Below are 63,574 nucleotides of genomic sequence, written 5' to 3'. Positions count from 1 at the left end.
ATTCGATTTGCGCTTCAATCAACAGCTGCACACGTTCTCATTCCCCTTACCCATCCCTTTGGCCTGCGCTATGTTGAGTAATTGAAAACGACAGAGCAGATACGACGAAGCAGGTTTGTCAAGGCAAAACAAATTGTGGTAATCGTCTGAATCTGATCATTTTTAATCCAAAATCAAAAAAAGTAATATGACTTCCAAATAACATACTATACTAAATACACGATAAATGTCTATGCATCGAGAGGTAACTACTTTTCAAGACTGGGAACAGGCCATTTGATACATAAACTGAATCACTGTGCGTGTTGGCCGTCCGGTCATGCAATCCCTCAGCAGATACGGCAGCGGATTAACCTTGGTCGTCATGCCGGTGCCCCGAATATCCAGATGCGCCCAATCTAAGCACGGCACCAGCGAATGCAGGACGGCAGCCGCCAAGCAGGACGAAGCGGGTCCACGGCCACAATTGCTCATGTCATACGTTGAGTTGCTGGTGATGATCTCCTTGAAGTAGCGGAAGAGCGGCATGCGCCAGATACGATCGCCAGTGATGCCGCCAGCCTTGCGGAACTGCTTGGCCAGGTACGCCGAATTGCTCCACAATCCCGTCGAGCTGCCGCCAAGGCCATAGCTGACGCCACGCGCCACCGAGCCAATGGTCAAGATCATTTTCGGCTTGAAGTTCGCCTGAGCATAGAGGAGGGGATCTGCCATCATAACAACCGCCGCCTTGTCGACGTTCTTAATGCCCAAGGTGACGCCATTTAGCAGTGTCACCACATCGCCACACTTCACCGCCATGCCCGATGGCATGTGCTCGCAGAGCGGGATTACGGCCGTGATATTCATGGGCAACGAGAGGGCGGCGGCAGCGCGCAGGACGCCAACGCAGACGGCAGCTCCGGACATGGCGCCACGATAGATGTCCATGCCATTCTTGGGCTTGAGGCACAGGCCACCGCTGTGGAAGGTCAGACCCTGGCCCAGCATGAGCACGCCTTTCTCCTCGGGCGCGGTGCCGCAGTAGGTGCACTCCAGCAGCAGCGGGGGCTCGCAGGATCCTTTGGCGATCATGAGGAACGAGTTGAGGCTCATATCTTCGATCCAGTCCATTGAGCGCACCTCGACAGACACGCCACACGGACACAGCGCATCCACAGCAGCTTGAGCAAAGATGGAGGGCGTCATCTGATTCGCCGGCGTATCGGAGAGACGTCTCGCCAGATTCTGTGACTCCGCCTTGAACAGACCACGCACCCAGGCATCGTGATCGCCCTTGCCGTACATGTGCAACTTCGGGGTGGCCAAACGATGTTTCTTGCGCTGGTTGGCATTGTAGCGCCACACCGCCAATGCGGCACCCTCGGCCGCCTGTTCGGGAAAGTCCATGCCATCCACATGCACCTCGGCCATGCGTTGCAGCTGCAGGGCTCGCGCTCCTGTGCCCGCCGCAATGCGGACGTTTTCCATGCCCTCGTCCAGTTCCTCGAGCTCATTGTAGCCAGCTCCTGCCACGCCCATGCCGACCACAGCCACCGTAGAGTATTCACCTTCGAGACCATTGAAGAGCAGTCCTTTGCCTGGCCTTCCGTCCATGCCACGTTCACGTATCAAACTCATTATCTTGCCACCGACAGCGTCATCGAGCAGCACAGCATTCTCCGAGGATCGAATGGGCTTGTCGCCATCTTTCTGGTACACGCCCACAACAACGCCCTTGGGCTTGTCGCACTTCGAGGAAAACGCACGCAACGCACGCACATTCACTCTGCTCTTGTAGGACAAGAGACTGCGAGCCACCTTAACCATACGAACATCGCGATACGAAGACATTATTCAAAAAAAAATTAAAAACAATGTGGAGTTTCGTCTTGGAAATGTACAAATATTGTATAAAATTAAACGAATCTAGAATTTTACGTTTTACACTTGAAATTTTTTACATTCGAAATTTTCAGAAAATTGGAAATGATTTTTAAGGAATTAGTTCTGTGCTCAGTCCGACAAGTTGTACTGAAGTGAACTCAAATGTTGATGAAAACTCACACACAAACTGCTGCACAGGTTGTGACATAGCCGGCCAACGCCTTCCTTGATCTGATGAAAAACTTTATCATACTCTTCTTTCTCTCATTTACTGAAATGCATAATGACACTTAATATGCAGCAAGTACTTCCGTCAAAGAGAAGTAAAAAAAATCAAATTTAATATCATATGAATTTTAATTTTGTGTGCGACGTGCGACGTGGGACAGACGACGGAAGCTGCCGCTGCTGGCCAAATGCACAAGCTCAACAATAATAATAGGTGCACATAATTAATTTTCCAAGCCAGTGAATCAAGCATAATTGGGCTTAATTTTTTGGTGCGAAAAAATGCGCTTTAAGCGCAAATGAGGAGCTCAGATACGGCTACGGCTACGGCTACGGCTACGAATATGGAGACGGAGAAGGAGAAGGACATGGTCGCGAGTTCAAATGGAACTCGGTGACAAAGCAGACTTCATGATTATGCAGGGGAAATGACTGAGGATGGACGATGAAGTTGGGGCTATATAATAGAGTTATCGCGATAGAAACTTGCTGAATATGTAAATCACTTTTGCGTAGTATTAGCTTAATAGTATTCAAGCTAACTTTGGTTGACAATTTTGGGTATTATTTTAAGTGTTGTTATTTAGCAGCTAATTCATTATAAGGCAACAAAATATTGGAATTACAAGTATTCAAAGGTAATCAAAATAAGCTCAAGAAAAGCTTTTGTTGCTTTCTAATGATTTCTTAAAAAATACATGGTAAACGAGTAAGAAACCTACAGTCGGGTATGCTCAACTGTGGGATATCCTTCTTCCAATCTTCAATAAATCAGTATTGTCGAAATAATTTAGAAATATACCGCAAAATTACTAAAAAGAATGTTGTAGGCTTTATTTGGTATATATATATTGTACTGCATTTAAAATATACCATAGAATACCGAATATAGCAGGCTATATTCGCAGAAGGCTATAACATACATGGCTTTACATGTATGTATATAGATACTGCTTTTAAAATATACCACAGAGTACAAAATATACTAGATGTCAGCATCATGAGCAATAATTACTATTTCTAAAAACATTCTGCAAAATGACAAGTTCTTTAAAAAATCAAAGGTACTAGACTTAGGATACAAAAATCTTAAAATCGAAAAATACGAATAATTGAATGACATTTGAATAATAATAGTGATGGGCATAATTCGTATAATACAAAAAAGTATAGTTAATTAATACTTTTTAATTTTATTAAATTTTTTGTGGTTTTAACAGATTTTTCCTCTATAAATAAGAACATCAAATGTTTTTGAAATCAATATGTGTTTTGTAAGATCAAGATTTCCATATATTAGAATAAAATCTTCATTTAATAGCTTTCTTGCCAGTGTATGCATTATACATTTAATTGGATTGAGAGCTGCTTTCGAATTAGTTTGGTTTAAAAAAGTCTTTGCCGTTTGTTCGCAATTTACTTTTGATTTCTTGCTTGCTAAGAATACAACAAAACTATGTTTCAATCAGAGTGCCAATCAAAAATCTTATCGTCAAGTGCCAAATGTTGCAAATGTATTTTCTTGCAAGCCGCATAACGAATAAATTGTTAAAGATTTCCAATTAAAAGTTACAAACATGTATAGAAAGTTATATGAATATTCGTAAATCTGTAGTTTTAATTATACTTATCTTGTCGTCCATGCACAAATACTTAAGATTTGTATTTGTCAAACAGCAGTGAGACTGGAATTCAATTTAAGTTCAACAAAGTGTGGACTTTTGTGTCTGAATATGAATTTCGAGTATGTGTAAGTGTGAGTGTAAAACTGCCAACTGCTACAATTCACAAGCATAAAAGTGTGCAAATGGAAATACGAATTTGTAGCTGCAGTTCGAGGTATTTGTCTTTCATGGGATAGAACACAGAGATAGCAACAGACAGAGCGACATAGAGAAAGGGAAGTGTTGGAGAATTGGGTGTGCACATTAACCCAATAATCTTTGGTGCAGCAGCTGAAATGCCCTGAAACCAAATTTGAAATTTTGTTATTTCTCACCTTTGCGCTTGACCTGGTCGCTTGATAACACAGACATGGCCAAGACAGACACAGCTACAGAACAGAACAGCAAATATCCAGAACAGAATTGCTCAGCAAATGAATGTCCTGCAGCAGCAACCCACAATCACACTCACACACACACACACACACTCAGTACAAAGCAAACAGAAAAGCGGAGCTATAAGGACAGAAGACAGACGGAGAATGGGCAGAAAACTTGTGGTTTAGCTTTTGGCCTGCCTGGTTAGTATGTCTCTGTGTGTGTGTGTGTGTGTGTGTGTGTGTGTGCGACAATCATAAATGTCGCCTTGTTGGATGATAAAATATTTGCACAAGTTGAATAGTTCAAAGTATTTCATTTTAAATTAACATTTGTCTTGGCGCACTCAGTTGGAATTATGCAATGTGGTCGCCGATAAGCTCATTTCAGCTCTCTCTCTCTCTCTGTATTCCGTCGACGCAATCTTTGCTTTTCGACTCAAGCATTCCAATTAATATGCAACTGCTAACTAACTAAGTGCAGCTTTAAGCCAGAGGTAAGAACATGCATATTCCCATAAACCTAAAGCTATGACCATAATTTAGCCGGATCTCTCTCCACTCTCTCTCCTCTCTCCACCTTCTCTCGCAACTTTTAGCCATGCACTTTGTCTGGCTTGAGTTAACACACACATCGCATCACACGTACAGTGAACAGCCCTGAGTCTCCTATACGTGTATGTGTGTGTGAGTATGTGAGATTCTCACGCATGAACACATTTTCGGGTCGCATTTGATGCTGCAGCTGTGTGCAGAAAGGACTTCGCAGTCCTATTAAGCGGCTTACAAGTAAAATGCTGCCAGATTTTAATTGTCTGCACGGAAGCAGTCGAAAAGAGCACGACCAAAAATACAAGAAACAAGAACAGCAACAACAATCATAGCACGTCGCATACGGGCCACGTTGCGTATGCGCAATGTGACATAGACTGTATGCCTGAAGGCTTATTTCGTGAGTATAAATAAGTGTGAGACTTCATGTGAGTGTTTGTGTGTGTGCCTCTTAAGTAAATTTCAGTGTAGTACATGGGGCAGGGCAAACACTTACGGTCTGTTGCGCATCAGTTGCTTGTCATGGTTTAGCAGCCAACCAACTAACCAACCAACAATCCTGCGGCAGTCAAATTAATTGTACCTGAACAGCAGCAAAAACCTGAAGACGCTATAAAAGTCTTTTGCATTTGCTCATGATGTAATCTTGAAACTTCTTTGCAATTTCAATTTCATAATAAGATGCTTGCAATAAAAGTATGAGAGTTTATCGAGCAAGCAAAAAGTCAATGCTTTGCGTATTTGGAAACTGCATGCTAAAGTCAAAAGTATTGCTTGGTAATGTAGCTTAGGTTCCACCCCACATTACTATTCTTTAACTTACCAAATTTACATTTGATTGTCAGTTAAATTTCTAAGCGAAAGTCCAACCCAACACTCTCAAAGCACAGAGTATTTAATAATCTTCGCTTTTGCGTCGTCGTGTGCCACAAAATAGGCAGCGAAAACGGCGTGTGATAAACTTTAAATTGTTTTTTAATGGTATTTGCCGTATAATCGAAATAACAACAAAAAAAAGAAGGAAAAGCGAACACAAGAAGAAAATAACACAAAAAAGATTAACTGCTGTTGGGCTCTTAAAATTTGCAATTTGGATATTCAACGTGCGCAGCAACAGCTCCCCGTCGAAATGCCGAAACACCGAAATGCTGAAACGCTGGACACAATAAAATAATGAGCACCAAATTACACAAAGCGTGGAAAAATGGCCGTGGGCACCATTAACCAGGCCCAGAGAGAGAGAGAGAGAGAGAGAGAGAGTGGATAGCGGAGCGCTCAAATGAATTCTAAAAGCTTTTGCGCCAAAGTGTTGACAACCATTTTGGTAATATGCTCAAGCAGACAGCCAGGCGCAAGCTGGCAGAATGGACGATGGCACCCTGCCGGGGCCAAAAGGATGCTAAAACAATTACAACGACTGCCAGGGACGAGGCAATAACAACAACAACAGCTACGACGAAGACAACGACAATGACAGGCGCAGATTCCAACAAAATTTATTTGCTGTGCGATAATTTTAAAGAACAAAGACGAAAATTTTCGTAGCAATTCAGCTGGCAGGCGGCTGGCAAAAGGCGCAAAATATGGAAATCGGGGTATGGGTAACTGCCTTCGTTTTATTTTGTGCCCTATTTCGACCTTTGTGAAAGCCAAATATTGCTCACAGCTTGGGCTTTAATTAGCTCAGGATATGCAAAAGGGATAAGACGCCCTAGAGGTCTATATTAATACAACTCTCTAACTTATTTCTGCATTAATTCATCTCTTTAATATGCAGTTTTTTATTAAGAATATTTCCTCTTGTCATAAACTAGGCCAAGTCATACCAAAAATCCTGTTTTGTAATTTTTACTGCCTTTTCTTTAGTGTGAAATTAAGTGCAGGAAATTATTTGAGGCATTTTCAACAATGCGTGTAATTTTTGTTGCTGCTGTTTTCATTTAATTTTTATTTCTTTTTTACAGACTGATTTAATTTCTCGCTCTTTTTTTCCCCCTGCGCAACTTTTCTAATTCTTTTGTGATTGTGATTTGCGCCCGAACTTTTTTTATCTCTCTCCGTTTTCACAGTCAGAACTTGGGGTAGTTATTATCCACTTCATGGGGGCGCAGCATTGAAGATAACAAATTGTGGAAATGTAATGGAAAATTATGTTGATAATTTGAATTTGAATCATTGCCCAATGAAAAAGATACCAAGTTTGTTTTTATAGATACGTTTTTTTTTTTTATTAAAATTTAATTTATAACTAAACGCTTAGTAACTAAAATGTTGTCGATTTAGCTTAAGTACACATAGAACAGTATGCTAAAAATTCATATTTTCGGTTTATTTTTGCTTTGTTGTGTCTTGGCAAGTTTAGTTGAAATCAAAATTCGGATTATGATGTGAAGAAACGATTAAGTTGCATGTGAAATTGACAAAATTGCGAATTATGCGAGTTTTTATTATGTTATGTTGTGTATAAACTATGGACCGATTTGATGTAGATTGTATTTATATATTATTTGTATAATTCAGCGTTGGATATTTTACTGCTGCTTTGTAATATTTTATATTTATTATTATGTATGTATATTGCTCATTGACGTTACTTAGTTGAAGTTGCAGTTCATCTAGTTTAGTTTAGTTCAATTAAGCAAATCTGATTTAATTTCCATAATATTTTAGTATGCTTATCAATATGTACGTTTGAATGTGTTGTTGTGCGTATTTAATGCGGCAGTTGCTTTAAATGCATTTCATTTCATATTTAGTTACTCATTCATCTCGTGGTATGATTCAGATGATGATGATTTAATCTGGCAAATTCATAAATGTATCAAAACTTAACATCACATTGCTTCTCCAATTACAATTACGTGTAGGTTTATTCGACTTTTATTTAGATGCAATTCGTGTTTATATGTATGCTAAATGCTAACTGCTATTTCGTATATTAAGGTTAATTTTAGTTTAATTATGATTCGATTGATTTAATTATGAATTACGTGAATGAAATGCTAGCTCATTTTGCTGATTTACTTTTACGTTTATGTGTAATACTTGTTTGCTTGTTCATCCTTTAGTTTTGTATTTGTCGATAGAATTATTAACATGTTGAAACGTTGCGTTTACTTTAAGTATGCATTAAGTATGCTTAAATATGTAATTTTATTTATATTGTATTAAATGTAAAATGTTTATTATATTAACGATATGAAGTGATCTTTTATTGTTTGTTTCTTCGTTTTTGTAGCTATCTATTGATGAATTATTATATTTCTGTTATTGCGCAGACGAATGTCTTATTTTCTTTAGAGGTTTGCAATTGCAATTAAAGTATCGAGTATGCTGAATAAATGCACTGTACTGGAAGTGGTTCGCTATACATATGTACGTTGATATCCGTATAAATGCAGTTAATCGAGTTTACGAGTTCGCGGTTTACATATTGCTTAAATTTATTTAAACTTATTTATTCAGTTTAGCGCCAATCGATTGCTATTTGCATCCACAACTCAACTCAACTCAAGTCGTCTATTGAATTTGATTTAAATTGGAAACTCATCGCTAGGTGGTTCAATGAATTTAGTAGAAACGTTTGATGGACGTGCTTGGTGGCGGCATGTTGTCGTGGTATCAAACATTGTTCTTGCGGAAGATATCATTTGGATGTTGGTTGCTGCTGAAGTTCTGGCGCGTCGAGCATTGCTGTTATTGGGGGGCGATAAAACAAATTGAAGGTAATGTTGATGAGTATTATATGCATATTATATTGAAGCACACAACAACGATACACAAAATGATTGCATTTTAATTGCTCATGTATGTGGCACTGAATACCTGTCACATAGGCAATTAGCATACGTTCGAAACGTACGTATAAAGCATCGCTCAATCAGACCATCAGGACGTCAGGTGCGGGTGGCAGGTGGTGTTTAGATAATGATAGCTTAACTACTTTACACTGTTTGTGATTTGACGTTGTGTGTGCTGTGTGTGGTGTCAGCTTGCCAGCCCGCGGCGGCGTCAGCGGCAAGTTATTAAAATAATTGCCCGCCAAATCATTTATTATGGCATGTGTCTGCCCCCGATTGCACGGACAACGGACACCGGACATTGGACATTGGGCAACGGACACGACAACACGGCGTCGGCTCATTAGTGTGCGGCCTAAGCTCTTATAATTTCAATCAGGCAAATAACTTACCGCTTGCTTCTTTTCCCAGGACTTCATGGCTGTTTTATATTTCTCGAATTCATGACACCAATCCGAATAGATTTTCTGATAGTCATTGCTTTTGTTCGGTGGCGTGCATCTGTGCGCGAGGGTAAAAAGAACGGGGCAATAATTATAAGTCAATTATTGGCCATTTAATGTGCTGGACTCACCTATGCGCATCGACGGTTATGTTGTAGCTGCACAACAGCGAGCCACCAAGGTGGCAATCGTAGCGTCCACCGTCGGCCTCATTCACCGACACCACAACCAGTCCTCGCTCCGTGGTCTCAATGTATTTGGTGGGGCTGTACTTGATCTCATAGCTGCAAGCAAAAGCGTATTCGATTGAAGTAAACTTGAATGTTGCATGCTTGACGCATTTGACTCACCGTCCTCTGTCCTTGGAGTGATGATACCAGGTGACCTGTTCGTTCTTCAGCACTTCGGGTATCTTGACAAAGCAACCCAGATGCACACTCTGGCCATAGGTGACAACGATTTTCTTCTTCAGCACACTGGAGTCACAAATGTCGCTTGTCTCGTTCGCCACATCCTGTTGTCGAACAAAATAAAGAGCGAAAAATTTGCATTTTTGTTTACAATGAAATGATTTGGACTCTCTGAATCTCACCTGCAGCAAATCCAATTCGTATGGACGGCACGTGTTGGCCTCCTTGTCCCAGCCGCAGTATGGATCACGGACGCAACGGAAGCAATTGTCGTAACGGCGATTGCACATTGCCAAATCGATTTGCTTGATGCGATGATCGGTGCCCACATACAGAGATTTACGTGTCTGGCTGATTTCCATCACCTGGATGGCCTCATTGGGTGCCACTTCAAAGATGTCCAACAGTTTCGACAGCGACTCGCCATTGCGATAATACTGCACGATTTTATAGATGCGACCCAGATTGGTGCCCACATAGTATACGGTGTACTCCTGGTTCAATATGTCGATTTTGATTCTGCCACACACACAAAACAAAACAAAAGAGAGAAAATCCCAAACAGTTTAAAGAGCGAGTTGCATACAATGGCTGAGATTAAAATACATGAAACGACGCAATGCGTTGCGAAATTAAATGCTTATTTAATATGATAAACGACCTGAATATTAACGAAATTAAATATAACCCCATCTTTCTCTCTCTCTCTCTGACCCATCTGCATTCTTTTCATTCGCATTTATGTTTTTTTTTTGTTGTTGTCTTTTATTATTGTTTTCCATATTAATAGCGGGCTTGTAACACCTGAGCGTGTCGGCAACTTGCAACTGTTGTGCGATGCGAGTAAATGTCGGTATTAAAATTCGTCACATGATTTCGCCATTTGCTGCCCGCCAGTTGTCAGTTGCCGAGCAATTAATCCATATAGAAAACCCCATGTAAATAATATTATATGGCAGTCACATTTTTTTGTATGCAATTATGCATATTATTTATCTATTTTTAATATTCGACTGCAATTAAATTTGAAATGCCAATAAATTTGCAAGTAATCACAATACAACACAAAAAACCGACTACATTTTTGCCATGTTTTTTAAGGTGAAGCAACAGAAAAATGTGATTATCAAATAACATTTCATCAGAATGTTGCAATTGTATTTTTAATTACAACATTCATTTGCATTAATGCGTTAATGACTGAAAATGAGCCAGTTTTTCAGCTGCAAGTTGTTTTTCAATTTCAAGCACATTAATCTTATCCGAAGATTTCATTTTGTATTTGTTTTGTTTTCTATGTTATGTTTTTTAATCGATTTTTATGAAAATGTTGTTATATTAGCAAGTTAATAGTTTGAAAAATTAGAAACTGCATATGATGAATTGTGGTGGCTTTGGTTAATAATCTGATTTATTTTGTTCATTATGGTATATTTTGAATATCGTAGTATATCAATACATGAAAGTATAGTATTTTGCCAGTATATTTTAAGTAATAATACCGCTTTCGAATTATTTTGAATTTTTCTCTATGATATAGATTTCATTATATTATAGTATTGTTTGGTATATTATTTTTGTTAGTATTGCATTTAATTTAAAGTACATATGCAGATTGCGCTACAGATTGAACATGAGATATTATTGTTTTATATTTCTTGTATTAAAGTGATGTCAAATGAACATCGGCTTTATCTAGAAATAAATTGTCAGTCCAAAATATCATTTAAGTACATTCATTAATAAAATGCGAAACTATCGTGATTTTATCGACATCAATGTGTGCTTGGATAATTTGTTTCTATGTTATTTTTATTTATGATAAATCTGTACTTTTGTTTGGCCACAATGAGGAATGTTTCAAATTGATGTTGATATCGCTTTTATTTTGGGAGCACAAAACACGCTTGACTTGGCTTAATTAAAGCACTCAAATGATGAAATGAGTTTGCTCGAACATGAAATTGCACTTTGAGAGACAAACCACAAACAGAAACACAGAAACAAATCGTAGAATACGCAAATAAATTAAAAATTGAATAAAAACCATCCTTCGTGTATAGGTAAAGAACATATACATACATACAAAATGTACGTATGTATGTTGAATAGGAGCATAGCCAAGGAATGCGATGAGAAAAGGAGGGAGAGAGAGAGATAACAAGTGGAAATAAAACTTACTTGTCAACAACGAGCTTTGTGAACACCAAATCCCTTTTATAATAGACCGGATTGTTGTGCTCGTGATTTACGGCTTTGTCCATAAGTGGATGCGAGCGTATGAAATTCAGGACGGTATCTGGCAGATTTGAGGTATCGTTGACACATGTGCCGGGTCGCGGATCTGGCACACGAGAGTTCAGCACCGGCAGCCAGGCGGAGTTTGACGAGGATTGCTCCTTAAATTTACCTGCGGAAAAAGAGAGAATGAAAACAATATATATGGCATTATATTTTCGACTTTGAACTGAGCAACCAACAAGCCAGGTGGTAAGTGTTGCAATTGAAGTTTTAAATCTGCGACCCCAAAGTGTCAGCTGTGTTGTGCTTGGGCGTAAACGTTAAGAGTCTCTAAGTGGGCGTGGCTCAGTGGCAGTGTGTGTGTGGCAATAATCCATTCAAATGGATTTTCTAATACGATTTATGTTGCTCCGCACACGCTGCAAAAAGAAAGAGAGAGCGGGCACTGAAATTACAAAACACTCAACGTCGTGAGTGCTCAGCTCCCACTCTACCTTCACAGTGTGTGTGTTTGCTGCTGCTGCCGCTGCTGCTACTACTATTGGATCTGTACGCTACACCTATATTGGATTTATCGCAACTGTAACTGTAGCTAGAGTTGTCCCCGTCCACTGAGCTCTGGGCTCGCCGTGTGGCACGAAAATCACATGAGGGCCAGCTGAAACCAATGTGCTGCAGTTTTGCAAATAAAATTTACCGATAAGTTGCATTTGCCATTTGCCAATCCTATTGCTATTGCTATTGCTATAGCTATTCGTATTTCGATTTCTATTTCTATTTCTATTCTTGTTTCTATTACTATTTCCACTCAAAGCACTTGAGGGATTGAGCGCAATTTAGTTGCTCGCTCGCAAAACAAAAGAGAAAATTGCACGTCAGTTGAGTTGACAGTTGGCAACATTGTGGCTCCGATAACGTTCATCACATGTGTGCGGGCATCCATTTTGCATACAACACTTAACATCTACATAAGCACATGCCTGCATACATAAGTAATACACGAGGGTTGCCTCGAAGGTTGCGAGACTCCCTTTACGACTCAAGCAGATGAGAACTTGTGGTCTAGGCGTCTAAGACTATTTAGCTTTCATTTAAAAATAGGACTATTATTAATATTCTATTACTATTAAACAATTCTGTAAGTAATGAATTGCTCATCCAGATATATATTAAATAAAGCGTTTATATAAAGGATAAAGGGACTAATCAGCTGTCATTTAAATATAGTCATGATCAATAATAAATCAATTTATTAAGTTGCATTTAAATATAGAAATTATTAAGATACTCCACGAACCTATTACTAATCAGTGGACGTTTAAATAAAGAATTTATATTCATAACAAGTCGTCACTTAGATAAAGATGAAATCTTTTCCAATAATTTCTATGCTCTAAACTCTTATGCTTAGCTTTGAATTTTCAAACTTCAAATTCAATCTATAAATTTTTAAATGAATCAAACATCTTTAACACACTTTGTCACAAGAAGCCACATCTCTACGTGATGCACACAACATACTCTTTGTGCCACCCACGCTTATGCAATCGAATGACTAGAATGGAACTGCTGCACTCACCATTGAAAGCGGCTTGGACCTCGTTAATGTGGAAGCTGCACACGGCTGATCCAATCAGGCCATTGGTGCTGGTCGTGAATGTTGCATAGAAGCGTGTCTTGTCCGTGGGCAGTTGATAAACCGATTGTATCTCATTGAAGTAGAACGGAAATTCGCCCGAAATGCTGCAGTTGAGCCGTGCCTTTAGATATGTGGCCCAATTGTGGGCCAACAGATTCTTGCCTCCAACATCCTTTTTGCAAACACGTGCAATCCGCGAATAGACCGCCTTGCCGCAGTTAATGTACTCCACGGCTGTTTCTCGGAAAAAGAAGTACACATACTCGCCAATATCAAAGGAGCCAACAAAATTCGGTTCTGTAAAGAAAATACAGATGAGAAGAGAGGAGTAGAGATTCTTTCTGACGCAGATTGATGACCTGCTGCTGTGAGTAACGATCTACATAATTGAATAGCCTAAGCCGATTAGCTGTCGGCTACTCATGAATCGCATCATCACACAATGCCACACACACACACACACAACAGTGCGTATACGTAATGCAAACAAAAAGAATACATAACAAAAAAATAGAAGAGGATTCAAGCGCGAAATCATTTGTAACGCGCCATAGCATCCAGAATCCTTTTTCAATTTTTATCTAGTGCCACAGCCATGAGCTTCGGTTGGCTTTGGTTGGGTTGCTTCTGTTCTCTTTTTTTTTTTTTTTTGTTTGTTTGTTACTTACTGTCCAACCACTTGGAATCATATTTGAGCGTGCGTTTGAATTTGTATTCCAAGCGCTTTGCTGACGTATTATACAAATCCGTGCGAAAGATCACAGTATCCGCCTTCGTGAACTCAGCATTGGTGCCCGAGTACTGTGTGGAAAGATACAAAATACAAATAGAGTGAATCAGAGTGAGATGCGTCAGCTGCTTGTATAAAACTGTAGCTGTCGAATTGCAGAATGTACACTACTTTATATTTGGTATATTTGAGTTAAGTTTTGCATTCTATAATTAAATTTATTACTATAAAAGATACAATTACAAGATATAGTAATAAATTTAATTCCTTTGTTCTCATTTGCCTTGGCAGAAATGATTTTAGATTGTGAAGTTAAATTTATTAAGTTTATCAATGCAATAAGTCAAAGTTGTGTAATCCTTTCTTTCATTTATAATATTAAAAAATGTATTTTCTTTTTCTATTACTTTTGTATTGCAGAGTATGTTAAAAAAAAATAGTTCAATTTATTTACTATACCAAATAAGTATGCATGTATACATTGTGGATTTTGTACTTTTGGAATCATCAATTATTTCTTTTACTACTATGTTCCTCGGATTAATTTGATTTAATAACAAAATAAGTCTAAGCTTTGTCAACTTTCTAGTATTTCGATTTGATTTAAATTTGTGTATTAAAAGAGAGTTCAATTTATTTGCTATAATTTTCTATTCATTATAATCATAATAAATATATATAATTTTATATTATATTATTTCTCGTTTTACTTTTTTTACTTATTGTTGTATAGAAGAAATATTTTAATTGTTAACTTATTTAGTTCTCTTTTTTTTTTAAATTTAATTAATTTACTTACCAGACCAGGCAATCCGCCAGGATTTCCCTCCTCCACGTAGATGGCCGTTGAGTTGTCCAATGGATCGTAGGGACACTTGGCAATGCCAAGACCAACTCCAATCACGTATTCCGAGCGTGGCAGATGCGTCAGATTGGACTAAACCAAAGAAATAAAAAGGAGTTTAAATTACTTACTAATTTGCTGCTTCAGATCGAATGAAACTCTCCAATTAATTTTAATTTTGTGCATTTTCAAAGAAAAGTCATTTGAAAGCCGTTGCTAATTGTCGCTATAGAACAATGAACCAAAAATATCTCTGCAATCTCTTTTTGCGCAAATATTGTTTTTGGTTTATAGTTTGGCTTGTTTTTGAGTATTTTGTGTACTTTTGAGCAGTCGCCTCAGAATGCATTTTTGATTGGTGCTCACCTCTGTGAAAGTACATTCTCATTGTATTTTGTATTTCTAAAGAAATCAAAATGAATGAAGAGGTGTGAAGAGGGGATTGCTGCAAAAGGTTCAATAGTGTGTGATTTGAATGCAGCTGAGCAGTAATGACTATTTTCACAATGCATGGCAAAAAACTTATATGTGTGCCAAGAAATCTTTAACAAAAAAGCTGTAGCCGAGTTTGCTCTACTGTGGGATACCAGACCATTATGTATATTTATATACCGCAAAAATACCGAAATATGCCGAAAGCTTTATTTGGCATATTGATATAATACTATATTCAAAATAACCTATAGAGTACAAATTATAAACTGTATCTTTATTCCTATAGTCTCTGAGATATTGGTGTTCATACGGACATGGCTAGATCGTCTCGGCTGTTGACGCTCCTTCTGTTATAAAAAAAGTTATAATACCCTTCTACTTTATGAGTAGCGGGTATAAAAAGATGACAACATCTATTCATCTCATATACGAGTATGAAAAGAACACATGCGTGGCTTTGCTTTGTGTGCGTGTAACGAGGCTGTTTCCGGATTGCGATCTTAAGTCAATACACACACAAAGTTGGCCTCAAAAATCTCTTTTGAATAGTTGCATAGTTACAAAATGTGTCCTTGGCTGCAGCTGAAAGTTGTGTATACTCACATAGATGACATAATCCTTGGGATTATGAGCATTGGTGCCACACACGTAGAGCCTATCGCCTTGCTGCATCGATTGTATGACACGCACATGGTTCTTGCAATCGAACACCTGTAACGAGAGAGAATTTGAGAGAAAATCATTATATTAGGTTCAATTAAAGCAGCTACAAAGTATGCTACACAAAATGGCAACATTAAGTATACGCATAGTCACACAAACACACTCGTATGCAATAATAAATCAAAATTGGTCGAGTGTGCTCGAGAAATGCAACAATTTGTAATAGCACGCGTCGTTGCAGCCACTGTCGCTAAATCAATTGGCAACAATGCAACACAATGCTAGAAAATCCCTGCCACAGACGCAGCATTATGATGACTTAAGCAACACACACACCCGACACACATCGAAGCATATATACAGACAGTTCAATTGACATCTAGTTGGAAGGCAGAATCAGCTGCAGACATGACAGAGCGCAATGTGTGTGTAGCATGCCACACACGAAAGTGGAGCGCACGACAGAAAGGAAAAAACGCGCTTGCTACAAATTGAAAAGCCACAAATAAATTGAAAAAGATTTCAAATGAAAGGATTTGCTGTCACATTATAAACGAGTTACAATAACAGCGCCAAGCTAACAGAAGCGCCAACGTTGCACTTGCGACTTGCCACACATACACAGCTACAGCTATAGCTAGAGCAATTCGGTTACGTTCGAATTTCAAATTGCAGCAACTCGCGTGCGCCGCACTCGAAAAAAGAGAAGAAAAATGGATTTGCGCGCGCTGTGTAATCAGTTAGCTCAGCATATGATATAGAAATCAATCAAATCGTCGTGCATGCCACAATTGTGCTTGCTGCTAAGTGCCATCATCAACATCATCATCATCATCATCATCGTCGGCTCATTGATTGTTTACATTACGTATACGACAAGGTTAACAAGCTTGTTGTTTTCTCTTTATGCACTCACCTGACTTTTGCCCTTCGACACACAGCTGACCACATCGTCACGCGTTGGCTCCAAATTGATCACATCGCGCTGCAAGTAAATAAATAAAAGCAGGTTAATAAAGCAATCGATTTAATAGAAAATTGCTAGTAAATTATAAACTGAAATTCACATTTATTAATGACAATCCCGCATTTGAAATATTAATATTAATACATTTGCTTGTAGCATTTTCTTTCCATTTTTTTTCGGCTGCTCGCATAAACTACAACTAGAAGCTAAGAGGGAAAAAGTGGAGGAGGAGCAGAAGTTGGCATAGACTTCGTGGCATGCTTTCAAGCAAATTGATTTATAAATCACGTAATGTAACGAGCACATACGAAATATTTTCAAGCAAAATACGCGCACGCATCGCACAGACGGTTAAAACCACCCAACACAGAGCACAGCACAGAGTACAGAGCAGCTCAGAGAGCCAACATAAAACCAAAATCATGTATTATTTAGTAAAATTTGCATTTGCCGCATAAAGCAGTCACTGCGGCACTGACTGTGGCAGCAACAGCAACAGCTACAGCAACACAGTGCGCACCTTGCCTGGTCGAGTATTTTCGTCCTGGCTGTAGGCAACGGAGCCAAATGATGCCCACGGCGAACGCAGTTACTCGCACTCTCTGCGAGTGTGTGTGTATGTGTGTGAAATAACACATAAAATATATTGACGTATGCCGCAAGAGCAGCTAGCTGACTGCCCCTTGTGCCCCCGCCCGCTGCAGGATGATGTTGATGGGTAGTTTGCCTGTTCGCCAGTTGGGCAGGTGGCGGCTCTGGCAATGTGGATGTCTCGAAACGACGGCAAAACGTGGCGTCTTTTCAGTTTTATGATACGTTTGCGGCCAGGTTTCAGCTGTTGCAGGTGCAGACACACACACACAGCACACACCATATACACCACACAACGTTTCACTCATAAAACACGCTTTTGTATGACATAAATTCATAAACAGCCTCCGCACACACTCTCACACACTCGCACACTACAGATGTTATAGCACTTGCTTGGCAAGTGTATATATGGCTATATATACCGAATGTTTCGTGTTATCGACTCTCACAAGTTTCGATAACTCGCAAGTTCGACGTTTATGTTGAATTACTCACAAAAGACACACAATCGCACACACCAAATATGTATTCACACCTTCGTAGACCGAAGCATATTTTTCACACTGCGCAAAATATGAATATCTTATTAAGATAAAGACTATATTATGCACAAATCGAAGAACAAAGGCAAAGGGAAAAGGATGCTTAGAGATATTTTTTTGTAAATCACTTTTATTTATTCATTTATTATATTAAATATAGTATTAAATACTACATTTAATTTTAAGGAAAAGTGAGTACTGGCTGCGGGGGACTTCGATTCGACAATCAATTGTAATTATCTTCTTTAAGAAGTAATAATAATTTGCATATGTATATTATATTAATATAGATGTATTATTCAGAGAACAATATTTGTTTTAACTCTCTAACTAATTCAATGAAGCAAACAGCAAATAATGTTTATACATAATATAAGTACTCTTTTACCTGTATTTTTAATGTACATATATCTTTGCTAAACAATTTTAATTGTCTTGTTTAAAGCTGAAATCATTTGTACATATTCCTTAAAAACAAAAATTCACAACATTTTTAGTACATATGTACATGGGCATTTCTCAAAGTCGCGAACGTACGTTCGTACGAGATTAATTCAAAAAATAACATCGAAAACAAACGTTTCCTGAAACTTTTTTTTTACTCTTCGATAGCATTTGTTTAGCTCTTTGCTTAATGTAAATTATGGGGCTTATCGATTTTTAATTTTCATAATATTGTCAAAAAACATGCGGTCGCGAACGTACGCAAAATGGAAGTCGAATTTGGCTTAATGCAGTAAAATGCAAAACTCTGCGAATTGAGACGGAATACTTTAAAGAAATGACTTTACTTTTAAAGTAGAATCATGTAGCTTTCTATTAAGTCTACTCCCAAGAAAATATCTCCATTTATTTATTTTTAATTTAATTAAGTTCCGGTCGCGAACGTACGGTCGCGAACGTACGATTTTTCCATGAGGTTTTTTTTATTAAATTTTTATTTTTACCACAACTTTTTTTTATTAATAACTTCATATTTCATAAAAACAAACGGATTTAACTCAATTAAATGCGTCTAATAACATTTAAAAGCAAAAAAATACATTTTTATTAAATATGAAATATGTACTGAAATTTATTAATAGCAAGAAAAAATGTAATAAATAATAAGTAATAACTAACAAGTAATAAGTAACTGCAAACGACATAGTTTTCAAAAACAAAAACAAAAAAAAAATTTTTTTTAAATCCATGCGACGCTAGTAAAAATCGACATATGCTTATAGGTAAGGTCGCGAACGTACGCTACTTTGACAATCAATAAAAAAAGATTGGTTTGAGTAACCCCAACGATTTTTTATATTTAAAATATATATACCAAAATAACTTAACACGCGAAGTTTCATTCACCTGCTTGCACTTAGTGCGAAGCAATTACAATAAAATGATGTTTTCGGTCGCGAACGTACGATTTGAACATAGATAGGAAGCAAAATAAAAATTAACAGTTAATTGAACATTTTTTCGCTCACTTTGCATTTTTTATCTTATTATTGGATTGCTATTAAGAGATTTGGTAGAAAAAATGCAAACATATCTTATGTTTTTCTTGTGAAATAATTAATCAAAAAAATGCATATAAAAGTAGCTAAATGTGAAAAAATTACATTTTTTCAGTTTGCAGGCAAATTTTTTTATAAAAACAACGGAGATATGCTACGGATCCATTGTATTATGAAAATTTGGATATTTCTTTATGACATTATACAAAAAAATACGATGAATGTGAAGATTTTTTTTTTCGGTCGTGGTTTACCTTTCTTTGAGAATTGCCCACATGTAATTTTAAGATCTTTATATGTGATTTAACCTTCTAACTACTTCAATGAAGGCAAACACGAAACGAAATTAATTAATTTACAATTTTAACTAGTAATTTTTTCTTGTATTTGCCAAAATGAACTAAATTGCTGTGCAAATTAAATAAATAAAGTAAACTACACAACAAAAACATTCCAGAATCATTTAGAGCTCTGCTAATTAAACAAAAATATAATTTTCCATGATATTGATGATATAGAAAATTTAACAACTGTTGACTACAAAGCGGCTTAACTTATTGATGTTCTTACTACAAAGGACATTCAGAGATGTAAGTTACATATTTTTTTTAGAACTTAAACAACTTCAATCAATTTACTACATGAGCTGCGCTAATTGAACAAAAATAAGTTTGCCCATGAGATTTTTCTAAATAATTATTAACTTATTTAAATATTTTCTCTATGAAATATAATCTGTAATAAGAAATAGAACAACTACTGCAAAAAAAGCTTTTACTAATTGATTTTCCTGCTGTTTGCTTTCACTTTTAGCTGTCAAAATTTGACCTAAAAACTTCATTTTCTAATCATGAGTCTAAATTTACGATTTAAAATAGTCAAAGATTCGTACGAAACTTAAAAGTAAAGCAGCTGCTGCTAAACTGAACTACAGCTTATATTTTATTAATACGCATAATAAATGGGACAGGATAAGAGAGAGTAATCCTTGTAAATGGTCGGTTTGAAAAGCATTGAAACATTCAGTTGTGTGTCCCACTACAGCTTTGAATAGTTGATTGTTTTTCTCTCAGTGTACATAAATTATGCGGTACTCAGCCATTACCACGTGGAGGAGCATGGCAGTGGAGAGTGGAATCTGGGCTCGTGTGCATGGCCATGGCCAAAACTCGAAAGCGGAATGCCCATAATGCAGCCCCCAGAGCGCATATTAAATATGTTTTTTTCCATGCCTTGCCTTGCCTTGCCCTTTTTTTGTTACTTATGCTTTGTTGTTCGTTGTATGTAGGTGGACAGGGACGAGTTTTAGCTCTGGTTGAATTGGGTTTGGGTTGCGTAACTAAAACAGATATTTTTCACTCGTTTACTTCGGGGAATTGAAGATTTGTGGCATCGCATTTGATGCACGCCTAAAAGGTGGCTAAGCTTCTGTTCTGGTTGCGGTTGTTGGTGTTGTTGTTGTGTGTTGACAACGTCCGACAACAACAACAACAACAACAACATCAACAGCAATGGCTAAAAGGACAGGCTTAAGCCAGTGGCGGCTATTTGGCAACTACACACACACTAACACACACACCCACACGCTCCCGGAGATATGGACAATTTTCGTGTGGAAGGCGCGTAATGAATTTTTAAAAATATGCCGCAGCGTGGCAAAGCTTGTTTGCCTAAAAGCGTGCTACACGTTTTATGTGCTGCTGCTGCTGCTGCTGCTCGTTGTTAGATTTGTGGCCTGGGGAATTGTGCACAACAACAAGAGAGAGCAACAAAAAACAGCAGCAGCAACAACAAGAACAATAGCAACCACTCAACAAGCTGCGTTTGAAACGAAACTCGTGGGAGCTTAGCCTAAAAGCAAATGCTAGGATTATACTTGTATCCTTATTGTTATTGCCGCAGTACACACAGCAGTAGTTGGCTTGCTGTTTTCTGTATTGTTGTCAGTTTGTTACAGTTTAATGCATGCATACTTACATCACAATACGACGACGAAATATTCTGCAAATTCAAACGGAATACACGATCCCCTGCAAATGGATAGACATTGATTTTATAGTTGAGTTGGATTTATTTTAATCGCTCTACTTACATGGCGCCCACATAAAGCGAGTCGCGCTCCTCGTTCATATGGAAGGTGCGGTAATAGAGCTTGCCGCATGTGAATTCGCGCACATGATCTGTAAGTAAGAGAGAACGAGAAGTCACCATTTAATACACAGCAAATAAGCGTTAGTTAGCTTAATTCCATATTCAATATTTGGACAACAAATTTTCTTAAGTGAGAGCTAGCTGACTGGCCACACATACACACACTCACATAAACACACATATCACCCAAAAATTCAAGTTCTACTTCATTCCCATTCCCATTCGCAGTCCCAGTCCAATGTCCGACACAAATGAGCGCCTGTCAACAAAGTTTATGCACAGACGTTGACAAAACGCAAACACAGTGCACAGCAAGAAGGAGAGACAACAGCAGGAGGAGGCAGGCCACACACAAAGACAAACATCACAGAGAATGAGACAGAGAGAGAATGGGAGATAGAGACGAAGCATGCGAGTGAGATATCCCATTTCAATCAAATGACATTTTGACATTTCTCTTTGCCGGACACTATCGCCGGCGACGTCGGCAAATGTAGCCAAAGTGCAAGCTTTAAATGTTGTTTATTTACTTTTAACTTTGACCAACACAAATACACACACGCATACATAGACACATTTAGAGACAGCGAGGAGGGGGGCAAAAAGTGCACTGACTAATGTAAAGAACTGCGCTGCAAACTGGACAAAGAAACTTTAGATCGTATTTCAATTTGGGAACTTTTGGGAGTATGCGTTGCTAGAGAGACTGATTTAATTTTTTGCTTGTTTAGATTTATTAAGCAATTGAAGGAGTAGAGGCAATATAAGAGTTAACAAATAAGAAAATTTAAAAATAAACTAAAAACGCACAAAAGTATGCTACAAAAATAGTTGGATTTTAATTTGAATAGGCGAAAAGTAATGAGTATCAACTTTTCTATAAAATCAGAGACTGATTTCAATTTTTCAATATATTTATTAAGCCATTAAATCAGTACAAGCAATATATTAGAAACAATATTTGAGACTGTTGAAAATCAACTCGGAAACGCCCAAAAGTATGTTACGAAAAAATCATAGTTTGGCTTTTCATAGAAAACTGTGACACAACCATTTAACTGCTTAAGCTTTACTCTCCTTAAAGTCAGAGACTGATTTCATTTCTGCTTCTATATTATTCTTAAGCAATCAAAGCAGTACAATCAATAGAGCAGCATGACATATTTGAGACTGATAAAACTTTACTGAAAAACGCACAAAAGTATGCTACAAAGAGTTGTGAGTTGGATTTTGATTTGAATAGGCGACAACTGCTGACATATCCAATCAATTTGCTGCTGTAATATGGGAATAAATAATAAAGCCTTGTTAATTATATTTAAGCATGTGATGTGCGTGTGTGTGCTTTGCGTGTGGATGTGTGTGTGTGTGTGTGTGTGTTGCGTATACTTATTATGTTAATTTCATTGACGTCGCGCTGTCTGCGCGTTGTTTGCGCTGAGCCTGAGAGAACGCTGAACATGCATTTACTTAATTAAACTAATTAATATTTGCTTAGAGTGCCTGACCACACACATACACTCGCACACACACACTACTGAAGCATTGTCATTTAATGTGATTGTCAGACAGTAAACTCTACATGTCGATATCGATATGTCAAGCAATTAATTTTCTGACATCTCTTGGCATTTATGCGATTATTGAAGAGTCTGCAAAGTGCCAAGAATTCAAGCTCTATTCTCAAATGAAAGCACATTTAATTGAAGTCATAATGCTGTCAGGCTTAACAATGGCAAAAATGCTTTATAATCTTGTCTCGCATGCTAAGTAATGAAATGTATTCAGCATTCAGTTGACCCCAAAACACAAGATATGTCGCATCAAAATAAAAACAAACTCAAATCCGCATTCTTAACAAAAAACATTTCCACATATCGAAGAATATATCTGTCGGTGTGTGTGTGTGTGTATGACTAACTCTCGCATACAACAATGGAAAATGCAAATGCCCCTTTCATCGCTGTTATCCCCCCACTCCGACGGCTTCACTCTTCGGCCACAAGTGCAGCTATTTTTGATTTCCGATTTAAAGAACATTTTGGACAAAAGCAAACACCGAAGCCAAGGCCCGGCCAAAAGTAGCAGCGTCAATAAAGGAAAAGCACAAAAAACTCCGAAAAAAAAGGAATCTGCGTCTTTTGTTTGCCAACGGGAAACAACTACAACAATGTAGCATCTACATATGCATATATGCATGTGAGTGTGTGTGTGTTTTTGCATATATTGCGCACAATTCGGGTAAATGTCCTTGCCAAACCGGAAGTCGACTTGTATACGCTTGAATTGTTATTGTACCCGCTGCCTTGTACTCTCCTTCCTATACACACACACACACACACATATACGTATATATATGTATAGTATATGTACTCGTATTTGTTTGCCGCTTGCTGTCGAACTTTTTCCGCATTTTGTAGTTTTGCTTTTTTACATTTTTTTTCATGCCCGCTTCATTTTCTTTATTTTTTTTTTCTTGCTTCTTGTTTTTCTTTTCAGTTAGTTGTTGGCCGCTTTTCCGTTTTGTGTTGAGTTTTGTGACTTTAAGCTTTAAAACATATTCCCGATTTGTCTAAAGGCTAATGAATAAGCTTCAAATTGCACTTAAGACGAGCTAGCTTAAGGTGTCAAATGCCAGCTGGGAAGGCAAGTTGCGCTTTTAGAGCCTAATGAAGCACATAAGTTGAGCAAAGTTTGTGCAGCTAGCAAATTGAGTTTTTAACTTAACGAAGGGAAGTAGGTTAAAGCAACTGCTGTTAAACCTAGTTAGCTAGTCAAATTTAGTTAGTTCAACTAATTTGTAGTGTTTCTTGTACATTTCAGGCGCCAGTAGGGATAAGTAGTTTACCAAAAAAATAAGCAAAACATGACTATAAAAGCAGTCTGCATAAATATGCCAAAATACGTACACTGAGAGATATATAAAGTACTGTTTAGGAGTCAAGAATTTGCGGTGTTAAACAAGAATTTTGGTTTAAGTACGAAATGTTACTTTTAAAATTCTTGATAAATTATGTTGTTTTATATTGGTTAAAAATATTATGTTCTTTTATTATCATATTTACTTTTATAAATATACAATATTCTTATAAAAATGCTCAAATAGTTTTATTCTTTCAGTTTTCAGTATTTCAAAGTTTGCAGAATAGTGAACATCATCTCTAATTATTATACTGTCTTTAGGACCAACGATTATAGAAAAGGAATTGCAAAATTCGTTGTGGTTAGCTTGACAATTCACAAGAATTTGTTAAATAAAATACTTTCATTCTTTTTTTGTAGGTTGTTAATAAATAGTTAATTTAATATAATATATACTGTTCTATATTTAAGAATGTTGTTCTTTCAATAAAAATTCAACCTAAAAGTGAGAAAATTTATTTATCATTTGTTCAAGAAACGGGATTGATTTAAAAATAGTATTTATAGCTCAGATTGTTCTGTTTTTTTTCCGAGTGTACAGACATTTACGCATTAATTGGGTCTGTATCAATATGCCAACATTTGCTCGCATTGCTTGTAGTCAAATTTATGTGCACGAAAACTGTAAATGTTTATTGGGCTTATTAAGGGGGGAACAAACGAACGAGAGAACATCTTTGCAATGCCAAACGATCTGTGGCATATTTACGATGCCAATTTGCTAGTTCCATTGTCAGTCTACAATTGTCTCTCACACACAGCATAAATACGCGTACAGCAGTCTATAAAAATATTATATATGTATCGCAGAGACAGAGAGAGATATGGCCATAAATGTTGTAGGGATATTGGAAGGATGATGATGGTAGGCAAGTCTGCAATGTTTATTTACATGCAGAACGGGGCGACAGCATAAATTGTTACGAGTGCTGCGGAAACCAGAGACTAACTGTCTCTGTCTCTGTCTATACCTCCATCTCTTCTTCGTTCTCGATGCTATCCTGGGAGCGATAATAAATTACAAATTGAACGGAAGCTAATCGTAGGCATATGTATTCTGGTTTGCGCCGGAAGGGCGACAACAATTTCAACAGCGTATTGATAGCTGTCAGCAGTGAGTATTTAGTTGCATTTGATTGCTGCAAGTTGGAAAGCTGTTGCATGCGACATTTCGAACTCGCAGCGAATATGGGAAATGCCATCAAATTTTAAGCCAAAAAGCAGTCGTAAATGTGCTTTAGCAACCTTCAAAAACTTGCCATCGACGTCGACATCGACATCAACGTCTGGTTTATTTGCTTTTAATCCAAGTCCAATCAAAATCAAATTGCATTTACGAGCTGCCTTTGAAAGCGCGCAATTTTATGGCATCCAAACATTTTTACTCGCTTTTTTCTTTTTTTTTGTTGTTGTTCGGCAATTCCTACTTTAGATTTTCGGGGGACTTTTCTTTCATTTCGTTTTTTTATATTTTTATTATGGATATACAAAGAGAGAGAGAAGCTCTGTATGCGTAAGTAAGAGAAGTACTCGTATTTATGACTCCATATATGTCAATAATTTTTATGCGCTTCATAAATATGCGTGCGTCTTTACGACCGACCGACATTCTCAAGTCTGAAGTCTGATGTCGGTTGTCCTCTTGCCTCTCGCTGTCAAATCAATTTCGTTAGCTCCCCTCGGAAATGACGGAAAAATGTCATTTTGAAAAGCGTTATTATCGAATCAAATACAAAAGAAATAACGAGACTCAAATGCAGTAAACATATTGCAAGCCCACCTCAGACGCATGCCTTCGGGCTTTCGATTCAGAGCTCTGGTGGCAGCAGGACATTTGAAATCCTTTGAAATGTCACAATTACCCGTCCGCCCCTTTCCTAGAGCTTTAAGCATCCCATATAGCTGCCACAAACAGCCAAAGCAAATGAAAGGTAAGCTGCCACATGTGATGAAGGTTAACTGCAGCAAGAGCTATGTAAAACAGTTCAAAAGATTAACTTTTTATACCCGCTACCCATAGGGTAGAAGGATATTTAAGGAAATTCTTCTGTGTTGGATTTTAGCTGCTTTGCCTGACAATCTGGTATATTTTGTGATCTATGGTATATATCGAATGTAGTATTTCAGCGATATACTAATTATGACATTCGGTATATTTTAGTATTTTTGTGGTATTATGTTTGGCTCACAATCTGGTATATATTGTACTCTATGATATAAATCGAATGAATTTTTGTGGTATTATGTTTGGCTGGCAATCTGGTATATTTTGTGCTCTATGGTATATATCGAATGAAGTATTGCAACGATATACCAAATATAGTCTTGGGTATATTTTAGTATTTTTGTGGTATGTTATTTGCTATATTTTAAAAATAATACTATTATTCCTACGGGTCTTAGTTGATTTGGCTATCAATCAATATACTATATATTGAATTTTGCTTCGGTATATTTTAGTATATTTTAAGAATAGTTCCGTAGTGTTTGGAATTTATTGAAAGTGGGTAGCGAGTATCTCACAGTCGAGCACACTTAACTTTCCTACTTGTTCTCTTTTGTGTGAGAAATTTGTCAGAAGAGAAGTTAGAAGTGGAGTTTTAGTTTGAATTGCAAAGAATTTATTGTTGCCAGGCATAAATTAGACAAGTTTCTAAACTTGGTTATAATATTTACCAAGAAGTATTTGTGCATAATTCATGCGTGTTTGCCAAAGACATTCGCCAAATATATATTTTCAGTCTCAGTCTTAGTCTTAGGTTCATTCGGTAATCCCAGTTGACGATGACGTCGCATCTATGCAAATTTCCCATTATTTTCCTGGCTAATTATGAGCAATGGTTTCCTCTTCCTGCCGCAATTCTCTCTCGCTGTGTGTGTGTGTGTTTGTGTGTGTGTGCAACTACGTCAGCATAAAGCACTCGAAAACTGTCTAGACGTCTGATGTCTAGGCGTGTTGTTATCCACACTTGTGCGCTGATTCGTGGCCTGCGGCCCCAGTGGAGCAGAGCAGAGCAGAGCAAGTTGCAACTTGGCTGTTGCAAGTTGGCAGTAGTCTACAGACTGTCCCGACCGCTTTCAAGTGGTTGCCATTTCATTTGCTGAGAAATTGCATGTAAAAATAATTAAAACGCAGCAGCACTTGCCACACACATATACATACACACACACAGCTGTGTCGCAAGCTGATCTTTAAGCCGCGCTTCATGCATTTTTGTGTTGGCATCAATATTGCAACTGCAGCGCGCATTAAAGTTGCTGCAGTCATTTTCGCCTGCAGAGTGCGAAACATTTTCAACTCTATTTAGTTCGTTTTATAGCTGTCGACAACGCTCGGATCGTGGGGCAAACAGCGGGGGACACAGCAGCAGTTGAGTTCATTTTGTTGCCAAATAGCAAATGCAAAAACAGTCGTCATAAAAAGCAGCAGCAGCAGCAGCAGCATTGCCAACAACAAAAAGCAGCTGAAAAGCATTTATGCGCTAGCTTGCAACGACGGCGGGAGGAGTCGAAGGAGCATGCAAAGGACATTGAGTGGAGCTTGCGCCCAAAAGCAGGCAACAAAAACGCAACAAATGCGGCAACCGTTTCATTTTTGGTGTTTTACTTGCATGCAACGAGCGGCAGCAACTTCATTTGATGAGCCCGCAGCAGAGAAGAGAATGAAAGCGAGCTTGGGGGCAGCATCACGTGGCAGCGTGGCACATGTGTGTGCAGGTTTTTGTGGCGTGGCAGACACACACACACACACACACAGAGAGTGTGTCCATTTCGAGCGCCATAAACGAGCACTAACAATTTGAAGTTTTGTTTTTTTTGTTGCATGCAACAACAACTCTTGGGTTACCTAGAGCAGTTAGTTAGTTGAGCGAATGCAGAAAACACACAGAGCTTGCTACATTTTGCGGTGGCAAAATGAGCACTTAAGTATGCGGATGATATGCTAACTGCAACTTTTGCATAATTAAAAGCATTAAGAGTTTACTCCCGAGACTCTCACTCTCTCTCTCTTTCTCTGTCTCTCAAACCTTGCCACATCTTGCCTGCATTTGATTAACAATTCAAACGTTGCAATTTGCTAGCAACAAATTTCTGCACATTTCCTAAAATTAATTTGTTCATAATGTAATGCAATTCAAGTGACCAAAAACTAATACTCTTGACTCTCTCTCTCTCTCTCTTTTCGAATCCATATGCAAATGCGAAATGCATTCGCAGGAGCTACTGTCAAAATTACAAATGCAAATTAATATTAAGTGACTTGTTTGTCTCTGTCGCTCTCTCAGTCTCTTGACTGTTTGTTGGGTATGTGTTGTGCAATTACTTGCACACACACACACACACACATTTCATCTGGCATTTTCGTTTAAATAATTGAATTTCACTAACGACCAACAAAACATGACAAACTCTCTTGGCAAAAGCATTAAGTTGGCTTTTCCCCTAACTTCTAATGTGCAATTAATGTCATTCAGTTTGCATTTTGCATTTAACATTACATAATTAATTGCACTAGTTAGTTGTAACTGTTACTGCTGTAATTGAATCAGCTGCATTATGAGTATTTAATAGATTCTCGTTTGACTTTCTGCTCTACTGATAAATTATCCCATATTCATTCTCTGCTCTCTGCTCTCTTTTTCCTCCCCGTCTTTTTATCAGCCGCAACCGGAATTGCTTTTTGTTCTGAGTCGCTGCTGGTTGAGAGTTTATCAATCAAATGTTGCGAAACTTTGGCAAGCGTTTTATTCAGAAAAGTTTTCAGCTTAATGATTTGTAAATATGAAAAGCGAATGCGCGATAAAGAAAAGCACAGCGAATGCAACGAAAAGACACAGAGAAATGCTGTATGATGTATTAAGTTTATATATGCAGTGAAGATTTCAAGAAAACTATGAGTTTGGAAATTTGATTGCGGTCAGATAAAAATCAAAGAAATTATTCAAGAATAAACTGCTGCTGCAAACGGCTCATGGTTGTTTTAATTGACAATTTGGTATATTTTAAATGGACTAGTATATTGATATATCAAATTTACCGCAAAGAAGTATTGATTGCTTTAGTTGATGATCTGGTATATTTTAAATGCAGTAGTATATCGATATACTAAATATATCAGCTGCAAACGAGTCTTGATTGCTTTAGTTGAAAAAATGGTATATTTTAAATGGACTAGTATATTGATATACCAAATATAGATACTGCAAAGAAGTATTGATTGCTTTAGTTGATGATCCGGTATATTTTAAATGCAGTAGTATATCGATATACCAAATATATCAGCTACAAACGGTTCTTGATTGCTTTAGTTGAAAATATGGTATTATTTAAATGTTATATTATATCAATATACTAAACATAGTCTGTGGTATATTTCATTTTTTTTTCAGTACATTGATTTCGTATATTTTAATCATAAAAACACACTGTTTAACCGTTATTCAAAATACATAGCGGTTATCTCATAGTCGAGCACACTCGTTTGTAGGTTTCTTGTTCCTTATTTCATATTAATATTTATAACAATATAATTCTAATTATTTGACTATACTTAAGAATATAGTTTAAAGCACATCTTTTGTGCCTTCGTGACACAGTTTTAATGACCATTTTCACGATGACAATGGAACTCGGTTCAAAACAGCTGCATTGTGGGGGGAAGCGCCAAGACACACACAAAGCAGTGGCAAGTAGCAAGTGGCAAGTGTACTTGGTAAGTACTATAGTTGCAACTACTTATTTCGCTCATAAATTGTAGCGTCAAAGTTGTTGGAAAGAAACGTGATTTTGCTGTCGCTTATTAGTTCGAGTTGAGTTGAGTTGAGTTGAGCAAAAAGGACTTTAAAACATACTTTTTAATGATGGCTTTTGTCCTTTGCTGTGTCCTGTGTCCACACCCACAACTTGGCTGTTGCTGCTGCTAACATTATTAATTTTTGCGTCAGGTGTTCGGATTGAAACTCAATTTTGTAAGCGCTCTGCTCTGCTCTGCTCCTGTTGCAAAGTTTTCGTTAACACACTTTGGGCCGGACTGAATACAGCAAAGAGGCTGATCAAAGCGCAACTGGGACAGAGTAACCAACAAGGACACACTCACACACGCACACATACAGTGACATTTAGTGTTACCCCCTAGAGAGAGGGGAAAGAGGGAGAAAGCAGCTTTTCTGCCGTGCGTTCTCAGCTTTTGAGCTAACAGCTTTTGACATTGCATTAACGCCAGTTGGCGACGCGTTCGCTGCTGCTTTAGCACAGCTTGTCAACCTCGGTGGCAAGCAGGAACATGGTGCGGGGCAACGCCTGTACACTTCGTTACTCAATTTGTGGCAAGGAACTTTCATTATGTGTGTGCGCTGCGTAACATGTGACTCTCATAAAAGTCGACCCCGCGCCACACACAGCGACAAACACAAAAGCTTGAGTAGTACTTTACTGAAAACGTGTCACTGAGTTTTAATTGCGCGAACTCCAACACACACACACACACTCACACATACACACACTCACAGTAAGTACAACATTAGTGTTTTGTGCGTGGTCAGTGTTTGGATAACGCCTACACAGTTCAGCTTATCGCTTGCGTTTTATTGGGTCAAGCATTTGTGCAACAGTTTGAAATGCACCCCGTTACTTGCAGTGCATGCGCAACTGTGCAAGCAGTGCAATTGCAGATCACAAATAAATGTCTAGCTAAGCAGTGCAATTTCTTTGGTGCCTTTGCTAAACGGCTTCTTTGATCTGTTTTATTTATTGTTTCTTGAACTATAGATAGTCATCATATCATATTATAATTGTCAGACAGTTCCCCTTCACATTGTACAACACAAAAAACTAACAAGTTTCTCGACTTCGATAGAACTCTATAGAGACTGTGGCTGCTACCTGACTCGTCACCTTTTGTCCGTTTCCGTCTACCTAATGAAGTCATTCTATCAATAATGAGCAACTCTACACTCTTCACACAGCAGGGGCGTGGCCGAGCCGAAAAAAAAACAAAGGGCAACTGACAGGCAGACAGAGTTCTGTTCTCTTTCAGAGACAATTTAAAAATAGAACTACGAGAGCATCTGCTCGCAACGCTGAGTCAACAAATGAACTGACAAAAATCGGAGGAAACGGGGCGAAGTTCGTTGATGCAGCGGCGTGGAACGGAGGAGTGGGAAACGTGCTGCACTTTGGGGCATTTGGGACTTCACAGCTGGACGAGTGTGAGCGCATAAATTGTGATCAAATTCGAATGCAATTAATTTCACTAAATCAATAAAAATAACAATTTTTCATTGCATGTGGCCAAACACAAACTAAGCAACTTTATTCGGCCATGAAAATTTATAGTTGACATTTTATTTTGTATAGTTTTAAGCTCTCTCTTTATATTTTTTTTGTTTTCGGTGTTCTGTGTTGTGTTTGTGGCTTTTCGCTTAATTTATGGCTTAAACCACACACACACACACACACACGACTACATTTAAGCACATACATAGAAATATAAACGAGTCTCTAAAGCAGCTGCTGCATTTTTTAAGGAAGCGACAGCAACGTGCATATGGCTTAGTCAATAGACTGTACAGGAGCAAGAAGAGCCAGGAGCAAGGACACTCTACTCTGGACACCTCTATGCAGCATTCTGTGTTAAAAGTATGCGCAAACAACTTGAGCGTTTCCTTAATCGCCTCACGTTTCTGCTACAAGTGCTTAGCCGGCGAGTTTACTACAATATGCGTCAACAACAACAACAACGGCAACGAGGAAAAAAAAAAAATACAGTTTGTTGTTGCTGGAACGTGAACTTTGTGCTGCGGTTATAGCCGAGTCTGTCAGCCGTGTGTTGCATGCCACACTCACACACACACATACTCCGCCCCCTTTTGGACAGCATCTCTGAACGTGAACTATTAGAAAATGTTTACTGGACATGTACATGCAACATGAAGCTGCCTCTGTGCCACTGCGGCTGCTACGTATAAAAAGAACTTCAATAGACTATGAAAATAGTGCCAATCAAACTGCCTTTAGAAAATAGTTGCCAACCATTTGAATATGTGCTTTTTGTGCGATGTCTATTAACATTAACAGTCGCTTTAACAGCGCAATAACATAAGCGTAACATTAAGAAAACATTAATCGTTAATAACATTATTTGTTCAGGAATTAGGTTTATTTTTTATAATATTCTCTTGAATACAGTCTAGAAAATAGTTGTCAATCATTTAAATATGTTGTGGTTTTATGCTCTGTCCATTATTATGAACAGACACCTTAACAGCTCAATAACATTAGCATCGGCGCTTAATAATCTTGTGTCAACGATTGTTTTTAAGAAAACTGTCTTGGAAACAGTCTGGCAAATAGTTGGATAACATTTAAATATGTATATTAGTTAAATTGGTGTTTCATGCTCTCTCTATTAACATTTGCACTCGTCTTAACAGCGCAATAACATTCGTGTAACAAAAAAGGACAAATGGCTCATTTCATGTGCTTTTAATAAACACATATTTATTAAAGAAAATTTGTTTGTTTTTCAGATGTAAAATAGTTATCAAGTACCTAAATGTGTTGGTTTATTTGTGGTTATATGCTTTGTCTATTAACACTAACAGTAGCTTTAACAGCACAATAACATTGGCGTAACATTAATAGTTAATAACATTAGCTCATTACGTATGCGTTTAATAATCAGTTTCATTTCAATTTTGCAATTTGCTTCGTTTTCGATTCGTAGGAAATGTTGTTAAATTTATTGCATGCGTATATTTTCAAATTAAATTTTGCCGACAAAATGATTAATGAATCGTTTTTGGAGGCGACTTTAAAGGAAACAGAAACAGAAACCAAATAACATACAGTGAACAGCTTCCCAAGCTCATTTGGATTCGGTTAATGTAAATGACTCAATAAAGCGAATCATAATTTAACCGGTTTTTCAATCAGATGGTCGTAAAATTGCTTTTTCTTGTTTGAAAGAAATTGTGGTCTAAAAATGTACACAAAAAAGAAGAAGTATAAAACCTATTTGAGCTACTCGCGGCAACTTATTCGGGGGGCTTTGAACTTTCCAATGCGTTCTTATATATGCAGAGTATATAGCATAATCCCGCATTTTTAGTTAATATGTGTGTGATTACTTTGGTATTTATGCAATGCTGAAAAATGAATATGAATATGAATATGAATAACAATGCTTTCGCTCTGATATTAATATGCAAATTACACGATGCTGGAAAAATAATATAAATTACAACAATACAGAAGGACAACCAATGCATTAAAAAGTAGTCAGTGCTTAAAAAATATCATTTTTTTTTTTGCTTAAATGCCTGTGGCAATAATGACAAAAACGTGTTGGATTAATATCGCGGCCAATAAAATAAATAACAAAAACAATATTGCGGCAAATAAATTACAATTATATTTTTTTGTTTATTATTTTGATTGCATGTAAATTGAAAAATAATAGCGCTTCCCAAAGTACAGATTAAATTTTATTGATGATTTTTTCAAAATGCATTCGCGCTGAGTTTGCAATAAATAAACAATTGAGAATTAGCTAGATTGCTGACTAAGGAATGCAAAGTAAACAATGATTATTTAAACTTGATTGTGGAAACCCAGTTAATTGCGGGTCTGCATTTTCTTATTAAATATGTTACTCATTAACACTTAACAAAGAGGGCAAATTAGTTTATTAAGAAGTTTTTCTCAGAAAACCGTCTTGGAACATATTTAACATGTTATCAATGCAGTCAAAACACTAATTACACTGCTTTGCGTAAATCCGACTGCAAGCAGTGTAAATGCATTCCTGTTGGCATTGCAGAGTGGGGCTTAGACTATAAATATCGCGGATTTATATCATTAGTTTACCTCGCTTGTGTTTGCCATAACTGGACTGATCGTTGCCGGCACAGCAGGGTTGTTCATAGTAGAAATTCCATGTGTTTTCATAGTCGGCTGCAATTTGTTGTATTCCGCATGCCAGCAGAAGCAGCAGCAGTGGCAGCGAAAGAATCAATTGCACTTGCATGCTGAACCTGCTTGCACTGCTTGTTTTTCCTTACTTTTTTCTTTTTGGGTGTGGGCACACTGTGCTGCCCAAACCTCAATTGGATTACTGCGTTTTTTTCGCTTTAATTTGCAGTCGGCTCACTTCCACTCACACACGTTCACCCAACAAGAGAGAGAGGGCGAGTTGGGAAATGTTTTCGATGCTGTTTGTTGATCCAAATGGCAACCGCTGGCAATTTACTTGCCAAGCCGCATGAAAAAAGTCCTTTTAAATAACTGTTAACACATTTAAGTTGTATTATTTTTAATGGTCGCGCAATATTTTTACACTTGTTCCGCAATTGCGATGAAATTGATTTTCCAGCAGCAGCGGAAAATGGATTTTAAATGCGCAATGCGTGGTAACAATTTCGATTTGATTAATTATAAATGCAGACTCACACACACACATAAACAATTGAGCATACACACATAACGAGTGTAGTTTGAATTTTTACAGTTTCGCGCGTTTGTGCATTCAATTTTCGAGGCATTTAGCACTCGACAATTGATAAAAAAGAATAAGGTACACACAGCATAAACACATAAAAAACCAGGCGACAAACTGGTTTCAGTAGTTGGAACCCACGCAGCAACAACCACAACAACGACAACAAAGAGCAGGCCGAAAAATTCTTCAACATTTCCGCCAAGCGATCGGACAAGTGCGAGCGAGAGGCTATGTGCGAGCGGCGCAACATGTAAACAAGCTGCTTTGCGAGGTTGCCAGAGCGTCGGCGCACACTCTTTTTGTTCATTTTATTGCTTAATTTAAATTTGCAGATAACCAAGATTCACTTAACCAAGAAGGTGAAATACTAGACTCTTTGCTTTAGCTATCAGTTTCATTTAAAACATCTGTTGCGCGTATGCCTCTCTTTCTTTTTTAATCTGGCACCTCAAGTACTGCTTGCATTGCAATGCAAGAAATGTATACATTGACATATGTACGTATGTGTATGAGCGTATGTGCATACACACATAGGTCAAGATGCATACACACTAAATAAATACAAAAAAAATAGCAATCGTTATATGAGAAAATTGCTCAATAAATTGTGTTGTGGGCATCTGCAGCACTCTTTGTTTGGAACTAATATGTACATTCACGAATATCCGAAAGGCTATTTCCAATACAAAAACGACAATTCACATCATATAAAAACCGAACGCAGCCACAGACGCGCAAACTGTGTTAAAAGACAACAAGATCACTGACGGGTGTGACCGCAGGTGGAATTTAAAAATAATCCACTAAGTGTTTACCATTTGCACCGTAAGCACAAGTTATTAGTGCGTGTACACTGTTTCAGGTATATTAGTATTTTTAAAAAGTCATTTGGTTTTTATTCTCATTTATTCGATATATAAGTTTTAGAATTGTCAACATAACAAATTTTTCAATTTATTCGTTAAAAAAGTAATAAATAAAAATCGAGCAAAAGGCGAGTAAAGTGCACATCTGGTATTTTTAGTATTTTTCTGGTCATACTGATCAGAGGTTCCATGAATTAGTGAGGCAGTCTTCAGCAATCGGTGTTCATATATCGATAATATGTTGGCGCGTGGGAAATACTTAATTTAAATTGAAGCCAAACAATACTGACAGGCCATAATTCAATTAACGCCTTGTTAATTTGAAATCGCATCAACAACAGATGGCACAAAGAGTATATTTAACTTGTGCACTGAACTCTCAAATGATTTAATAACAATGGAAATCAATAGAAAGTAATTTTCAATATTTCATTTGGTCATCGTGGACATATTTCATTTGTGATTTATCATGAATTTCATAAACGGCATTTTCTCGAATGTGTTGTCGGTTTGCCTTTGCTCGATTTGCGGCATTTTCGCCACAAATAAAAGCCTAAAAGCAACAAAATGCGGCCGCACGACGCATAATTCCCAGACTGGGTGGCCAACTGGAATTTAAAATGGACACCTTGCTTTGAATACCAACTGTGAGGCTAAGATGAGGTTAGGGGCAAGGGGTGGAGAACAGAAAAGCCGTGGGCTGCATGTGGCATCATGGTCATGGCTATTCTGGAAGTTTTTGCTGGGAAAGCGGCAACACGTTCTAACACGTTTGCTAGACAAAATTGTTTCAAAACGGAAAAGTATGCTAAAATTGCAGCACGCGCCGTCGTCTGGTTGATTCTTCTCATTTTGCATTGCAGTTTCAATTTTGGAATGCAAAGTCGTGCACGACGCTTCCTCTTTGTGTTTGTATGTTGTCTGTGTGTTTGTATGTGTGTGTGGCTATTCTAAAGTGCCTCTTGCTCTGTCTCTCCATTCGCATTGTCTTTACTTCTTTCTGTCTCTGTCTAGCTAGCTGTCTAGCTGTCTGTGCTTAATGCTCGGTGCTCAAAATGTGATTATTTTAAATGCTGCCGCCTGCTGCCGACGACGCCGGCGACATAACAATTTTGAATGGAGCTCGAAATAAAAGTCATTTTGTTAAGCAGACAAACGCACTCAAAGCGAAACGTCGTTTCACCTGCACTACGCACACACACACACACATGTATAGATATGCATGCCATTGACGTTGTCTGGTCTGGTCTGGTCTCTCTGTTTTTACCTTTGGGCGGCAATTAAAAACAGTTTGGCAGTCACAGTCGCTGCTGCAATTGAATCTCTTGCGGCGCCACAAAGTATGCAATGGCTTCTCTCTTAAATACGTCTTCACTACACATACATACGAAAGTGTGAGTAGTTATACACATACATACATATATATTTAATTAAAAGGCAAGCCGTTTATGTTTTCATTTTTGGCAAGTGCGTCCTTTATGCTGCGCCGCATTTAATATCTGCAATTGTCAATGGAACTAGCTCACTTGTCTCATTCTCTCGCTGACTATCTCTTTCTGTCTGTCTATCTGTTTGTCTGTTTGCCTGCTAATGAGTTTTCGCAGCGTCGCCTTGCCTCATTATGCCGCATGCATCATGTTTGTCTCTCTCGCCATGATACTCTTGAAAATTTTGACACATGCTACACACACACAGACACAACACGCATACACACATAGTCACTCATTTTGGTGGCTGCTTTGATGTCGTATACACTTTTTCCTTTCGTTACATTTTGTTTTTCATTTTTTTTTCTCCCTTTTTTGGCAGCTTTTCAAGTGCAGCAGCTCTTAACATTGTTGTTGTTTGTATCCAAGTTGTTGTTGTTGTTGTTGTCGTTGTCATTGTCATTTGTTTTCGCATACAGCAGCAAAACGTTTCTTTACACAATGTCAACTTTCAACAAAGGACTTTAATTAAGTCCTTAATGACAGCTTAATTTAGCGCACTTTGGGCACACTTCGTGTGCTTTGACACATGCCAAAGACCGCTTCCCACCCCACTCCTCATTATCTACGCTCTCACTCTTCTTCTCTCTCCCCCATTTCTCATTGCTTCTTTCCTGTTTTTCGCTATTTGTCTGTGTTGTTAGTTTCGCCTTTCCTCTTGCATAATTTACATGACCATTTAATACCTTAAGCTCCTGAAATAGCATTTTGATGATCAACAAATAAAAACATGGCAAACTTGCTGCTTGACCAACAATGTTATTGTTGTTGTCACAGTTGTTGTATTGCTGTTGTGTTGTTATTGTCTGGTGTCTGTGGTCACTCAAGCTGTCAGCAGCGAGCGGCAACTTTTATGCATTATATAAAAAGTTGCACAAATAACCAAAGAACAGCGGCAACAACAAGAAAAACAGGCAAAAAAGTGATAAAAACTATTTGTAGTGTTGTCGTTGTCGTGGTTATTGTTGTTGTTGTTGTTGTCGTTTTCGTTGTCGTTGTTATTGTGCCCAAGTTGGCTTACTCAAGTTACTTACAAAGATTTCAATGCACTTTACTCAGCAACTTGTTCGCGCAGAAAAAAAGAGTGACCAGGCAACAACGACAACAATTTGACTTCTGCAAACTGTCAGAGCAAGCAAATGGCACTAAATATTAAGTTTGCCTTTGCAACTTGACCAGCAAGAAGGAGAAGAAGAAGAAGACGTAGACCTTAACGTAAACTGTTGGGCAGGCTCAACACAGGACGACAAACAGCGCAAAACTTGGACGGGGCCAAAACTAATGAAAGCTTTTGTGAGCTGCGTGTGTGCGAGTGAGTGTGAGTGTGTGTGTGTGGTGTGGTGTGTTGCTGCTGTTACTTTGCAAAGTTTTTGCCTTTTGGCTCGACCACAGAATTTCTCATGAGCTACACAACTACGAGTGTATAAAAACAACAACAGAGCGGCACTTATTTCAAGTTCAATTAATTTTAAGTGCGGCGGCCATTGTATTGCACATGCTTCTTCTTCTTGTTCTCGTTCTTCTTCTTCTTCTTCTACATCTCTCTTTGGTTTCTGTTCTTGTTGCTGCGGCTTTTTGTTTGCTCTGCATGGCTTGTTTGTTTGTTTACTTGTGTTTTCTACCTCAACTTCAGTCAGACATGCAATGTCAACGCCTGTATTTATGCTATAAATAATGCAACATATTTTGCATAATGACAACTTTGGGCCCCAAATACCGCATCGCATCGAAGCAAAATGTTGTTGGCGTTGCGTTTATGCAACCGCAACGAAGCCTAATTGTATGTTGCACAAATTATATGCGTGTGGCAGCCACAGCAAACAAGCGTCGTTGCATAGTTTTGTGGCACAACAAATCGAATTCGCCAATGAACCATGCGATATTCGAAATAACAATAATATGAATGGAAAACACTTGAAATGAAGACAGCAATGAAGACATGTGCCAGAAAGTTAGACTATATTTAAATTAATTCAATCAATTTGGCAAATAAATCAAATTAAATAAGCTAAGAAAATGACAATTGCAGAAAATAATTCAAAAGAGTTAAATCAATTTAACAAATAAAATTGCAACAACTAGCGGCATTAAATTTATTCATTGTGCTAATAGAACAATCCTTTAGAAAACAGCTCAGTTCAAAGACAACACAATGAATTTCAAAAGATATATATTATATTTATGGGTTATTGACATGTTTGTAATGCAAAACCAAATAAATGTCATTGTAACAATACAGTTACATTTCAAGTGACTAAAAAATATCCAATGCAGTTATTTGTATAAAAAATTAATGAATTCTCAAACAAAAAAAAAAAACAAGAAAAAAAGCTTAAAGCATAAAAACTGTTATCCAATATGCAAAAGCATACTTTAAAACTGCTTTAGGCGTTGTTCAGCAAAAAAAGCTTGTGGAGCTTTGTGGAATAGTATTTTTTAAAATATCAATTAAATGCCGCATTTGAGTAGTTGGCAATCAAACAGTATTTTTTTTTTTTTTGCTTTTGTATAGTATTTGGTTACAGTTAAAAATTCATTAAACTACTGTTTATTTCCATAAGCTTTTGTTGATTTTTCTGCATTTCATTGGCATATTTTTTTAATGCACAAAAAAAAAAACTGCGCTACATGCACGTTAATTTAGTTGCGATGCTTTTTATGGCCAAAAGCGGATTTGCTGCAACTTAAAGTTGCATTTAATGTGAAAAATGCCAAGCCTTGATTTGAAGTATGTGTGTGTGTGTGTGTGTGAGAGAGAGAGAGAGAAGAGTGTGAGTGACACGCGACAGGGATTAATGTCAGCTAACATGACATTTAGCGCTGAAGAACTGAGAGACTCAGAGGCGGCCTAGGACAAAGTCAAGTTCTAGTCACAGTACAGCGACGTCTGTGTCACGGCCACCGCAACAGCAACAGCAGCAGGAGAAATAACAACAAAAACAACTGCAGACAGCGATAACAACAAAAGCCAAAAGGCAAATCTTGTCTAGCTGCCGTCTGGGTCGAGAGAAAGAATAAAGAAGAGTGTAAGGTGCACAGAGATGAGTGCAGTGAACAAACAAGCGATAGAGACAGCAACAGTTGAATGGAAAGAGATAGCAATCAGCTAGCCAGGAAGTGGCAAAGTCTAACTCTCTCTCTCTCTGTGTGTGGTGCATAATTAAAAAACCATTTGGGCGACGTGGTTCAACTACTTTCGGATTTATATTGTGTCACTCAATGCAAATGCAGCAGACGGTGTAAAATTCGTTGCATTTCAAATGCGTCGGCAGCAGCACAAAAGCAACAACAACAACACCGACGACAACGACAACAACTAAAACAACGTGATGAACAGAAAAGGAAAAAAGCGTCGCATTCACAAACATTCACAAAAGGAATCAACAGACTAGAAGAAGTGCTTGCAAAACTTTTGCCGTCTTCTGATAAATGTTAGAACTTTGCCAGAAATCACTTTAAAACTGTTAGTTCAGAATGTATTTGGTTCATCTGAAAGATACTTTCCATCTGACGCGAACATATCAGCAAGTGTGTGCTATCTACTTATTTATATCTTTGGGGTAGTTCATTTTATGAAGTGAGGACAGTTTTGCAATGTTTTAGAGTAATAATTAGTTGAGAAATTCTTTACAGCAATAATTTTAGTCTTGACTGAAAGCATTTTATGACTGCAGAACTAAGAGACTTTTTCTTTTTCTTTTCCTTCATCAGTCGCTCTAATTATGTTATTTTTCTAGTTGTGGCCATTTGATTTCCTTTTTTTCGGTTTTAATATGGTTTTTCCTTATTAGTTTTCTGTCTACTTCTTCTAGTTTTTACTAATTATGTCTTTTTTACTTAGTTAACTTTATTTCAAATTTATTTTTAATTACTTGTTAATCAACGTATTCTTTGCTTCAATCAAAAGATTGTGTAATTTCTTTGAGATCTACAAAATTTATGTTTATTCAAATATCATATTCTCTGGAACTACAAAAAAAAAAATACAATCTGTAGAAAGGTAATATTTCATTTATTTCAATTCGTTATTTTCTTTTTAATCAATTTTTATCGACCACGTACAAATAGCGATTTACTATCGATTTCCTAATTTCTTCCTTACGATATTTTCTTATTTCGAGTGTTGTGTAGTACTTAATTACAGTGTTGAGAGTGCGTTAACTTATTAACTTCGTTGGTGTTGTATAATGCATACAGATTTATGGAAAATAAAAGAAGCAACTCCACAAATCTAAGAATGTTGTGAAATATTAAAAGATTTGAGTTGGCACAAGTTAATTTAATTGTTTTAAATTATTATTAATGAAGTGAAGTTTCACAATCAATTATGTGCAGTGTGGTGAAGAAAAAACACTTCCATATAAAATGTTCTTATTTGTTTGAGCTTTACTATTAAATTCAAATTCTTTTAGTAAAATATAGCCCGAAGTCCGTTTTAGCTAAATTACTATTGACCATGTTTCAATAAAGCCAATTCTCTGTAATAACTCATTTGCCTTTGGGCTGTCCAGGTGCTGTCATCGTCAGTTGCCAAAGCAAAAGCAAAAGCAAAGGTTTGTGGCCTAAACTCTTTTAATTAAATTTAGAATAATGAAAAATTAGCAATATAAAAGCTCAGCAACAAAAGTGGAAATCTGCAGCTGATGAAGGCAGTGTCGAGTGGCGGCAACAGCAAAGATGACAGCAGTTGCCACAGCAGCAGCGGCACCAACAGCGGCAACATGAAGACTTTGTTGCCACTGAGTGTTGCCTGTTGTGGCCCCGTTCGTCACTTAAGCACAGAAGCCGCAGCCGCAGTAGCAGCAGCCAGCGTTGTTGCATTTGCAGCAGCAATTGCTCCACAAAGGCTGAAAGGATGAGGCTGAAGCTGAGGATGAGGATGAAGCGCCTTCGCCTCAGCTTCAGGCTCAACCGAAAAGCCAAACCGCACGCTAACAAGCTGGCAGCATGGGCCAAAAGTGCGCTTGACGGGGGTTGGCTTTGGCTTGAAAATTAGTTGGCAGCAAGTTGCGGGTGAGAGGTAATTGCAGCATCAGCAAAATGCTGCTCAGCACAACAATATGGCAGCAAGTACATTGAGGCGGCTGGCTCTGTGTAACTTTGTGTGTGACCCATACGCACAATGCAACAGCAAAACAATTAACAGCAAAGACGAGGGAGGCGAAAGGGGAAGGCTTGCTTTGGTCTCTGCACCGACATCTCATGCATAAATCATCTGGCAGAATTTTAATTCCGAATGTCAAACTGACATAACAAAGCTGGGCGCATAGGCAAAACGGCAAACGCTTGCGCTCGTTTTGCATCTAGGGATTTTTGCCTTCGATTTTCGCTTCTGACATGTTGGTATTCAAATTGCCGTTTGTTAGGCCCGTTTGCAGCAAGCAGCCAGAACTCTGCCTCTGACTCTGCTACTGACTCTGCCTCATACTGCAATCCAATTCGGTTTGGTCTCAGTTCCAGGTGCAGTTTGCAATTGTTGCCTCGTCCATGTCTTTGGACAGGATAATAATTGAATTTCAAAGGCAACGATGACAATGACAGCAAAAAGTCAGCACACACATACTCGTACGTTGCACATAGTTCGTCTTGTTTGTAGTTTGTGCATAGTTCTAGTTGCCACAGCAAAGTTGCCACAAAATGCCAGATTATGAATTTATCAATGTCGCAGGTTTATTGAAATTGATTTCCGCTCTTCAGAGGCAGTTGCATTTGCGTTTCCGTTGTCGTTCTCGTTGCGCAACAAGAGTTCCTGTTGTCTCATGTCTCATGTCGACTTGCATTTATGCAAATAACACAAACGAATAGAGAGAAGGAGAAGGATGAATGACAGAGTCATGTATAAGTTTATTACATTTGCTCATAATTGATTGAGCAGCTTCGGCGATGTTTGCATCATGGGAAAGGGAACAGTTCATTACTTCATATTCATTTGCATTAGATCAAGCTAAATATTCTATTCTATATTAAGATGAATTTTCAATTTTTCATTTTTGTTTTTCACTTGGAATTTTTGAGCTGCGTTTGAAAGTAGACACAATTTTCAATTTCAATTTTATTTTTGCATAATCGTAAGGTGTTCTCATTGAATTCATGCTGCACTCGGAGAGGAGAAATACCCATCAGAACTTTACTAAATTCCTTTTGATGGGGAGACTTTTCCTTTGTTTGCTGCCGACTCGACTCGACTCGACTCGACTCGAGTCTGTCTGGGCTTGAAAGCCAATGCATCATTAGCAAAAAAAGAGAGACTGAAATTATGAAATGACTTAGTAGTATTTTCAGAATTCAGAATTCTTCAGAGTGTCTTTTCGGTATTGTAAACGACGACAGCACATTATTAATTGCACAGTCTCCCATGGAATACTTGCCTTTATTATTGTCTGTCTATCTGAATGCCTCTCACTCTCCTTCGCTCTGCGTCTGTCTGATTGCGCAGCACAAACAATGGATTGTGCCTTTGTTGCCATTAAGTAAGTAGGCTTACTAAGTTGCAGCTGCAGCAACAATTCATTGTTCAATTTTAAGCGTATTACAAATGCGAACCAAGTAGCGTCTTTATACCCTTTCGCTGAGTCTAATGGCAAAACGTCTAATGAGTGCCATAAGTTTTGTTATTAAATTTCGATTATGTAGCTAATTAAATGAGATAATAAATGAATATACGTCAAGTTATTATAATAAAAAGTAAGTGCTTATTTTTTAGATGATGTTCAATCTCCAAACTATTTCATTTATCAATTTAGTGCGCCACATTTTATGAGTTTTTTTTAGTCAACTCGGAAACTTCGGCTAATATTTAAGAAATTTATTTCTTAATTTTCAATTTCATTTTATAAATTATTTGAATGGTCGTATAACGTTTCATTCAATTGAGAAAGTAGAGTTGTTAAAAAATGTTAAATTAAGCAATTACGTTTAAAGTAATATTGGACATATTATTTAAGATTGTATATAATAATCGTAAATTCAAATAATGGAGGATTTCTAAATGTATTTATTTGCTTTTATAGAGTATTCTTTTATCGTTTACGCCTTAAGCAATGTGAAAGTTTGTCAGCTGCGTTTTGTAAATTTTTTGTAGCATACCTTTGAGCGCAACCCGCTTGTTTCTGACATTTGTGTTTTGTCACGACAAAGCCACAGAAACAGAGCGGAATAGAAAGCCAGAAATAGATCAAGAGAGAAGGAGAGAAGTGTAGAAAGAGATAGAAAGTCGTTTACACACACATGGACACTAAACTCGTTGCGACTCAAGTGCAAATAAGCAATAAGGCGTCGAGTGTGTAAATCATTTGGCATTTTCAATTTTACTTCAACATCAACTTGAGCTTCAACCACAGGCAACAACTACTTGGAGCTAGGTGAAGTTGACCAGAAAAGCGCCCAGCTCTCAAAGTGGCACAGCACAGAGAAATGGAAACTTTTTGGTGGCACATGGAAAACATCTCTTGCTCCATCCACATGGCCAATGGCTACTTGTGTTTTCAGTGCACTTGTTTTAGTTGTCTATGGATGCGCTTGTATGCACATTCCCGCATTCACATTCACATTCACATTCACATTCACATTCACATTCACATTCACATACTCGTAATTGTGCTTAACATGAAGTTTTACTACTTAAAAGATCCCCTACTACACATACTATAGTACATATATATATTCTATTTCGAAAATAAGCCTTTTTGTTAGTGGCATTGAGTGCTGTTTGGTTTCGTTTGGGATTGCTTTGTATTCCTGGCTTAGGGTTGAGTTGGGGTTGAGACTCGTTTCCTCGTCATGCAGCTGCCACTTGGGAGCGCATATCCACATGCCTCTGCAATTGACGTGCTAACCAACAACACTGTGAGTACTTCAGTTAGTTTGTGTGTGTGCCTGATCTCTTTCTCTTTTGAGTATGCAACGTGCTGCCCCACCGATTGCTACTCTAATTTTCCCTTTTTGCCACTCTTGTGCCTTCTCTCTGCTCGAACTGCCTTCGAACAGACGTATTGCAGTTTTGCATATGTCCATTCTTTGTTCAATTGTTGTTGTTGCCTGTGTGTTTGTTTGGTGTTGATTCCCCAGCGTGTTTGTCTATTGTTATTGCTCTTGCCCAGCATTTTACATCAAACTCTGTAGTGCCAAGCTGTCCGTCCGTCTGTCCGTCTGTCTGTCTCTTACTCTCTAGGAAGTCTGTCCAACTGTCTAGCTGTTGCTTTGTTTAGTTGGCGTATTTGTTACCAGGACACGGATGCAACTTTTGGGCCACTCTTATGCAAAATGCATGTACTACACTCCGAGTTGTTGTCTAAAACTTTGTGCCCTGAGATTTTGGTGCTGCGTAAAACCCACAATACAAATTGGCAGCTTTAAAATAACATTGAAGTTGCTTTTTAGCTTGTTTCTGTAATTACGTCACACAGCTTGCGCAAATATGACAGCTAAAAAATTAATTATTTGGGCCATAATTTGACCCCCAGCATTGCGCGCACACCATCATACACACACACACACACCCATACAAAAAAGTTGAAATCGAAAAACCGTGCGCGTCCCTTTGAAGTGCTCGCAACACGGGCCGCACAGCTGGAGGCTGCAACTGAAAGTTGCTTTATTTCCTACCTGAAATGTTGCTGCCTCCGGGCAACAGCAACTCGCTGTTAGTAGTTGCCTTCCAAATATTTTCGCATTTAAAAATTGCGCCTATTTTTAGTAATGATTACAACAAAATCCAACCAAATAACTCCGCCATCGTTGCTGACCTTATGCCATCCACAGGAAATTAGCCTTGTTAGTGCCAAGTTTTTAATAGCAATTTCCCAAAAATTTCAATTTATGCCGAACCTCATTTAAATTAGCAGCATTATTTTGCATCAATTTACGTACTTTCAAAGGGCTTTTCAGGGAAGATTTATTTTCTATTTCAACAAATTTATTTATAGTCTAAGATTATGTACAAAATAAAACACTATATAAAAATTAAAAATAAAAATCCAGGATATCAATTCAATTTTAATTTATGTTGAATTAGTGATATTTTGCATGACTTTTCTTACTTTGAAGGCAAGTTAATATTTCTATTTAAAAAATTGTGTTCATAGTTATTATTTAAATTGTTTAGGTTGCTGTTTAAAATATAAATCTTCTTATAATTGGCTTATCATGTAAAATGTACTTTCTGAATTGCAAAATTGATTTATAGTTTATGTCTAAAGTGTTGATTAAGATAACAATTTTGCACATGATTTCAATTTGAATTTATGTTGAATCTCATATAAATTAGCATATATTTTCAAACTCTCTCTCTCTCTCATTTAAATTTGCATAAATTTTCTAGCTTCAAAAAGCTTTTTGAAGACAATATTAATTTCCTATTTTTAAAAAATAATTGATGCTTTGACAAGAAAGATCTATTGTGAAATAAATTTCAGTTTAACATCAAAATTTTTGCACATCAATTCAACTTTAATTCATTTTGTGTTTTGTATAAATTAGCATAAATTTGCATACTTTCAAAAAATGGATTTCTTATTTTAACAAAATAAATTTATAAATATAAATTTGAAATATAAATTTTGAATATTAATTAATTCAATTTCAATTTGTGTTTATTCTGTTTAAATTTTCATACTTTCAAAGCAAGACGATTTTTTTTTTGTTCTTTAAATAGATTCAAGATATTTGTTTTGCTATTTATGTTAAAATCAAAATCATATAGGGCATCTTATAATTAATAGTTTAAAATGCTGTTTAAAATAAAAATCTTGCTTATCAATTCATTTTCAATTTATGTTGAAGTTTATATAAATTAGCATACATTTTTGTACTTTTATAATGCTTCACAAGCTAGATGTGTTTTATATTCTTGATATTTAAAATGCAGTTTAAAAAAAAAGCTTGTATGTCAAAGGCTTGAGAATATTTTGGATCAACAGAGAAGTTGAATGCAATTATCGTAGAATTTCATTACTCGAAATGAGTTTCGTCTTTTGCTTTAGTAAACAAATTAATAAACTTTATTCTAATCGGCTGTCATAAGCTTCAAAATTAAACGTATGAATTAATTCACATGCTTAATAATGCTGAATTACAGGACTGCTCGAATAGGAAATACCCTGTAAATCACATAGTTAACTACAAAACAAAATCAACTAAATTTTAATATATCAGCTTATTTATAGGCACACTTTTACTACTTATATCACAGCGATCAAAAATGTTGTCTAATATCTGTCAGTGTTTAGACACCAGTTGTCAATTTACAGGGTATAGAAATGCGCACTAACGCAATTAAGTGACGCGCTGTGAAAAAGGAATGATAAGTAAACATGACAAGGCTTTTAAGTTTATTGCGCCAGCCAACTCTCATTTGGCTCATGCCAGAGCAAGGACATTTAACTACGCCATAACCTTCTCCATTCCCCTCCTCCTCCTCTTATGTGCCGTTCCCATGCATTAAGGGTGCACCGGCATATGCGAGCTGTGTGTGGTGGCTTCTACTTTCCTTTTTTTTTTTTCCTTTTTGTGTTTCTGTATTTTCCTATGGTTTTTCATCCCATGACGGAGGGGGGATGGGAAATTGTGCACTTACTGTCACTTTTCATATGCAAAGCACTTTGTGTCTGTCGCTAATTTAATAATATTCAGCATTTTACAAGCGGAGCAGACATTCAAAATGTTTGCGGCAATGCTGTCGACCAGAGTTACAAAGTGTCCAATTAAATGATTTTTACCCTGTCGTTAGACCTAGCCATTGAATGGGAATAGCGAATGTTCTCTCATGGATCCACCTGGTTGCCCTCAGTCTTCTTCTCCCTTCCTCTCTCTCCATCTCTCTCTCCGCATCCACTCGCGATTTTTTCACAGTCAGTGCATTTTGCAATAAATATCCGAAATTGCAATTGGCAAACACACACGCAAACTATTTGGCAAGCATTTTGGCTACGGAAGTTGTGAAAAATCGTTGACAAGCGACAAAACACTTGACAGCGTCAGCAGCCCAAGGAAACAGCAGCAACAAAAAATCCAGCCAAAAAATGTCACAGTCACACAAAAAATATATGTATATAGAGAAAGAAAGCAAAACAAAAACCAAAACCAAATCACAGCGAGCTGCAACGACAACATGGAACAATGTGTTTGCCTCTAGTGAAGCACAGCAAGATATCCTATAGTTAACATTCTTTTTATTAGAGGAATTTATAGGTAGAAAATAGGGAGATTACAATTACGCTTCCATTTTATCATTTTCTATATTTTAATATTTTTATATTTCGACATTTGGTAGAATCTTTTATAGAACATATTTTCTAGCAACATCGATTTGCTTATAAAATGTATATTTAAGTGTTAGAAAGGACAAGTTAATTATATAATATACTATTATTTTTTTATATTATATATTATTATTATATATTTATATTATTAATAATAAGTTAGTATGTGGCTTAAGAAATGTTATCTAATTACCTATATACTAATTAATAGGGTTGTCGAAAATTTTAAAAAATATCGTATCGATGATATTGTTTTTATCAAATAATATGATAATAATATTTCCAAATATCACCGAAAAATATCGATATATTTGATATTTTTGATTTTAAAAAAAAAATGTTTTTTCCTGGATAATAAAAAGAAAATAAGTTTTATAAACTTAAATTTTTTAATTATATGTTTAATCAATATATATATATATATATATATATATATATATATACATGTCTTATGTCTTATATGTATCTAAATGTAACATCAAGCCCAATTGGCAGAATTTAAAGATTTTAAAAACACTCTTTACTTTACGTGTATGTCCGTCAAAAATTGCAAAAATTTCGCTATGCTTATTGCGCAAGTGCGACGACAGATTCGATGAATTACCGCTGGTTTTAATTGTTTTCTCACAATGAATGTACTTCGCGGTGCCGCCTGTTATGTTTGTGTAATTTGATTTAACATTCATTTTTCCCTTTATTCTTCTGTCAAATTTCAAATTTAATTTAAGTTTAAATTGAAAGTTTCAATCGACGCTTTGAATTTAGAGTAACCAAGGAAAAAAATATCAAAAAAAAATATCGTGATTTCGATATTTGGGCAAAAAAAATATCACGATATAAATATATCATTTTTAGAAAAAAATATCGATATATTGATATTTTGATATATTATCAACAACCCTACTAATTAAGTAATATTTTTGAAACACTTTCTTTCGTCGCTACGTATACGTAATATTTCATGTACCCATCTCAAGCACCTCACCGCTCTAGGGTGTCACAAGAGAAAATGGCAAAAGAAGCACAGGGAAAAAAATGGCAGAACGTGTAAAAATTTGTGGTGCAAGCAAAGCCGAAAAAGGTGCAAAAAATGTGTAAATGTGCAATCAAATGAAAGAAAACCAATAATCGAAAAAAAATGCCAATGCAGCGCACACAACTTAGGAATTATTGGCTCGCCTCGCTGCAGGGGTGTGTGTGTGTGTGTGTGTGTGTGTGTGTGCAAAGGATTCGCGTAATGGAGAAGAGGCTGGCGAACAAAGGGAAGGGAGGGAAGTTTGAACAGCAATTGCAGTCAGGCAAGAAAATGCACTAAATAAAACATGAAATAGCTGAAAATCGAGCATGTGAGCAGCCGAGGCACGTGGCAGGTGTGTGCACAACAGTCTGTATGTGTGTGTGTGTGTGTGACAAGAATTTCAGCTATAAATTGTTGTCACAATGTATATTGTAAGTGCGGCAAAAGAGAGGCGAATGAGGAAATAAATGCAGAGCGAATGAGAGAAACAATAAATCAAGTTGAGTTGCGTTTGCGTTGCGATGCGTAAATTGCAAAACAAAAACGAGGGGCGCATCTTCAAATTGCGCACTCGAAAGAAGACAGAAACAGAAACAGAAGCGAAAGCTGAACTTGAGGGTTAAACTCACACTATAAGAACAACCTATTGTTTAGATGCGTTCTTAAGGTACTTCCGCCAAAAGAGAGCGAGAAAGTTCAAATGTCAAAATGCAAAATATTAATCATCATTATTTCAATCAACATTTATTAACATGGACTTTGCATTAGCACATAATGTATTTTGTGCCTTTGACCTCTGCCCCCTTCCGCACTTCGGAACTAGAAAAAGGGACCAAACATCGTTGTCGCATCCTTTTCCATCCGCCACACGCACATTATATCTATCTATATAGTAGAGAGAAGTGAGGCTAAACCACATTTTCAATTCGCCACAGGACAGTGAAGTCAAAAGGACCTTGCAGCTAACCAACTTCCCTTGCTCTCGCTTTCTGTCTACCATAAACACTCTCACAACCCTGTCACAGGCCACGGCCCGGCCGTTTGTCTTTGTAGCGCTGCCTGTCTGTGGTTACTCTCCTCCCTCCCCTCCCCCCTCTTAGCTGTTCTCTTACTCTCGGAATGTTGTGTGCTTGGAGTATCCTTTGGCTTGCCGTTGCCCAGCATCAGTCATTTGTCTTTTGTCATATTAATAATTCCCTTTTATTATTTTCACCATTACCGCACCAAAAATGTATATATATATATAATGTGTTGCTGATGTTCATGCTCTCCCCTCCCTTCCTCTCGCTCCCTTTGATCCCCAGCGTCCCTCATTATTCGACATTTATAATTTCTGGTTGTAAAGGTGCCGCGCACGCACCTTTTTGGCGCTGCGTTTTTTTCCCCTTTGCTGTGGCTGCTGTTCTGCGCTTTTTGCTGTGCTCTCATTAATAATAATAAGTTTAGGAGGGGGTCTCTCTCTGGGTTATCGGTGGCATTGTTAGACAAAAAGATCCGCTTAATGCCATTTATACCCATCCTTAAAAGTTAATCATCTCAAGCAGCGTCCTGCTCATCTCATTTTTTAATACGCACTCATAGATCATTAATATAAATTCCAGAATGACGGCAAAGTAATATTAATGCCTCGCATAAAAAATGCTGTCAAGTGACTTGAGTTCAGTTTGAGTTTGAGTTTGAGTTTGAATTGAGTTAAGTGCTGCCATTTTCCAACCACTTTTCTAGCATTTGCCGATTGTTAATTGTTAGACGAATATAAATATGGCCGCAAGACTCAACTAAAGAACTTTAAAGTTCTATCATAACTTTGGCATTTCTCTACTTTGTGTGTGTGTGCGTTGGGAAAACTTAAACGAATTGTTCATTGCTCAATTAGAAAAGTTCGGGATGGAGTAGGGAGGCAATCTGAAGCACTTTCACATGTTGTTGGCAGCTTTTTAAGTGCTTTCCAGATGCAAAAACAATTGGAAAACATTACGAAATCTTTGGCATAAAAGGATAACATGTGTGAGAGCCAAGAAAGTTGTAAATCTACTTGAAAATACTTTGGAATACGTTTATTTGATTAGCATTATTTTTCGAGGCAAACACCCCAAAAGACAATTTTGCTAATTCAAATCAAAGACACACACACACACACTCTGAAATACATGACATACACACGCAATCAAGTGGCATCAGCCGCAGCACACAAGTCAAGTAAAATGATTTGCAATTATTATTGTTTAATAAGTGCATAAGCCGACACTTATCCGACCCAAAAGACACAGACTTCATAACAAATGCCCTTGATGCCCGTTGTTGATGTCGCACAAGTTTGTGGCAAGAAGCCGTCGCTCAAAAGCAACAGAAGCCGAAGCCGCACAACAAAAGAATTTATATGCTGGGGTAGCACAAATTATCATAAGATGGCAGCATTTTTGAAACCCACCCGAGAAACCCCGAAAAAACGAGAGTAAAGCCAATTGTTGCTTCGAGTGGCATAAATCCGGGCACCGCATTGAAGCACTCAGCTCTCGCAGTTCGTTGCTCGAATCTGGCAAAACTCGTCTTTAGGCAAATGATAAATTGACAAATTTATTTGGGTCAAAGCGTGCCGCATTCATCATAATTTGCTCTTGGCCCCGTTGTGTGTGCCAGCTGGCCAAGAAAATTGAAAATTTTGTGAAATGGGCTCAGACTGTGTGCGCGTTGTGTGGCACTTGGGTTGTATTTTTAATGGAGTTTACTTCTTCGGGGGCCTAACACTAACAACTAAGCAAGACTGACACTTTTGGCTAATGCACATATAATGAGCTTAAGCCAGCCGAATGCCAAGGTTTTCACTTCTCCAACTCTGCAACTCGAAACAAGAACGTAAAATTGAAACTGGACCTTGTAGTGAGTTTCTCTGTTTCTGAATCTGGGTCCAAATGCGAGCCTCGAGCGTTCATTTGCATAATTAATATTGATGTACTTATGTTGTGCTGCTTCGAGTTCGTTGTTTTGTCATTGTTTATTTATTGTGCCACTGCCAAATGAGCAACATCCACCTGATTGAAGTTTCCAGGCAACGGAGCTCTAACATTGAAAGCCGTACACAACAGAGCTTCGAGCAGAGACAGATATAAAGACAGATATATATGCAATAGATAGAGATGGAGCTTCAGCCTTGCAGCTTATCATTGAGGCAACAACAATGGACTGGAATTGCAAGTCGATTTCAGTGTCTACAAATGCAATTGTTGCAGCTATTTATGAATAATGCAAAACATTTTCAATTTACAAGTGGACTCCCAATTCGAACAAGATAGACGGATACAAGCACATATACTATATATTTCTATACAGTCGAACTTTGCTCGATTTGAACTTGCAGAAAGGTTCATTGCACACTAAAGCTGTCTACTTAAAATAAATGTATAATAAGAGTAATTTAATTGGATATCCAAGTTCGTTCACTGCTACAAAGTTGTGCTTAAAGATAGCTGCAGGTTAATTGCTCCATTTGTATAATAGCCAATTGCTTATTTGGAATTGAACTCATCAATTATCAAGCACATTTCCTAATATCAAGTTACTTTAGATATACGATTAATTTCCTTGTGATTGGTAGAGAAATTGACGCACAGAGATAGACAATGAGAATGGCAAACTTATTGATAGAAATAAATAATTAATCAAGCGCAATGTTTGATTTCAAATTATGGGTTATTTATGAAATTAGAAAGTACATAAATATAAAACAATGAAGAAAGCTACATGTGCTCGACATTTTCAATACAAAAATGTAAAGATATTAAAGCAACACAATGCGGTATTATTCTTGAAATATACCGACTGAAACAATACTAAAATATATCAGAGGAATATTTCTATACTATTTCATTTGAAATATAAAAAATTAATGCACTGAAACAAATACAAGAATATACTGAAGGCTATGGTTGGTATATTGATATAATATTACATTTAAAATATACCAAATTAATGTAGTGATAACATATGTAAATATACTAATGACTACATTTGGTGTATGAATATACTATTACATTTAAATATACCTAATTAATGCGCTTAAATATACCAAATGTTATATTTGGTATATGTATTTAGTAGTTCATTCAAAATATACTATATATTACAAATATTTAATGGGTTCTCTATAGTGCAGAAGTTCGTCTTATATCTTCAACAACAACATTTCTTGTTGCTCGCTTAGAAACCTCTAAACATATTGTTAAGAAAATTATTCCTTACTGACCCACTTTAAAATTGCATTGTACACAGCTAAATGTATATTTGTTGTGCGATGTTTATCATGTTGCTTTTGCTTTTCTAAAAGGCTTCGGCCAATCAGGTGTGAAACACTTCTTTGTGGGGTGTGATTATAATGCAACAATGTATGGCAACCCGGGACAGAGCACGAACCCATTGTTGTGCAAAGGCAAGAGAACTCGATGCATTTGTTTTTGTAATCACACTTGGACACACTTACCTGGTGACAGCTCCTCGGTAATCCCTTGAATGGTGCGCGTGAACAGTGTCAACATAAGGACACTGGCCAACAGCAGCCATTGGCGTTGCTGCCACACATGCTGGGCATGTTGTTGCTGTGGCTGCTGCTGTTGCTGCCGGTGTTGCACTTGTCGAGTTGTTTGCATTGCTGCTGCTGCTGCCACTGTTTGCTCTCTCGCACACACTCTTTAATGTAGTAGGCAAGTAGTTGTACTTGTGTAACTACTCCTCATACATATGCTTGTGTATTCTGGATTGTTTCGATAGTGTTGTCAGCTAAGTTGCAGCTGCAAAAGAAAATAACATATCGTTAAGAAAACAATCACGATTCTGCCATTAGCTAAATAACACTATTATTAGAAGTTCTCCAGTCGTTTACTTGCATGGTAAAATGACTGGAAAGTTAGTTGTTAGAAACAAACTATTTATTAATAAAAAAATATTCTTCAAAAATGAATTTGATTACTGTTGAATTTGTCTGTAAACGTATCAGATAATATTATATTAATATAAGAATTGATCAAACTTAGATTGTAAGCTATATAGAATTCAAATGAATTAATTCGATTTTACTTTGCTTGTTGATTCCTTATAAAGTTTTGTTATTCTTGCTGAATTTTATTTAAAAAATGCTGGAGTATTTTTGAAAAAATTTATACAAACAAAATGAAAATAAAGGAAAAATTATATAAAAGTTGTAGAATATTCATTTAATTAAAATATAATTGGAATAGGTTATAAAATTAGGAAAAACAAAATTACCAAATATCTGTTAAGTTTTATTTCTTCGATGGAATAATTTAAAATGAAATAGAAAATATGTTTTTGATACTACCAAGACACATTACTATTCATACGTTTAATTTATTGTTTCTAATATTTTTTTCTATACATTTGATAACATTATTAAATATGAAAAGAAAACGTTGAAAATTATTTGGATGTTGCAGAAAATCGAATCCATCAATTTCTAATGAAAATAAGTTATAACGTTAGTAAAAAAACACATTGCCAACATCTTTATAATTATGTTTTGTATTAATTTAACACATTTTATTTATTGTTTCTTAGTCTTTTCATAATGATCTTTTATATTTTATGATAATTTACAATTATTTGCCGAAAATTCAATCCATCAATTTATAATGAGAATAAATTATAAAATTAGTAAACAAAAAATGGCCAACATCTTCATAATTATGTTTCGTATTAATTCTTCAGAAAGTTCCCCTAAGAAATTGTATCAGAGGGTGAGACTCGGTCTTGTTGACGCGTCTCGCATTTGTTGGACAATTTGCCAGGCGAAGATGAAGTCAAATCATTAATATTTTCAACGTTGACTATATTGACAGGCAGCGTCGTCTCGTTTTGTCTGACGTGCACAAAATCAGACCGTGTTCGCCGTGACCGTGGCCGTAGCCAACGCAATCGCATCCGCGTCCGCGTTTGCGTTTTGCAGTTGCTCTTGGTGGCAAGCCGGGCACATCACTCACAGAGAGGACCGCGCGCCGCAAAGTATGCAACGTCATGCGGCGCTGCGGTGCGTTTCATCATCGTGGCGATGGCTATGCGAACTGAACTGGAACTGGTTGGTAATGGTAACAGTCAGCGGGAAAGAGAGGACGGTGGACGGTGGACAACGGGCAACGGGCAACATCACCGTTAGCGATGCTCGTGGGCGCGCTGGGGCTACACGTCAAACACATTCATCACAAGTGCCAGAGTGACAGATGGCAAATGCGCCTACAGCTGCTTTTTCTTCTGTCCCACTCTGACTCTCTCTCTCTCTGTCTCTCACTCGCTTTTTCTCTCTGTCTCGCCGAGTGGCCTGCTTGGCCTTATGTCATTCGCAAGGGCAAAAGGACAAATGAAAATTTTCCAATTATTGCAGACACTCACTTGGCTACGCGGCCGCAACGTAAATTTAACGCTTTAAACTGACGCCCATTTGTCCATTTTTCATGCAGCCGAAGCGAAATCTAAAAATTTAGATGAACGCAAATCATTTGTCAACGCTCTAAAATACCCTATGCAGTACATATATAATATGAAATATACTCTGACTGCATTTTTAAAGTCAATCTCTTTGGCTTTGTGCCCAAAATGTCAGAAATGTCACCAAGCGTGGGCGGCAAAAAATAAACAGAGTATTTGTGGAGAAAAGAACAGCAAAAAAAGAAGCTTGCCAAAGCAAGCAACAGTTTGGAAACAGTTTACATACTTTTTAACAACATCAATCAGTGACAGAAATATCATTTATTACAGCATCTAGATGGTGAACTCTTACAGGGTATCTGTCAGTCGTATAACTAGCACATTTCCCATTCGTGTTACAGTTTCCAGTGACGCGGCAGTTGATCAAAAACGCATTTTGACTCTGTCAGCGTCAGCGGGCACGATTTTAATAAACGTAATGTGGCCACATGTGCGACTGACATGATTTGGCATTATCGCAGGATAACCGAGCACCGAAAATACAGCACATATACTCTCTACTCTCGTATGTAGTATATTTAGAAGTATGTTGTTTAGTGAAAGTGAGAGAAATTTTTTGGGCCAGCAGTGGAAGATTGGCTTTCCATTTTGCTGATGTCGTTGCGAGGGTCAGGCTTTGGGATTTTGATAAATATATTTTAGATTTTTTCGAACATCTTTTGCTGGTATATGCTGAGTAATTACACATACACACATACACGTGCACTACACATACTTTGCTGTAGAATATTGATTGAATTTGAGCTTTATTTTGCAGGGCTGGCTTGGCTTGCCATATGCCAATGCAAAGCATAACACAAAGCCGCCCCATAAAAGCCACTTTCATTTTCACATTTTCACAAAGTGTTCAGCTAGAAACTTTCGCTAATATCGAATGTAAAACGCTCCAAAACCACGTGTGTGTGTGAGTGTAAGATGGTGTGTATGTGTGTGTGTTGGTGTGTGGCAAGTTTTACGAGCGCCTGTTAACCGCGGGTATTTACACTAAGTCTAATGAAATGTTTAACAAGCACTTTGCTGTGCGCAAATCCCAATGACCCATAATATTAGCATAAAATCACTTGGCAGCCAAGCAAGGGGCGGACTAAGGAAAAACGCCAGCCACCCAGCACTGTCCTCTTGCCCCTGACTCTTCTGTGTGTGTGTGTGTGTGTGTATCATAAATAGTGTGGCAGCAACCAGAGTGAGTGAGTGTGACTACTTGGTTAGTCTGCCAACGTTGCATGCCACGCCTGAGGGCCTCAAGCAAAATGCTCATTTAAATTGCGCACTTTAAAGTTTTTGGACGAGCGTGAAAGGCTTAACGAAGCGATCCACAAACTCGACTAGTCCTACTCCATATATCTTTCTCTCTCTTTCTGGACGAGTACATCAACAGCATCAGCATCAACATCAGCATTAGGAGCGGGGAATCTCGAGTGTTGGCGTATTTTCAATTTGAACGCATAAATTTTTATGTTGGCCATACTTTATTTACTGTACTGGCCCCATTCTCTCTCTCTCTCTCGCAGTCTCTTGCTCTCGCTCTACGCTGTTTGTTTCCACAAAATAAATTACATTAAAATTCTAAGCCATCAGCCGCTGTGGAAATTTATTTTTGCACATTATCCGCTTGCCGCAAATTGTATTTATTCCGCAGTCTGCGCTCTGCGTTTGCTTCCGGCCAGCAAAATAACAAAATAACAAAACAACAGCCAAAAAAGCAACAACAGCTGCTGACGTTTTAGTGGCACTTACTCTCAACTCATACCTAAAACTCGCCACTGTTCTCCGCTCTGTTGCTGTTGCTGCTGTTGCTGCCACTGACCAAAGTTGTAAAGTATCCTTCAAGGCAATTAGTTTATTTGTACAATTTCATTTCATTTAGGCGGTCGGAATTTTAATGCATTTCATTAAGTTTCTGTGTAAATTTTACACTTTCATTTGTTCCACAAAAAAGGACTAAAACAGCACAGACAATCAGAGTTGTAAGGAACGAGAGCCGGCCTTAAAATAACTGACACATCGCATACCTAATAAACCTAAAATTCCTGTTATCTTATAAGTTTATTTATTTTACTATATATATTTTATAAAGAAAATTTATTTGACTACATAAATTATGCAGTAAATAGCATAAAGATAAACAAGTACCTACATTAGTAAATAAAGAAGCTAAAACATAAAGTGTCAAGAATTCATTTTTAGGTCAGTATTTTAAACCATACTAACATAAGTACATTTGTATTATCTTCCAAAGGGGAATAAGGCATTATTTTGCATTATTTAAATTTACCATTATAACAATATACCACAAACACATTAATAGACCGTTTACACTGATGTTTTTGCAAGACAAATTTAAGTTTATTTCCTTCCATTGTTTTTTGTTTATCGGTATGTTAATCTGCTTAAGTACAAATGACCAAAGAGTAAATATCTCTCTTTTGTTCTCTTTAAATATGGACACTTGTATATATCCCTTATATATGTTATTTTATAAAAGTTTTAATTTAGAAACATCTTTTTGATGTTAAAACGATTTTCTGACTATTGTTTAAGTTAGTATTAGAATCTAAATATAAGTATAATATAGAGAATTCAAGAAAATTCAATTTAAGAATTAAAAAATAGATTTGGCATTACGAATATTTGAAAATAATACCAATAGGCGCAAATTAAAATTTTGCAAACAGCCTGAGGAACTCAGATTCTTCAGATGAACTTTGTATTCTAGAACTTAGTTCAACGTTAAAAATAATGATAAATAAATACATGAATATAATTTTGTGGAAGAAATTGTTATTATTAATGTATTAGTTAAGAAAAAAATATTTATATCACAGACCTTTTTAATATTTCTGAATATTTGCAAGGCAAGGAATAATAGAACATATTGCAAAGTCAGATGTTTGACATAGAAGGTAATTGCAAATACCCAGACATGTACAAATATAGTAAGCACGGAAAAATGTTGGAAAATGTGCAGAGACTATATTGAAGTCTCTTATTTTCCAAATATATGAAAAGCTAATATTCTTGGCAACCTTTGATAGAAATACCTTCATACAAGCCAATCTTGCATACTCCATCTATTTTTGCTTGGCAATAGCAGCACACTAGTGTACCCACACATACACAAACATTCACAGTTACACATACACTCTCACGCTCAAGTGTGTGTACACACATACAAAAGGAATATTTATGCAGCATTTGCTCACATCCAAATGTATAAATTATCTGTATTACGACACTGATACTTACTCAAATAAGGAGCACAACTAAAATCCCTTTAGTTTATTAACAAATGCAGCTGTGTAGTTAAAGTGTAGCATATTTCATTGAATGTTTTGGCAGCGCAGAAAAAATGTAAACACAATTTGGTATAATACACAAATAGAAGGGCCACAAAGAGACGCGTTGAGCGCGCCGAGCGTCTCTCTGCTTTTGTTTCTGAGTTCTGGACTTTGATTTAAGGCACTAGCAGCACTTTTCTTAAGTTAATTTCATAGTCTACACAAAGTGCACTAATTCATTGATTAACTGCATTGATTTACTTAATGTTTAACTGGGTTTTTAGCATAAAAACAATATACACGAAAAATCCACAACCGTACGAATTTCGATGACAGACGGAGAAGTCGATGCGCTCTCATTGCGTGTGCTGTTCCATTCCGCAACGTTTCGTCCTATTGGGCAGCTGCTCTCCTGAGAGAGAGAGCACAGTGAGAACACAGCGCAGCTGTTTCAATGTGATTCACGTCCCTTTGGTCGGGGGTGGGAAGCGGCCTTTGGCAACTGGCAACTGTCAAACTGACAGCCGAGTCCAATTCAAGGGTTTTATGCGAATCTGAAACTGCGCAGACGCTGCGCTCGCTCGCCAGCTGTTTCGTTACCACAACGTTCCATATTCGCTGGCAGGCTGGCAAAAGGACGTTTGGATGTTTGGGCTGTCAAGGGTTGTTGAGCATCTCACACAACTCTCGCATCTCCTGCATCTCGCACCCCTGCTAACTGCTCCGATACCGACAATTACCTGGAGAATTGGCATTAGCCCATTTTCGTTGCGTTATAAATTGCGATTGTCACTTTGGAGCATTTTGTGTGTGGAGAGTTGAGGAGGTGGTGCTCCTATGGTCGCCTGTCTGTCATACTGAGCTAGCAAGCTGGCAGTGCACATTGTGCCCAGAGGGTGTCTGGGTGTCTGCTACTTCGATGCTATGACTTTCATTTCGTTCGATTACATGTCCAACCTCCTTCCACTTTCCTCTGCTCAACAACACCCCTTTGGCTCCTCACACTGCTTATGCAATTACATTTAACTTTGGCTGAATCTGAAGATGAAACACGAGCCAAAGCATCGGAGGATGGGGGATGGACCAAGGAGTTGCGTTGCCTGTGACATGGAATTAATTTTCGATTTTATTGTCAGTTTGTCAACTGTTTAGTTGTTGCTGCTGCTGTTGCTGCTGTTGGTGCTGCGCCTGACTTTGATTTAATTGAAAATGCATGAATATGCAATTTTTAGATCGTATAAACTCGTAACTGCCAGTTTTTATTGCCTGACTCATTGAGTTGGAAGTGCTCAAAATTTTAGGTTTAATGGCCCATTTGGCTACCGTCAACATACCCTAGACTTAACTGACTTGAATTACAAAACACACGCACATAAAAATATTCATGAATTTTAGTTAATTCAACAGAAATTTACATTAAAACACACACGTAATAATACAAATAGATATTTATATATAGTTTATTTTTTATCAACATGAGTATGTGGGAGGATTTTATTAAGTGTTTCAGGAAGGGCACCAAGATCAAGGGATGCTCAGCGGACAAGATTGCAGAGCTTTTCCAGCGAGTTCCTCCGGGTCAGCGCAAAAATTTAATAGAGTTTTCCAACAAACACAATGAATACGTAGAGTAAGTTAGTTCTTTCTATACTCAATGCAGATTTAATGTATTCCAACTTCTTTGCAAAGTCGTGTGCGCAAATATCCAGATAAAATGCCAACTATCGATTGGAAATATTACAAGACGAATGTGCGGAAAGAAATGGTTGATTGGGTGACGGATTTCGAGAAGAAATACGATAATGTGGACAGCATGTTTTCGAATCGTCATTCCATGATTGATTTTTCCAAATACTTTGGCGAATTGGAAAAGCAAACGGAGGAAGTGAAATTGGAAGTTAAGAAATTTAAAGAGGCATCCAATGAACGCATCAAACTTCTACAGCTGAAAATGGATGAGCTAAAATGCATGAAACCCTATTCCGAAATGACCATGGAGGAGTTTTGTTTTGCCCATCCCAATGAGGCGCCCGATTTTATAAATAAACCCACTTTCTGGCCGCACACTGTCGAGGAGAATTTGCCCAACGTGGAGCATGTTCATGAAGAGGAGGCGAAAAAGGAACCACAGAAAGATAAATCTGATCCTAAGAAGCCACCTCCTACAGATGCTCCTGCTGGCAGTGAGAAGCCGGATAAGGGAAAGGAAGTGGATAGTAAGAAGCCAGCTGATTCTCCTAAAGAACCCGAGAAAGAAAAAGTACAAGCTGTGCAGGTTGAACCGAAAGAATCAACCGAAAGTCAGATTACAGAAAAGGTCACAGAATTAGCTTCTAAAGGAATTGAATTAGTCAAGGAATTAGGATCTAAAGCAATCGTTGTGCTGCAGAATTTGTGGGAGAAATGGGAAGCTAAGCGAAGACAGGTGGCGAAGGATGCTGAAGCAGAAAGAAAGAAGAAAGAATCGGCGAATGCAGTTAAGACTCTTGATGGAAAAGCGGTTAGAGACGTTGCTTCACCTGAGATTTGCAATAAGACCATAATTCGAGGTGAGGAAATGGCCAAGGCTGATGTTAAAGAACAACACGTTGACTTGACCATAGAAGGAGAAACGGATCCGGAGGAACAGATTTCTAAGCAAAAGACGAGAGAGGCAAAGGGCAAGGGTACAGTATGTAAGGAGGAAGGTGAAACAGTCTGCTCCCAGAAATGTCAGGATAAAAAATGAAGAAATTGAAACAATTTGCCAGAAATATGAGGAAAAGAAAAGCAAGGAAGATGCCGATAATATTTGCCAGAAATATGAGGAGAAAAAGAAAACCGAAGATGTCGATTCAGTTTGTTACCAGAAATATCAGGAGAAAAAAGAAAGCTAGCAGACTGAGTGCAGATGAAGAAAAGTCGTGTAAAGAAGCCGTAACACAAGACGATGCCAAGTTGTTAGCAAAGCAGAGCGAAGATGAATGCAAGAAGCCTAAAAAAGAGGAGTACAAGTGTAAACCAGATGAGAAAGCTTCGCTTGATACAATAGTAAAGCCAGCAGCAAATGCTGAGCAACCAACAAGTATTGTAAATACTTCAACTCCAGCTTCAGGTGATGACAATACCATAATTGGAATGCATCAGGAGTGTCTCACAGCTGAGAATGAGATATTTTTGGGATCAAACCGAGCTCCAAAGTTTGACACTGAGAAGAATAAAGTTGAGGCATTCGATAAGAATAAGGTTCAAGCGTCTGATGGCAAAAAGATTGAGATTTCTGATCACAAAACTGAACCAGCTGTGCAACCGAAGCAAGTCTCACAAAATGAAATAATTGCAGCTGCATTGGAGAAGCAATTGTTTAAGACTAAAAGTTCCACAGTTCCCAAATCGGAGCTTTCTGATGAAGGCAGCAACGAGTTCAAATCTTCGTCAGATGTTAAACAGCTGGGTAAGCAACAGAAAGCGCAAGGAGATCCCGAAGAGATTGCCAAGAACATGTTCAAAATGGCCACAGGAGCTGCTCAACTGCTGTCGGATGCCAAGCGGAGCATTGAGCAGGTGCACAGAGAGAATGCTGGCCAAATTGAAGTGCTGCAGCATGCCTATGAGACGGCAGAAAAGCAAATCAATCTGGCTCTAAGTCAGGCCTACAGTGCTTTAGCTTCCGCAAAGAAACTCGCACATCGTGCTCAAAGTACTTTGGAGGCCGACGAGCAGAAACTGGTGTCCACCATTGAGAAGCACTCGATGTTGGCCAAGTTGTTGGCCAATCAGGCTGTGACGATGCAGAAAGAAATCTCTAAACTTCTCGCTGGTCTCAACAAGAAACAATGAGTTTAGAGTTTATTATATATTTAAATGTAATTTTACATTGCATGTTCGAACTGTGTTCGCATTAAATTTGCGGTTAAATTTTCAAAAACCAAGTGAAAGCGAAGCGGGTGTTCCAGGGTGCAAGGTGTGTGTTGCATGATGATGGTGCTTTCTGTGCTACATATGCAAATTTTGTTTGGAAAGCTCAAGCAATAAATTTTGGTGCAAAAAGCTAAGCGAAATATCGAAACTTTTGCTGAGAGTGGCCGAAACTTTGCGGTGAATTAGCCAAAAATTTCACTTTGGCCA

The 63,574-nt window shown here is 37.5% G+C and overlaps 3 protein-coding genes across 4 annotated transcripts; 1 reads left to right on the top strand and 2 right to left on the bottom strand.

The window, feature by feature from the left end:
- Positions 1–139: 139 nt before the first annotated feature.
- Positions 140–2,027, bottom strand: LOC132791063 (cytosol aminopeptidase). Its single transcript, XM_060799844.1, has one exon. It carries the CDS (start codon positions 1,831–1,833, stop codon positions 256–258), a length of 1,578 nt encoding a protein of 525 aa, XP_060655827.1. The 5' UTR covers positions 1,834–2,027; the 3' UTR covers positions 140–255.
- Positions 2,028–7,866: 5,839 nt separating this feature from the next.
- LOC132789708 (semaphorin-2A) lies at positions 7,867–59,750 on the bottom strand. Of its 2 annotated transcripts, none has more exons than XM_060797921.1 (15): positions 59,436–59,750; positions 54,175–54,481; positions 21,590–21,677; positions 21,475–21,526; positions 16,809–16,877; positions 15,833–15,940; positions 14,750–14,887; positions 13,889–14,021; positions 13,161–13,517; positions 11,522–11,750; positions 9,523–9,859; positions 9,281–9,444; positions 9,062–9,214; positions 8,880–8,988; positions 7,867–8,380 (listed from the first exon to the last, which is right to left on the bottom strand). In XM_060797921.1, the coding sequence occupies exons 2-15, from the start codon at positions 54,338–54,340 to the stop codon at positions 8,309–8,311; spliced, it is 2,175 nt and encodes a 724-aa protein (XP_060653904.1). In that variant the 5' UTR covers positions 54,341–54,481; positions 59,436–59,750; the 3' UTR covers positions 7,867–8,308. The 2 variants fall into 2 exon arrangements, with proteins under 2 accessions (XP_060653904.1, XP_060653905.1); XM_060797922.1 differs by lacking the exons at positions 54,175–54,481; positions 59,436–59,750 and adding exons at positions 34,438–34,854; positions 35,722–35,826.
- A 1,076-nt stretch (positions 59,751–60,826) lies between these two features.
- On the top strand, positions 60,827–63,374 carry LOC132791882 (uncharacterized). Its single transcript, XM_060800991.1, is given in 3 exon segments — positions 60,827–61,097; positions 61,157–62,187; positions 62,190–63,374. Coding segments are annotated over 3 exon segments (2,283 nt in total). The 5' UTR covers positions 60,827–60,942; the 3' UTR covers positions 63,287–63,374.
- The last annotated feature ends 200 nt before the right edge of the window (positions 63,375–63,574 follow it).

Source organism: Drosophila nasuta, chromosome 3 (genome assembly GCF_023558535.2).
Source record: "Drosophila nasuta strain 15112-1781.00 chromosome 3, ASM2355853v1, whole genome shotgun sequence".
In the NCBI taxonomy this organism is placed as follows: domain Eukaryota; kingdom Metazoa; phylum Arthropoda; class Insecta; order Diptera; family Drosophilidae; genus Drosophila; species Drosophila nasuta.
Note: the sequence above shows the minus strand (reverse complement) of the source record. Positions and strands in the feature narration are given on the sequence as shown.

What these genes read in the sequence shown, in the direction of transcription:
- LOC132791063 (XM_060799844.1), bottom strand. Translation starts at nt 1,833, where the DNA reads ATGTCTTCGTATCGCGATGTTCGTATGGTTAAGGTGGCTCGCAGTCTC.
- LOC132789708 (XM_060797921.1), bottom strand. Translation starts at nt 54,340, where the DNA reads ATGCAAACAACTCGACAAGTGCAACACCGGCAGCAACAGCAGCAGCCA. An exon ending in CACTCCAAGGACAGAGGACG is followed by an intron (nt 9,215 to 9,280) that starts GTGAGTCAAATG and finishes TTTTGCTTGCAG; the next exon opens with CTATGAGATCAAGTACAGCC. An exon ending in CCTGGGAAAAGAAGCAAGCG is followed by an intron (nt 8,381 to 8,879) that starts GTAAGTTATTTG and finishes CCCCAATAACAG; the next exon opens with CAATGCTCGACGCGCCAGAA.